This window comes from Ceratotherium simum, chromosome Y (assembly GCF_057802395.1).
Source record: "Ceratotherium simum simum isolate JZ-2026a chromosome Y, ASM5780239v1, whole genome shotgun sequence".
In the NCBI taxonomy this organism is placed as follows: Eukaryota; Metazoa; Chordata; class Mammalia; order Perissodactyla; family Rhinocerotidae; genus Ceratotherium; species Ceratotherium simum.
The window spans coordinates 5328811-5400899 of record NC_141941.1 but is presented as its reverse complement, the minus strand read 5'-3'; positions in this window follow the sequence as shown (position 1 = coordinate 5400899).

Here is a 72089-nt window from a genome sequence, read left to right as displayed (position 1 = left end):
GGTTCCATCCATCATTCTTTTTATTATTGTTATACCAAATAAAATAGATAAATGTGGATGTGGATAAAACGTTAGTAGGGATGTTAATTAAATTAAGTGCTTTCTGTAATATTTAGTCTGAGGGGGAAATGGTGTTTTTCTTTTCCTTGGCATGTACTGGCACATGAAAAGCACTAATGAAGCTGATTCTATATAACAAGCCTTGGCAAACTGCACCCCGTGGGCCCGATCTAGCTTGCTGCCTGCTTTTGTGCAGACTGCAAACTAAGAATGGTTCTGACATTTTTCAAAGAGTTTTCCCCCAAAATCAAAGGACTATTTTATGACATGTAAAAAGCATATGAAGTTCAAATTTTAGAGTCCATAAATATAGTTTTATTGGAGCACAGCCATGTTCATTGTGTATGAATCATCCATGGTGACTTTTGCACTAAAATGGCAGAGTTGAGTATCTGTGACAGACCCTCTGGCTCACAGAACCTAAAATATTTACTATTGGGCCCTTTGCAGGAAAAGTTCACCAGCCCCTGAGACAGAAGCTCTTGTGTCTCTCCTGGGGTCTGTGAAGCTGTGCCTTTCATGGCACTGAGGGGGCTCTGACTGCACAGAGAAAAATTAACATGAAGGCTTTGTGCTCTTCATGAAAGCGTAACTTCAGTTCTCAGCAGCTTCTCAGAAGACCATGTGTTTCTGACCTTGACTCTCTCTGTATATTTCTAGTTCAGACCCTCTCCCCAAGCCTTCTGAAGAGTAACTTCTCTTCATACAACCCAATGCAATTATATGAGAGCCTCATGTGATAATTACCTATCCGCATGGGTGTTGGGTATGAGCTTAGGTTGATGTAAATGAAAGTAAATGAGCACAAAATGAAGATAATCGATGAAATGACTACCATTTGATTTGAACTTTGTTCATAAGCAGAAAGTCTGAATTCTACCATTCCATTCCAAAAGAAGCCTGGAAGAACAACTTAAACTAATGGAATTCTGTAGCACTGACCTATGACATGGGGGTGTTTGGAAAAGACTTCAACCCATTTTTATGATGACGCATTAGTCAAGAGGGTAGCTCCAGAGAAACAGAACCAATCAGATATATATATATATATATGTATATAAAGATTTATTATAGGGAATTGGCTCACATGATCATGAAGGCTGGCAAATCCAGAATCTGCAAGGCTAATGTCTCAGTTCAAGTCCAAAAGCTGGAAATTGCTGTAGAACTAGGAAATACTGATGTCTCAGTTTAAAGATTGTCAGCCAAGAAAATTCTCTCTCCCTCCAGGGAACGTCAGCCTTTTGTTCTGTTCAGGCCTTCAACTGATTAGATGAGGCCCCCCCCCACAATATGGAGGGCAATCTGCTTTACTCAGTCTACTGATTTAAATGTTAATCTCATCCAAAACACACTCACAGATACACCCAGAATAAGGTTTGACCAAATATCTAGGCACATCGCAGCCTGCTCAAGCTGACACATAAAATTAACCATCACAGGATCACTGACCAAGTAATGATCCCTACTTTCAGGACCCAAGGGTAACTAAAGTTCCACAACAGATTATTTCTAAATGTAGAAATTCAGTAATTCTAATCAGCAACTACGAAAGGCTTAAATAGAGGCCATGGTGGTTCCCTAGCCTAATACATATGATGTCACTCATAATGTTGAGCTTGCTGGACTGTGTCGAAAATAAACGCCAAGGCCCAGAAATCATTATTTCTGTTATTGGCTAAACCCATGAAACAAATAAGCCTATCCTACTTTTTGAATGTATTTCATTCTCTGCCAAAGGTTAAGAAAATTTTCAATTTACATTTTATTTAGGTAACGAATCTGCTAATAAAAGTGTGAAAGTGAAATTCTATAAGAAAGCTATTGCAGGATGCTAAGACCATAAGCAAAAAGTCTACGGAATTATCACTTCTAATACTAATTTTGCATTTCTATGAATGTTTTCCTTGTTGACATGCCTATATTTACATTTTGGCATTAATTCATTATTATGATTTTTTCTACTGTCCTAACTCTCCTCATTATTTCTGCTTCCTGAGACTTTCCACCTTACCCAACTCAGCTAATCAAAGCAAAACTCTTCAGTCCAGTGTTTTTAGAATATCTGGCTTTAACTTGCTGTTTTGATACTTCTGAACACCCAATTATACTTGTTGGTCAAAAGGGGCATAAGTGTAGTGATTACACAGTCAAGATTTCAATTCTGATAGATTGCCCACAAAACAAAGTAAGGAAATTTTTGTTCCCAGAGCAACAAGAGAAGAGGATCTTATTTATAAAATAAAGAAAAAGAAGAAAAAAGGAAGGGAAGGAGGGGGTAGAATGTGTGGGGAGGCTGGAAGTCCATCTATATGCGTTCCATGGAGCCATCCCACACGTTATCCTGGACAATTCCTGCACCAATCCTGCAAACTGCATACTGTTCTCCCCACTGTTGCAGATGAAAAACATGAAGCTGAACGGAGTGACTAGCCCAGGGTCACAGAGCTGGTAAATGCCCAGATCTTCTGACCCTGAGTCTCATTTTCTCTCCATCAGACCAACTAGTGAGATAATTATTATAAACTATCTATTAGAGTAATTTCAATCATAATTACATTTCAGGCTGAGAATGTCAAACAAGTTGAAAATGCCATTCCTTTTCTCCAGTAGGTTACAATTTACATGACCAAGAAAAACTTTAGAGAACCACTCAGAACATCATATAATTATGTGCTAAGTCGTCATCTTTTTTAAGGCTGATAACAATTTTCACTTTGGTATCACACACCCAAAAATAATCAGTGCAAGTCAGAAGGTAGCAGAGCAGGAGGTAGGAAAATGTCTTAAAACTAGAAATTATTTTCCTCACTAAATTGCTGATAACTAAAGAGAGATGGTCCTTTAAACTGTAGCACAATGTAAATGTAAAAATATATATATGAGAAACTATGAGTATGTCAGTATCTTCTCAGAAATTTGCTTCAACCTTATCTTTGTAGAATCATCGGGAATGCTCATTAACAGTGCTGGGAGTTGGATGTGAATTTCCTGCTTTTTAAATTCACTGGTGATTATTAGCTAGGGGTTATATGCAGATAATATTACAAATCTGAAGTATGACAGTATGCAAATGGAAAACTTCAACCAGAGAGCATTTCACTGTATGTCTTTTCTCCACATAGTCAGGTAGTCCTTTAGAATTGCGCCTTCATTAACTGTTTTTTTTAAGCCATCACAAATACTTTAAAGACAGGTGGCTCTTAAAGACAACTATCTAGAAGCCTCTGACTTTAGAATTTCGCTTTTAGAACAGAAAAGAACGAAAAGCGCAAGATGTTATGTAAAATCGAATTCCAGTAACGACTCCCAGGTGCATATAGTAATTCTGGCCCCACTTCAGCACTCTCTACCCTCTTCCCGCCCATCTGCAATCATAACTGAGGGTCAGATAATATCCTTGATGCTTCACGGGATGATGAATCACCAAGAACATGGTAACTTTTGTTCTATGTGCTCTACTTAGTAAGGCAGGAAAGCGTGCTGATACAATCTTGGATTATTTGCAACAACAAGAGGAGAAAGAGTTTCCATAGCCTTAAGCAGAACATTCAAATAATCAGTCTACTCCATTCCCCGAGTATAGCAAGTGGCTAATTTTTAATGCATAAGTAAGGAAGAAAGTGGGCTAATTTTATGATATGTAGATAGGCAGATAAACCCTCATAGATATGGATGGATATGTAAATATAGGCACAGATGCAGATGGAAATATGTCAATTTCTGCACTAGACTCAGGCTTTCTTTCCACATTTGAGATCCAGACACGTAGCCTTGCAGCGGGTGGTAAAAGTTGTCACCAGCACTGTTTAAATACCTATAAACGGACGGTTTACAAAACTCTCTGCCTTCACCCTCATTCATTTATCCATCTGTCTTGTCCTCTAGAGCAGCAAGAGGAAAATTGCCAAATAACATGTTGACAACCAGACAAGTTCTACTAGTGGATTTTCATAAAACTAGTGGGGCAGGGACTGGCTCTTAGCAAACTCACTGAGCTTCTAGAAATCACTATTTCATTTACTATGGGCTTTCAAGACATCTGATCTCTTCTAGAACGTTAAGGATTATCGTCAAATTTACCATTCTGTAATTTCCAGAATGTTATCCTCCCTTTGAAAAAAAAAAAAAAGAAAGAAAGAAAAACTGGGTCAACATTTACCCATCCTTACCTTTCCGTCTCTCTCTTGTTCACTGTGATTACTCAATGACTATCAGCAAGAAGCATCTGTCCCTGAGAAGGCATTCACCTGAGTTTGAATTTATTTTAAAAAGCTGTGTCCTATCCTTACTTCTTCACCTATCAAAGGTTTAAATCCCTCCCAGCTCTATATGCTTTAACTTTTAAAATTTGAAGACCATTTTCTTATGTAGAAAAGGCAGAGAAAATCAGCATTTGAAGTAGTCTCGGGTTCTTTATATCCGTTAACATATCACCTGCTCTCAGTAATAGGCTTGGGTTTTCTTCGTCTTCTTACCCAAAACCAACCTATAAAATGCTTTGTAGATTTCCTTAGCATTTTCCATAAGCCCGGAATTCGATGTTCTTGACATACTTTTATTATGATCTTATCATTGCACATTTGTAAATGTTCTTTTAATTTTCAATGTCATCGGGGAACATCTTGTGTTACCACATGCTCTCCCCAACCCCAGAACTCGCACTCCTGTCAGCATAAAATACACCATCAAACTCCCATCTTAATACGAAAAAAATCTCAGCTATTGTTCCACACTGCTTCTTCCTTTTAAGGCAAAACTTGTATTTCTTTTTTACTTTTAAAATTATTTTTAACTCTTTACTGTGGAAAATATCAAATATATAAAAAGAGAATAGTGTAAAGAAATCCCAAGAATCTACCACTCCACTCAAACAATGATCAATATTATGCCATTCTGCGTCATCTATACCTCTACCCGTTCCCAGCTCCCATGCAGTTATTATTTTTACAGTTCTTTTTTTGAGATAAAATATGCATGCATTGAAGTACACAAAAATTAACTGCGCAATTGTGACAAATGGTTATGCCTCTATTATCCAGAATGCTAACACCGTACAGAACGTTTTCATCTCTTCAGAAAGTTCTCTTGTCTCTTCCCAGTCAGTCCTCCACAACAAGAGGAAACCACTGTTCAGATATTTTTTTTCCCTTCAATTAGTTTTGCCTGGTCTAGCAGTTCATATAAATGGAACCATGTAGTATGAATTCCTTAGTGTTGGGTTTCTTGCCTTCATCATTATGTCTGCGAGCTTCATCCATCCGTGTGGTTGTATGTATCAATAGTTCATTTCTTTGGATTGCTCAGTGGTATTGCACTATATATATATATATATATATATATATATATAAATGTATTGTGTATACATTGAATATACAATAAGCAATATGCATTCTATGAATATAATAAACAATTCATCCATTCTCCTATTGCACATTTGGGTTGTTTCCAGTTTAAGGCCATTGTAAATAAAGCTGTTATATCATTCTTGCACAATCACTTTCCATGGATAAACATTTAAGAGTGGAACTTCCAGGTCAAGAGATAGATGCATATTTAATTTTATAAGAACTCGCCAAATCTTATTCCAAGGCTGTTGGACCATTTTATACTCCCACCAGTAATACATGAGAGATCCAGTTTCTCCCGTAAAATTTTTGTTGTTAGGTTTTTTCTTTTTAATTTTAGCCATTCTATTTGCTATATAAGTGGTGTCTCATTGTGCTTTTAATTTGCATTTCTCAGATAACTAATGATGTCACACATTTTCATGTGCTTACCAGCTGTTTCTGTATCATCTTTTTAACAAAAACTTTTTATTTTGAACTTCTGTTAGACTTACAAAAAAGTTGAAAAAATAATAGTTTCCTTATTGCCCTCACCAGACCCTCCCTAACGTTAACATTTTACATAAACATAGTATAATTATCAACTAGAGGAAATTAACATTAATAGAATGTCAACCGAACAAGACCTTATTTGGTCAAATGTATTTTAATAGGTAAAAATGTATATGATTCAAAACAAAAATGATATAAAAAGGCATATATTGAGTAGTTTCCTGCCTACTCCTCCATTTCTGGCCATATCTTCCATTTCCTTCTAATGTTTCTGTATTCAAATATGAATGTATACTATTGCTACGCTTTCTTAAACAAAAAGTAGTATATTATATAAACTCTCCTGTTCCTCACTTTTTTTCTTAACAGCTTTCTGGAAATTTTACTTATCAGGGTGTAAAGCACTGTGTCATTCTTTTTGCAACCGCACAGTATTTCATTGTCGGGATGTACTCTAGTTTATGTAACTACACGTATTTTTAAAGATTCACCCACCCTCATATTTGTCAGAGTGATCTTTTACAATGGTGTTGTCAGAATTGCATTTCATCTTAGAATTTCTGAGCAGGGGATCATAACCAAGTGAGTTCTGAACTAGGAAGTGTGTCTAGTTGACCTTGCTGAGGGTTTGTTATCATGAACTCTGAAATAGGAACCCTCATGGAGAAAATATTGGCTCCTTCACAGCAGACTGCCGAAATCCGGAGAACAAGAATTCCAAACACAATGGAAGGGTGGCCCTGCTGAATTGTACAGGAAATAGAATGCCTCATGGATAACCTCATCTGGCAGATGTATTAACACAGACCAACTCCAACATTAAGAGATTCCAGACACAAGAGGATAGAACTTCCCACTTTCAGGAACTGGTAGTGATGTACTTGGCTTCAAGGATGGAGAAAGTCCCCTCCACCCACACCCTTCCCTCCCAAAAAATGGCAGATCACTCTAGTAACTCAGAAACATGTGGGATTCATTGCCTCTCATCCAGAATCTGAGCCAGCAGTGCACTTGAAGACGTCCAAGATGCTGAGACTTAGACACCTCTCCCCATCTGCTTCTCTTCTCAAGCCTGCCCTCCCAAGGCCCAGCAAACACTTAGGAGCTTGGTTCATTTCCTGTCCTCATTCCGCTAAAGCATGACTTCGAGGAAATTCCTCAACCTTTTCCGCTCTCCAATGTCTCATCTTTATATTAGGCTAAAATATTTCGCGGAGTTCTTAGGAGACTCAGCCTGATCAAGTCACTTTCCTGCTGAAACCTCTACAGTGACTCTCCATGGCACAAAGGATAAAATTTCAAGTCTTAGCTGCAGAAAGATACATGGCATAACTCTATGTTTATGGCCATTTTAAAAATGTAAAACAGTGGATCATTTCAGAATGCATGTCTCTGTTATAAAAGTATAAAGACATGAATAAGCATGTTAAACAACAATTCAGGATAGTGCCTATATATCTAGGGTAGGAGAGGAGGGGAACGTGATCAGGGAGGGGTATACGGGAGGATTCACTTAATATAAAGCATTAAATAAAAGACAGCGTCTTCCCCTGCTCTTGGTCTGTAGACATAAAACCTGCCGACCAGCCCTACTATTGATCACATGGCTCCCATGCATCAAGTAGACTGGCTGAACCTGCCTGGTACAAGAGCCAGCATTCACACGATCTTAAGATATTACAGATAGCATATTTTGGACTAAAAATGTTACAAAATAAAATTACTATAGCGGCATAAAAGTTTTTGTTAGTACAGGTAAGCATAAGTCAAGTTTTTAGTTCAAATTCCATCAAGAGCTGGAGAATTGAAACTATTTTTAATTTAAGCTTGATGTAGTGAGCTTAAGCATGGGAATAATACACAATTCACAAGTCAGTGGGAAATAAGACTTAAAATACATGATTTCACAGAGCAGTCAGGGGAGATGTTGCATTCCTACTGTTTTTCCATTTATTTAATCATTGGACTGCAGGGTTCCTTATTCCCCCACTAAGTATTTGAGTTGAAACAAAGGAAAACATTTTTCAGTCTAGATAGATTAAACCTACATCTTATTTTTTCCCAATGTGCAAATGACTGGAACAATTTGATTATCACACACTTTGGGAGGCTGAAATAAAAATGGTTTACTAAGAGAACACCATGCGTCTAATAAATCCTTTACATGTGGATGTGTCACGTGTATATTGATGGAACGGAACTACTATACATCCTCTACTGTCACCTTTTTGGCTACTTTATTCTAAAAACATAGAGCTAAAGAAGGAAGGAAGGAGGGTGAGAGGGTGCGCACCCAGGCCAGAGAAAGAGGGACAAAATGGAATCATCTACCTTTATCAAATACATAATGTGCAGTTGGGTGGTTGCTGTTTCAGAAAGACTCTTGTTTTATTTACTTACCTGGAATATAAATCAAGAATAAGGCAATCAGTTCCTTATTTAGCTGTCACGTTAAATGTCCTAGCAGTATGCAGATTCATTCTACAAGCGTTTACTAACTGGCAGGCTGTTTTTAGTCACTGAGAAGACAAAGCCTAATGAGGCACAGACCAAGAACTAAAGAGTAACCACAGTAAAACCTCATTTTAAAGAATATGCATGGATAGTTTGTTCCCTTGATTCTCTCTAGAAACATATTCTATGTTTTAAAAATCTGAATTCCTAGGTTCTGGGCTAGTTTTGGAGTTTTTTGGAGGGAGAGCAAGAGAGCGGATCATAGAATGAGCAATGGATGTCTTGTTAGAATTTTCTACCCTGTGCATGGTGTTGATAAAGTCAAGATGGCATCCAGCAGAAGATGGCATACTCAGATGCGGTCAATAAATTTAGGGAAGAATTACTCCCAAAGGTGTGCAAGAACACACAGGAGATATGGAAGCACCCTGAGTTTAGGTGAAGGGGGAGCCATTTCTATCCGGGCTTGAGAGAACAAGGGGAGGAGCGGGTACCAGAGCCCACAAAGAGGCAGCCCCCTTCGCCAGCTGGAGTACTCTCATAGGGAAAGAGCAGGGAGGATCAAGAGCCTGACTTCACTCCCAAATCCCCTTTGGATGCTCTGCCAATCATCCACTATATCTCCAATAGTCCAGTTGATGGGAAGCCTAGGACAAAGGGACCTGTTCATGCAGTCCACTATAGGTCAGCCATCCAGAGCCCAGAGAAGCGGGGAGAATGGTTGGGAGGAAGTCTGAAGTGGAGAATGTTCAGGGCAATATTCAAGCATCACTGGAGACTGGCCAGACTTAGTCACTGCCACTAGATGCTGTCATGCTGCACCCCCACTTTGCCATTTTTAACTGAGACTGTCCCCAAGGAGACCACGCCTTGAAGGGGCAGGAAGCCCACTAAGATGAGTTTGATTTATTTGTTTGCTTACTTATTTTTCTTTTATATTAGACTCAAAGCATGTTGTGCCTTCTCTTCGTAGATCCCTAGTAATTATTAGGACAGTAACCGCATATCATGGAAGTTCAAAAAATAGGTACTGAGTAATTTGGATTGGATTCAGAAATATCCATATGAGACAATGAGACACAGGAGAGACCCTGTTAAACAGTTAGTATTCTGTTCTAATTGCATCTCCACAGCATGTAGCTTTGCTCCCACAGAACCCAGTCTGTAAACTGAAGTTACAGAATGTGCAGCTACAATCAAAAACAATGTCCTTTCCCAGTTTCCAGGAGGAAGGGAAGCATAAGTCAATGGTTAAAATTTGTCAGTTCTAAGTTTTCCTTCCAAAACCTTTTCTCAAGTCACAAGAAGCTGCTATTGCACGTCTGGTCTGCTCGTAAAAGACAAACCACTCTAACAGAAGCAGATAAATAGCCTCAGGAAAAATTCAGAACCAGCCTATTACAGATAAGGGCGCCTGCGACTGAGGTTTGACACTGCATAGAGAGCATGGTCATATTTTCTGATGATGGAATTTCTCTTAACTACTTTTTCATGGGATTAAAATTTCAGCATCCCATGGTGTCCTGTAAAGGACATTGTGATTTTCAGTCTTTCAATCAGCTGAAGAAAGTTAAGAACCACCATCAGGATCCACATCAGGGTGTCCCAATGTTATTATTTTTTTCATCTTCCTTTGATCCTCATGGAAAGCTCTTACCTGGCGTATAAATCAAACATAAGATACCCACAAGCATCTTATTGAGAAGTGCTACACACACACACACACACACACACACACACACACACACACACACACACGCTCTTCCCCCAGGGGAAATGGATGTTCCTATTCACATTGACTAGTTGTTGACCAAGATCTAAGAGCAGAGAATGAGCCTCACCCTCAGAAATAAGAGAAGAATAATAGAGGTTAAAAAGGCAGCTGCCAAGCAAATCCGAATATATAAGCCAAAGAGCAACCAGGAAACACCAGCAGGATTTGAGTCCTTCATTCAATAGATATTCATTGAATCCCTATACGTGTCAGAGACTGTCGTAGTTATTGAATATGTAGGAGTGAGCAAAAAAGACTACCTTACCTACATGGAGCTGACTTCTGGTAAGGGAAGACCTTGGTCAATAAACAAAATAAATAAGTAGATTATCTAATATATCAGAACATGATAAATGCTATGGAGGAAAATATAGCAGGACAAATAGGCGGGTGTTGTATGTGAATTTATCTACTTAACATGTAGCAAACCTTTCTAATTTATTTGTGTTTGTTCCTTTTTGTTACCTCTTCCATTGTTTTCCTTTAGTCTCAAATAGAAAAACTTTTAAAACAAAGCACTTTGTGAAGAAAAAAAGGTGTGCCATGTTTTCACGGTAACATGTCTGAAGCAACTCCATTCTACACTCTGCTAGGGGCCAGGGTGTGGGGGGAACCAAAGAGATAGGGAGATTTTCCAGCTATAAAGGAATTTTCTGCATGTTTGAACTATTTTACATTTTTAAAAATATTAAATTAAAAATTAAAAGAGAGCGGGGAAGCATATTGAATTTCTGGATCTTTAGTTTGAAAGCCAATTGGAACAGAGAAACTTTTAGGATTTTAACTGTTGAAAGTCCATATCACCTCTGTCCCATGGAACATTCTGAAAAGATGAAAATATTCTAGATCTGGCTACTAACAGCATGTGGCTATTGAGTATTTGAAAGATGGCGTGTGCAACTGTGGAACTTATTTTTTAATTTTATTTATATTTAACTTAAATTTAAATAGCTACATGTGGCTAGTGGGTACCGTATATAGATCCATAGACCCCCTGCCATTTTCAGCATGTGAGATTTTGTCTCTGATGTCCAATACCCTTATGTCTGCTGTATATTTCATAAGGCATCTACAGATAAACCAACCTCATTTCAATCCAATGCATTTCAGTTCCATTCAGTTTGATTAAGGAATGTGTTTGATCAACTAGTATATGACAAATATAATGCTAAGCACTGGAGAGCCAAACACAGTGGAGTCTTGCCTTTGTGTTTCAATGAGTCCTTAGACCACATCCTCAGTTATCCCTACTTCCATGCCCTCACTCTCCACATACGTCAATTCAGATCAGTTTTAATCAGTAAGTACTTTAAACCTAGTTCACCAACTCTGTATTATCAAGTCCCTACAAAAAGGAGCTTTAAAATATATAACTACTATCCTTATTCAACCAACCAAACTGTGTCCTATCAGGGGGAGAACGAACTAAAGACATTTCTCAGACGTATCTGGTTAATAAAAATTTCCTACATATGCAAAACTGATTTTCAGAAAACAACTGTCAATATTTTTAGCCCCTCCCCTGAGATAATTGACAAGCTACCTCCCAATGGAAATCCTCCATTTCTTCCAGCTAATAGATAAAAGGCAAATTGGGATGCTATCATAGCCTGGCTTCCCCAGAAAAAGCCCTTGAGATGAAAAAAGTGATTTTGTGTTCTGACTCAGCCCCACAGAGAAACTCTGAAAACAGGGGAGGGGACATCAGCATGGCCAGGGGAGCTGAAATATTTCTACTTACACACTGTCTGTCATTGGGAAAGGGCTGCCCTGGGAAGGAACATAGATTCTCAGGGAATTCTTGCCCTCCATGCAGGGAGAGCAGCTGCCTGAGACTCAGTAAGTAAAATGCAATCTGAAAGAGAGTGCATTGCAGAGAAACTAATTTGAATAAAGCCTTAAGAAGCCCTCTGGGGGAGAAAACATGAAATGTAATGAGAAGGACTATCTAAAGAAAGTGGTGAAATAACTAGTCTGCTATTGCTCTGCCCTTCTCCTTAATCAGAAAGATGAGAACTTGACCAAAAAGGTGGTTGGGTCATATGACCATTTGCTTTTTATTTCCAGGCATCTAAAAGGCAAAGTTTCAACATCCAAGATAATTGTCACTTGATGTAGCTCTAGATCTGTGCCTTTCTCTGCTCAATGTTCCTGTTTCACCAGACTCAAGAAGCCAAATCTAAAGCTAGAATCCTCATATGCGAGACCACAATCTAAGAGATAGCTTAGCAGAGCTTAGCACGACAGCCAGACATTGCTGAACAAGAGATAAGTTGGGTCTTGGGAAATGCAAATTCATGCAAATACTCCAACAAGAGAGGGTTATCTGGAGTACTGAGGGAAAGGAACCCAGTTGGATGTGTTTATAAGATGATGCATAATTTAATTTAGCATGACCACATTTTAATTTAATGGAACATGAATGAACTTGGGATAGCCACTTAAACGCAGGCAATTCAAAACCATGCCAATACATTAGGCAAATGCTTAAGTCCTAATATGTCCCCTCTCTTTCTTTTTAGTTTCCTAGCTATGTAATAACAGTAAGTTTATACTTCAAAGTAAACAGAAAATAATAATCTATTCCCAAATTGCTTCCATGACAGAAGCCATATCTGAAAAAGACTACCATGTGTTTTCTCATGAGATCATAAACTGTTTATATTTACTAGTGTTTTCGTGTTTCTGAAGAATTTAAGAGTCTACAGCAGGGAGCTGGTGATGACTTTCTCAGAAAATAATCCAACAAACGAGAACAACATTTAATGTTCTTGCCTGCTGTGGGCAGAACCCAGAAATAGATGTTATATTAGGCACGACACGGAGACCTGGTTTTAGGGGGAAATGGGTGTGCAAGAATTCTTTTTAAAGACATGATGCCACTGTGAATTCGTCACAAGTAATTCTTTAAAGGGAATCAAGATAGTTTATCCTCCCAGAGAGCCTTCAAAGGAGATGGCTAAGACATAGATTTGGAATGGAGTAGTTGATTTGAGAACATTCCTCCCTCCCTCCCTCCTTCCTTCCTCCCTCCTTCCCTTCTTCCTCATCTCTCCCTCCCCCTCTCCTTCCTTCCTACCTTCCTCCCTCCCTCCTTTCCTCCCTCCCTCCTTCTTTCCATCACCTCTCCTTCCCTCACTCTCCCATTTCTTTTCCCATTCTAATCAAATTTCAATTAAAGAATTTCTATAAAATACACATGCATTACAGAACCTTTGAAAATATAAAAACGTGACAGTAACAACAATATAAAAAGTAAAAGAACATACACCCCAAACTTAAACTATGGGAGAGAAGTTAGAGTAGGTGCCACCTGGGGATTTTGACAAGAAAGAGTGTTGTGAGACCTCCAGGGTGCTAGAAATCCTCCATGTCTTCGTCTGAGTGGATGTTATAAAAGGTTTTCATATGCAAAAATTCATTGAACTGTACAACTGAAAGTTCTGCACTTTATTGTCTACTTCAGTAGGGAGGTATACATATTGTAAACCTCAGTAGGGAGGGAAACTTTGTGTGTGTGTGTGTGAGATCAGCCCTGTGCTAACATCTGTCAATCCTCCTCTTTTTTTGCTGAGGAAGACTGCCCCTGGGCTAACATCCATGCCCATCTTCCTGCACTTTGTATGGGATGCCGCCACAACATGGCTTGCCAAGCTGTGCGTCGTGCGCACCCGGGATCCGAACCGGCGAGCCCAGGGCGGCCGCAGCAGAGCACGCGCACTTAACCGCTGGCACCACTGGGCCAGCCCCTAGGGAGGGAAACTTTTAAAATAAATGTATAAGTGCCTTTCTCTCACCATCTTGAGAAAACTATTGTTTAGCTCTTCCCAACTGTGTATTATAAGTGCTAGTACATATATTTGTATGTGTGAGCGTGTGTGTATGTGTGGAATTGCATGTACATATTGTTTTCAACCATGTTTTCCCTTGATAAATGTGAACATTTTGCCATGTCATTTAACATTCTTCTGCATTATGCCTTTTAAAGATGATCATATTCCATCATATGATTTTTTTTTCCTTTGGTGAGGAAGATTAGCCCTGAGCTAACATCTGATGCCAGTCCTCCTCTTTTTGCTGAGGAAGATTGGCCCTGGGCTAACATCCATGCCCATCTTCCTCTACTTTATATGGGGGATGCCTGCCACAGCATGGCTTGATAAGTGGTGCATAGGTCCATGCCCAGGATCTGAATCAGCGAACCCCAGGCCACCAAAGCGGAGCGTGCAAACTTAACCACTGCACCACCAGGTCAGCCCCCATCATATGATTTTTAACCATTCCTCTATAGTAAGGCATTTAAGTTATTTTCTGGTTTTAACGTTAAAACTAACACTCTAATAAACATCCTTGTAGTTTATAATATATTCATTATGTTGCTATTTTGTCGTACAGTTGAAAATATTTTCTACCTTTGACATTTTATTTATTTATTTATTTATTGTGAGGAAGAACGGCCCTGAGATAACATCTGCCAATCCTCCTCTTTTTGCTGAGGAAGACCACCCTGGGCTAACATCCACGCCCATCTCCCTCCACTTTGTATGGGACACCGCCACAGCATGGCTTGACAAGAGGTGTGTCGGTGCACAACCGGGATCCGAACCGGTGAACCCTGGGCCGCCGCAGCGGAACGCGCCCACCCAACCGCTTGTGCCACCGGGCCGGCCCCATACCTTTGTCATTTTAAATTGCCTCCCTTAATGAATATTCTGATGCCTCAGCAGAATAGGAGGATCCTAAGTTTAATGCTGGACATAACTATTTTGTTTGAATGTCAAAAAGAAAATCACTTTTTTTTTAATAATTTTATTTATTTATTTTTTCCCCAAAGCCCCAGTAGATAGTTGTTATGTCATAGCTGCACATCCTTCTAGTTGCTGTATGGGGGACGCGGCCTCAGCATGGCCAGAGAAGCGGTGCGTCGGTGCACGCCAGTGATCCGAACCCGGGCCGCCAGCAGCGGAGAGGCGAACTTAACCGTTAAACCACGGGGCCGGCCCTGAAAATCACCTTTTTTATAGTAAAAGGAAAAGTTGCTTTGAGAAAATAACTAAAGAAAATAAAGAAGTCTATCGCCCCTTTCCTTTTTGGCTCTTACGTATACCAATAGATCTTTCTTGAACGGCGTATCCATTTTTGAAACCTGTTTAACCATCTGGGAGTGTTTCAAATGATTTGAGAAGTTAGAAAGGGAATGAGATTTTTTTTTATGAATGAACTAAAGCCTGTTCATTCCATAGGAATTAAGAGTCTCTCTTGTTTTGTTTTGTTTTTAATAAGAGCTATATTGTTAAACCAATTATTCCTTAATATAACCAATATTACTTTGAAATTTTTCTCATTATTAATGGATGAGGAAGAGAAAATCTGATAGTCAAATGACAAAAAGAATGCAGAAGTCTACTTTTTTTTTTTTTGCCAAGGAAGTTTCGCCCTGAGCTAACATCAGTTGCCAATCTTCCTCTTTCTTTTTTCGCTTGAGGAAGATTAGCCCTGAGCTAACATCTGTGCCCATCTTCCTCCATTTTGTATGTGGGTCGCCACCACAGCATGGCCGATGAGTGGTGTAGGTCTGTACCCAGGATCCAAACCTGTAAACTCAGGCCACCAAAGCGAAGCACATGAAATTTAACCACTACGCCATGGTGCCACCCCCAGGGGAAAGAAGACTTCTAAACTGACTAAGATACTGCTCATGCTCTAAAGCAGGGTTTCCAGACTATGGTACTATTGACATTTTGTGCATGGTGATTCTTTGTCTGGGGGCGCTGTCCTGTGCATTGTATGATGTTTAGCAGCACCCCTGGCCTCCACCCACTAGATATCAGCTCCTCCCAATAGTGACAACCAAGAACATCTCCCAATATTGTCACCTGTCCCCCAGGGAGCACAATCATCCCCAGCTGAGAACCACTATGCTAAATAAATAATTTAAATATAATGCAATAGATGTTGTAAGGGAGTCATTGCAAAGGGTTTAGGTGAGTAGAAGATAATTCTTCTGGGGTTAGCAGGAAATATATCAGCAAGCATGACATTTGAGCTGGATTATAAAACAGGATTTCCCCAGGTGAATTAGGAGGAAAGAGCTAATATCCAGGTAGAAGGCACATGGCAGACACAATGTGTCTTTTGAAGAGGTGGTTGCAGACCGTAGTGGGAAAGGGATTTTAATTGGTGAGGCTATCCAGGGGGACTGAGGCTAATTGTGAAGGCTCTTGTACCCACCCTAGGAAATCAGAATTTTTTCGTCTAAAAAAATGGGAAACACTGAAGGTTCTTAAATAGGAGAATAATCATCAGAGGTCAGATATGTGACTTACAAAGTTGTTTCCACTGGTTATGTAGAGATTTACTTGAGGTTAGGAGAACTACAGGCAGAAAAAACAATTTCGAGGCCGTTGTAAGATTCTGGAAAAGCAGTCAACGCCATATAACCAACATGAAAGTGCGTTAACAGGGACAATCTAAAAGGGCAGTGGTCCATTGACTTTTACTGAGTTGGCAGGAACATTTAGGCAAGAGAGAACTTGTAAGTGAAAATATTAAAGAAATCTTTCTGATATAAGAAAGTTTATATTTTCAAGTGTATGGGGAAGCCATTCTGGTTTGAACCTGATTTGGCCTGAATCTTATTTAAACCAAAGAAGCCTGGCTTACAGCTTGTCAGACATACATTGCACATCTGTTTTAATCGTTACCCTAAAGTAAAGGATGTACTCTTTGAATATAAAAAATTCATGCCTCCTTACCTTTGATGCCAGCACTCTTTAAAGATAAGACTGAATGCCTCCTTTCTCACAATGCCAGGGTCATGTTGACCTGCTATGTATGTGCTACTCTGTAACAAAATATCTCCTTGAATCCTTGAAAGAATGTACCCCCATCATGCTTGATATATGTCACTTTGTTTGGAAATGGTATATAACTGTGCTGAAAATCACTCTTCTTCAGAGAGCTTTCTTCCTTTGTGAAGGTTGCACTGCCGGGCTATAGTCCTCAGCTTGACTCAAATAAAACTCTCTACTACAGAATGATTACTGATTATTTGTGCTGACACTTCCTTTCTTCTCTCCCATGCTAATTTTCAATATTTATATTTGCATGCTAGCTGTTAATTCGAAAATCTAAAAAAAAGATTCTGCAACTTGGATTCTTACCATGTAAAAATCTTGGTTCTGTTGTGAATGCATTGGGAGGGAGGGGAAAAAAGCAATATAAGGAGCCATGTTCTTGGAACAAAGCAGTTTAAAAACATATTGGATCTAGGGGCCAGCCCTGTGGTGTAGTAGTTAAGTTGGCATGTTCTGCTTCGGCAGCCTGGGTTCAGAGGTGAGATCCCAGGCGCAGACATGTGCCACTCAGCCATGCTGTGGCAGTGACCTACATACAAAGTAGAGGAAGACTGGCACAGATGTCAGCTCAGGCTAATCTTCCTCAGCAAAAAAAAAAAAAAAAACACATATTGGATCTCATCTATCATATCATTCAATCTAAAACATGAACAGGAATTGCACTCTCCATTTACAACCTCTGCTATGTTTTGCTGACTTTAAAATGTCTGAAACAGATATTTCCTCTCTGTCCTTCATGAATTCAGTATACCAGGATGATGTCAGCTTCCCCTTCTGTATTTAGTGAGAAAGTTTAAAATCTCAGAAAACAATTTTAATGTATTCTCTCAGATGGACGATTCCATTTTTCATCCATTGGATCAGACCCAAATTGAAAACCCTTGGTGAAAGATACATGAAATTTGACATTAGATTCCAAAAAGCCAAGGAGATTGTCTGTTACACAGGTGTGAAGGAGGACAGTGAAGGACAAAGGAACTATCTCAATAGTAAGTGATCACACGCTCAAGTTTCTCAGCAAATCCTCTTATTCGTGATCCCATATTGTTAACTAGCTTAAGCGCTCTTGAATAACCTACTACGAAACTGTCTATGAAGAAATATATAAAGATACTAGGCAAAAAAAAAAAAACGTGAACCTCATTGACAGAATAAGCAGCAGTCTACGACGACTTAAACAGACGCTCTATTTTAGCTCAGGAGTGAATTTTTAACTTGCAAATCAGTTTTGAATTTTAATGCTCTCCATCCTTCACAGTGGGTTCCTGGGCAAACGACTTTGTTCTGACTGACTTGAATTCACGTTCTCTTTGAATCCCGGTAACAGGCTGTGACTTATTACAATAGAGCCTTAATTCAGACATTTCCAAGGACACAGGGAACCTACTTTTGAAGAGAGTGATACTCGAACTGTGCTCCAGGGGTGGGCAAAAGAGGAAGAATGTGGGGGAGCCAGGAAGTGGAGAGGAGAGATGAGCAGGTGGGCTCAGAGTCCACCACCTCCTCACCTACCAGGGAAGCATGGTTTAACTTCTTTTATTTATTGACTTTATTCTCAAGATATTTCAGTGCAGTGTACATACTGGAAGAATAGTTCAGAAGTAGATATGTCGTTTTAATTATCCCCTGAGCAAAGGGTCTAATTATGAGATTCCAAAACAGACAAGGAAAATGAATTTGCTTTCCATTTTTATTTTGCTCTCAGATTTCCACTCAACACTGTAGGATCATCTTATGCATGTAGCAATGTGAGATAGTAGGGTCACCAAAATAGGAAAAGCGTAGACGGTTTCCTGCTATCTCCATTTGCTTGCTTGTAAAATGTGATGGCAATATCTGCCCCACATTTCTTTACAAAAGGTCGGAAAGAACAAATGAAATACTAATTTTAAAAAGGCTTTATAAACTGTGAAGTGCTGTGTAACGAATGGTGTGACTTAAATTAAATCCCAAAGAGTACGCAAAAAAATATTCTCCCTTGAAAGCTGATGATATTGTGTCTCCAGTATCTTTAATATTTTCATATTTTGCATAAGGAATACAAATCTTTATTCAAAGTATACAGTGGTAGAGTATAGTAATTTTCTCACACTCACATATAACATGAGATGGCAACATTCTCAGGAGGGGCCTGTGTGTATTTCTGTGAAATTTGAAATTGGTGGCACTTTGAAATGGTAACTTCTTGCCTTGGACCTGATTTCCAGAGACTTTAACTCCACAATAAAGGTGAGCTCTGTAGATGTTCCTAGAAAGGAAGATATGTGCCAATTTGAATGGGGAATTTTCCATGTACTAATTTGTCTTTCTCCATTAATGTTCTCAGTTCTCCAGTGGTCAGGTCTTCTGGCAATCTCAGTTACCTGCTATATGCTGCAGATTGTGAAGCTACTGAGAGAAAGGCAAAGAAATGTTGGTGTTGGTGGACTTTCTCTATGTCGCTGACCCAAACCACAGTCTACTAACAGGGGAATGTGTATAAAGTCACTGATTTAATAATGCCAATGATGTCATTTCTCCATTAGTATTTTGCTAGATCACAGAGGTTTGGCTGAGTGCCATGGGAAAGAGAAGACAAAATCATTTAAATTTAAAGCTGACAAAATAAGAAACAATACTTAAAATTGAGAACACCCTGGAATTCCCACGGCTCTTTGAAGGCATCTAGTTGAGTGGTAAAAAGCCTTATACACCTCAGGATGTAATCCAGAACGTATATATTTTGAAAAACTTTAAGTTTGCAGCCAGTTTGCTGGAAAGATAACTCAGAAAAATCAACATGCATTATCTAGAAAATTTACTTCTAATGAGTGCCTCCCTTTTTGGTTGTGATGGAAGAAAATCTTGTGTTCATTCATTTATTCCACAAGTATTTTTTAAAATTATTACCTACAAGAGTAGCAATAATTTATGGCCCAGAAATATAGCAAGGTAAAAAGTAGACAAAAACCTCTACCTTCATGCGAATTTCAACCTTGTGGGTAATGCCACATTATTCTGCCAGAGGACATTTTTATTGAAAGAGAAAAGCTAACTATTACCGGCCCCATTGTCATACAGACATACCCACTGTGAAAATTATGATTTCTCTTACCAACCCTTTTTTCCTACCATACGTTCTTTTCCGATGGCACCTTCAAATTTCAGGATTATAATTACCATGATAATCCTCCTTCTAATTCATGGTGTCTTCTCCACCATACCCCATAGGAACCTCAAGTTCACTCTGTCCAACACAAAACTCATTTGCTTTCCCCTAGTCCAGACCCAGCTCCTTTACCTTCTTTCTCACTCAAGAATGGCACCTTTCACACTTGTTGGAAACATCCACCCTCAATGTTCCTTCTCTCATGATGATCATCCACACCATCTCCATTCTATCAAGGGTAAGTAGTTTGCATGCCCCACTATCTTTTTAAAACACAAACATCAGCATGTATTGCTCTGCATAAAGCCCTTCAATGATCTGAATTTCTTACTGCATAAAAGTCAAGCTCCTTAGCGTGGCCCACAAGTGCCTTCAGCATCTTTCTTCATCTTTCCTCTCAACTCTCCTATTCTTGAGTTCCCATCTTCTTTGCCCGGTACTTTGTCAACCACTCTCTTCCAGCTGTTATCTGTCTAAACAGAGTATTGACTTACTCCTCTGTGCCTGTGCATCGACATTCCGTGTTTCTGGAATGCCTTCCCCCTGCTCAGCTCGAAGGAGATCCGTCCTCAACCTCCAAGTCCTGGCACCACTGGTCTAGAAGGGACCCAACTCATCTTGGTGTCTTCTAAGTATGGTTCAGCCCTTACATTGAGGAGATGCCCCATTCAATAAAGATTGGCAGAAATAAAGAGTTGAATACAAATCACATTTTTAAAAATTATGTCATGGTGTACATATAAAGAAGAGAATTGATTATTCAAAGTAATACTCCAACAGAACTCATCTTGAAGCAGATCCCTCGTGAAGAGTGAATGTCTCCCTCGAGAATTATTCCAAATATTTTAATCTTTCCTAAATCAGGCTTACATCTGCATTCATAGAAACATTGACAATAAAACTGCTTTATTTGGAGGTTTACTCCACTAGAATGTGTGACAAGCTAGGAAAATGTTTCCTCTACGCTATAATATACCTGCTAGGGAAAAGAAGCCCCATTGAAAGATAAAGAATATGTAGGCTTGTCCTGTGAGAAGAGGAGAAAAGAAATTCTTGAAGCTGTAAGGAATTTACCAAATGGCAACACTGCTCATGGAAGCCAAATTCACAGCTTCATTAAAAAAAAAAAAAAAAAAAAAAAAAAAAACAACTTTCCAAATTGAGAGAAGATGTGGGTGCTGAGAAGCAGTAAAAAGCTAAATAGGCTTCAAACTCACGTGATCTTGATGTAAATCTGACTCGAAATCCTCAGTAGCTTGTTCCTCATTCGCCTCTTGGCGTCTTTGGTGTGGTTCTTATTTACTTCAAGGAAATATTTCCTGTACATCTTAGGAAAGCAAAGCTGGGCAGTTGGTGCTTCCATATAAGGTTGAAGAGGGGTGTGGACCAGGGAAAAACATATGGAATAAATTCTTAGTTTGTTGGTGAGAGAGCCAAATAATGGAAGTAGGGAAATATAAAACACGTAGACAAAGATAAGTGTTCCTTCAAATATGCAGGTTTTAGAAAATATCTTCTTAGAAATCAAGATATTCATTTGTCAATGTTAAAAAAAAAAAAAACATAAGATACCCATCTGCTTAAGTGAATTGCTCCATTATGAATACATCTGGGGTAAAAAAAACTCTCTGTCTCTCGTACACATACACACACATACACATACCTGTCTTCAGACTACTCATTCTGCACATAGATATGCAAAGACAGAATGGTGGAGTAGAAAAGTGTATCTGTCTGTGCTGCTAGCCAACTTGGAGACTTTAAGCAACATGTTTGCCTTCTCTGGGCTTGTATTCCTCATCTGAAAATAAGAAGAGGTCTTGTACCAGGATATTTAAGAGCCACAGATTCTTAAGGCTCCCTGCAGAGTTCAGGCAGGTGATATGAATGAGCGTGCAGAGGGCTGGGCATAAGACATCAAGGGTGGTGGACCTTGCAGTGCATGGGGCAGTTCATGCTGCCAGGGTCACACCTGTAAGGTGTTTCCTATCCAGAAATGTTTTGCTTCCTATAATGGACATTTCCTGTGCTGAAAGAGCAAGTTCTACCTACAAGAGGGAAGATTGGGGTATTAAAGTCTTCATAAAGCATTCAACGGACCTTAGTTTTGTGATCACTGCTACGGTTCATGTCGTTATAGCTTTGATTGGGCAAGACAAATGGTTGCAGATAACACAATCTGCTTTAGAGGATTTGAGCAGAGAAGGATCTATGGGGGCATATAGATAGCTCACAGTCTTTGGAAGGGATGCAAAAGTAGACCCCAAAGACATATTTCCAAGAGAAACTTCTAGAACCACAGTGAAGAATTGGCCTGATAAAGGAGCTGCTCCATTGTTCCATCAGTAAACAGCTTCCAAAAGCCATCAGCCGTGAAAATCATGCTTCCTCTGTGGTCAACAGAAAATCAAGTTTGCACCTTAACCAGGGGAGAGGCTAGAAATGGGTTTTCTTTGCATTGTTTGCTTGTTATAGTCTATGGTGCAAAGTCAGAATTTACAACGAGAGGATGTATAAAATGAAGAGAAGATGCTTCAAATATTTTAAGCAACCACGAACGGTATATATGTGTTAATATTGCAAAGTAACAGCCCATCACTCATGGCCATTAACTTAAAGGTTGTAGATTTAAAGATGAACAATGGATATATTTTTCCTTTGGGAATTTTTGAAGAAAAATGATTGTCTGGGATGATGGTGACTCATGATTCTTATTTGTATCTTTCTTGGATAAATTACGTATCCCAGGGAAGTTTGTGGATTTAGCTTTTGGTATTTGCCCTTGAGAGAAAGCTGTTAGATTTACAGCTAAAATCTTAATTGCTACTCAGGCAATTAAGTTATCCTCTGAAACAGACTTTACAAGACAGAGAGGAATTAAAGATGTTTGTATTACAAACATAAATGAACTTAATGGAGGTGACAAAAGCTTTCCTATTACAAAGAGACGGACAAACAGATGAGAAGAAAAAGAAGAAGGAAGACAAGGAGGAGGAAAAGAAGAAGAAGACGCTTCTTTCTTTAGGAAAAATATACAGGTGAATTTTTAGAAGAAAATTATTTTGGTTATATACGGTACTTTTTCTTTTTTTTCAAAATTATGAAAGCAAATTCCTTGTTTTCACATACATATAAAGCATGCATGTACTAGAAGTCAAAGAAGGATTTGCTGTGGACAAATCTTCAGAAACGCTGAAATCCTCCCCATTTGCTCTAGAGTTCTGTGGTTACATGGTGAGTGAAACTTTTGTTCTACGTCAGGGTTTTTTTTTTTTTTTTTTAATTGATGTTTTAATGGTTTCTAACATTGTGAAATTTTGGGTTGTACATTTTTGTTTGTCCATCACCACATATATGACTCCCTTCACCCCTTGTGCCCACCCCCCACCCCCCACCCCCACTGCCCTGGTAACCACAGTCCAGTTTTCTCTGTCCATGTGTTGGTTTATATTCCACATATGAGTGAGATCATGCAGTGTTTGTCTTTCTCTTTCTGGCTTATTTCACTTAACATAATACGCTCCAGGCCCATCCATGTTGTTGCAAATGGGACGATTTTGTCTTTTTTTATGGCTGAGTAGTATTCCATTGTATATATATACCACAATTTCTTAATCCAATCGTCAGTCGAGGGACACTTACGTTGCTTCCACTTCTTGGCTATGGTGAATAATGCTGCAATGAACATAGGGGTGCATAAGCCTCTTTGGATTGTTGATTTCAGGTGCGTTGGATAGATTCCCAGTAGTGGGATGGCTGGATCATAGGGCATCTCTATTTTCAATTCTTTGAGGAATCTCCATACCGTTTTCCATAGAGGCTGCACCAATTTGCATTCTCACCAGCTGTGTATGAGGGTTCCTGTTTCTCCACATCCTCTCCAACATTTGTTGTTTTTTGTCTTGGTGATTATAGCCATTCTAACGGGCTTGAGGTGGTATCTTAGTGTTGTTTTGATTTGCATTTCCCTGATGATTAGTGATGTTGAGCATCTTTTCATGTGCCTATTGGCCATCTGTATATCTTCCTTGGAGAAGTGTCTGTTCATTTCCTCTGCCCATTTTCTGATCTGGTTGTTTGTTTTTTTGTTGTTCAGTTGTGTGAGTTCTTTATATATTATGGAGATCAACCCCTTGTCAGATTATGTTTTGCAAATATTCTCTCCCAGCTGGTTGGTTGTTTGTTCATCTTGATTCTGGTTTCATTTGTCTTCTAAAAGCTCTTTAGTCTGATAAAGTCCCACTTGTTTATTTTTTCTTTAGTTTCCCTAGTCTGGGTAGGCATGTCATCCAAAAAGATTCCTTTAAAACCAATGTCAAATAGTGTGTTGCCTATATTTTCTTCTATGAGTTTTATAGTTTCAGGTCTCACCTTCAGGTCTTTGATCCATTTTGAGTTAATTTTTGTGAATGGCGATAGCACATGGTCCACTTTCATTCTTTTGCATGTGGCTGTCCAGTTTTCCCAACACTATTTATTAAAGAGACTGTCCTTTCTCCATTGCATGTTCTTAGCACCTTTGTCGAAAATTAGCTGTCCGTATATGTGTGGTTTTATTTCTGGGCTTTCAATTCTGTTCCATTGATCTGTGTGTCTGTTTTTGTACCAGTACCATGCTGTTTTGATTACTATTGCTTTGCAGTATGTTTTGAAGTCAGGAATTGTGATGCCTCCTGCTTTGTTCTTTTTCTTTAGGATTTCTTTAGCTATTCGGGGTCTTTTGTTGCCCCATATAAATTTTAGTATTCTTTTTTCTATTTCTGTGAAGAATGTCATTGGGATTCTGATTGGGATTGCATTGAATCTGTAGATTGCTTTAGGTAATATAGACATTTTAACTATGTTTATTCTTCCAATCCACGTGAATGGGATATCTTTCCATTTCTTTATGTCATCGTGGATTTCCCTCAATAATGTCTTGTAGTTTTCATTGTATAGGTCTTTCACCTCCTTGGTAAGATTTACTCCCAGGTATTTTATTCTTTTTGATGCAATTGTAAATGGTATTATCTTTTTGAGCTCTCTTTCTGTTAGTTCATTATTAGCATACAGAAATGCAACTGATTTTTGTAGATTGATTTTGTACCCTGCGACTTTGCTGTAGTTGTTGATTGTTTCTAATAGTTTTCCAACAGATTCTTTAGGGTTTTCTATATATACAATCATGTCATCTGCAAATAGTGAGAGTTTCACTTCTTCGTTACCTATTTGGATTCCTTTTATTCCTTTTTCTTGCCTAATTGCTCTGGCCAAAACCTCCAGTACTATGTTGAACAGGAGTGGTGAGAGTGGGCAGCCCTGCCTCATTCCTGTTCTCAGAGGAATGGCTTTCAGTCTTTCCCCGTTGAGTATGATGTTAGCTATGGGTTTGTCATATATGGCCTTTACTATGTTGAGGTACTTTCCTTCTATTCCCATTTTATTGAGAGTTTTTATCATAAATGGATGTTGTATCTTGTCAAATGCCTTCTCTGCGTCTATTGAGATGATCATGTGGTTTTTATTCTTTGTTTTGTTGAGGTGATGTATCACGTTGATTGATTTGCGGATGTTGAACCATCCCTGCGTCTCTGGTATAAATCCCACTTGATCATGGTGTATGATCTTTTTAATATATTGTTGTATTCGGTTTGCCAATATTTTGTTGAGGATTTTTGCATCAATGTTCATCAGCGATATTGGCCTGTAATTTTCTTTCTTTGTATTGTCTTTATCTGGTTTTGGTATCAGGGTGATGTTGGCCTCATAGAATGATTCAGGAAGTGTTCCATCTTCCTCTATTTTTTGGAATAGTTTGAGGAGGATGGGTATTAAATCTTCTTTGAATGTTTGGTAAAATTCACTGGAGAAGCCATCTAGTCCTGGACTTTTATTTTTTGGGAGGTTTTTGATTACTATTTCAATCTCTTTACTTGTGATTGGTCTATTCAGATTCTCCATTTCTTCTTGGTTCAATTTTGGGAGGTTGTATAAGTCTAAGAATTTATCCATTTCTTCTAGATTGTCCAATTTGTTGGCATATAATTTCTCATAGTATTCTCTTATAATCCTCTGTATTTCCATGGTATCCGTTGTAATTTCTCCTCTTTCATTTCTAATTTTATTTACTTGAGCCTTTTCTCTTTTTTCCTTAGTAAGCCTGGCTAAGGGTTTGTCTATTTTGTTTATCTTCTCGAAGAACCAACTCTTTGTTTCATTAATCCTTTCTACTGTTTTTTTGGTCTCAATATCATTTATTTCTGCTCTGATTTTTATTATTTCTCTCCTTCTGCTGGCTTTGGGCTTTGTTTGTTCTTCTTTTTCTAGTTCTGTTAGGTGTAGTTTAAGGTTGCCTATTTGGGCTTTTCCTTGTTTGTTAAGGTGGGCTTGTATCGCTATGAGTTTCCCTCTCAGGACCGCTTTTGCTGCATCCCATATGGTTTGATATGCCATGTTATCATTTTCGTTTGTTTCCAGATAGTTTTTGATTTCTCCTTTAATTTCATCAATGATCCATTGGTTGTTCAGTAGCATGTTGTTTAATCTCCACATTTTTGTCACTTTCCCAGTTTTTTTTCATGGTTCATTTCCAGTTTCATAGCCTTATGGTCTGAAAAGATGCTTGTTATGATTTCAACCTTCTTAAATTTATTGAGGCTTGCTTTGTTTCCCAACATATGGTCTATCCTAGAGAATGTTCCATGCGCGCTTGAGAAGAACGTGTAGTCAGCTGTTTTTGGGTGGAGTGCTCTGTATATGTCTACTAGGTCCATCTCGTCCAGTTTTTCATTTAAGTCTAATATTTCTTTATTAACTTTTTGTCTGGATGATCTATCCATTGCTGTAAGTGGGGTGTTAAGATCCCCTACTATTATTGTGTTGTTGTTGATTTCTCTTTTTAGGTTTGTTAATAGTTGTTTTATGTACATTGGTGCTCCTATGTTGGGTGCATATATATTTATAAGTGATATGTCTTCTTGATGGAGTGTCCCTTTTATCATTATATATTTCCCTTCTTTGTCTTTCTTAACCTGTTTTATCTTGAAGTCTCCTTTGTCTGATATGAGTATGGCAACACCTGCTTTCTTTTGTTTGCCATTAGCTTGGAGTATTGTCTTCCATCCTTTCACTCTGAGCCTGTGCTTGTCTTTAGTGCTAAGATGTCTTTCCTGAAGGCAGCATATTGTTGGGTCTTGCTTTTTAATCCATCCTGCCACTCTGTATCTTTTGATTGGAGAGTTCAATCCATTTACATTTAGGGTAATTATTGAAATATGAGGGCTGAATGTTGCTGTTTTGTCACTTATTTTCTGGTTCTTTTGCATTTCCTTTGTTTCTTGTCCCATTTGTTTTGGACTGCCAATTCAGTTTGGTTGTTCTGTCTTATGATTCTTCTAGTTTTCTCTTTGTTTATCATATGTGGTTTTGCTTTGATTATTTGTTTAGTGGTTACCTTGAAGTTTGGGCAAAAAATCTTGTGTATGAGATAGTCCATTATCTGATAGCCTCCTATTTCCTTATACTAAGTCAATTCAGTCACTTTCCTCTTCCCCTTCTAAGTTGCTCTTGTTATACCTTATTCTATCCTGTGTTGTGGGTGTGTGTTTACAGTGATGAGGTTAAATTTATTTTTGGTGAATTTCTTCCTTTGATCTTTGAGTTTAGTATTTAAGTGGATGTTAACCTATTCCGGTAAAGATCTACTATTTCTCTGATTTTGTCTACCTACTTTTCTCCTTCCTCCAAGCTTTGTGTTCCCTTTCTCTTCTTTTTTTCAGGCCTGAGGGCCTTCTTGAGTATTTCTTGTAGTGGGGGTCTCGTGGCCATGAACTCCCTTAGCTTTTGTTTATCTGGGAGAGTTACTATTTCTCCATCATATTTGAAGGATATTTTTGCTGGATAGAGTATTCTTGGCTGAAAGTTTTTGTCTTTTAGTATTTTGAATATATCATTCCAGTCTCTTCTAGCCTGAAAAGTTTCTGTTGAGAAATCCACTGAGAGCCTGATGGGAGTTCCTTTGTACGTTATTTTTTGTTTTTGTCTAGCTGCCCTTAATATTGTTTCTTTGTCGTTGACCCTGGCTAGCCTTACCACTAGGTGTCGTGGTGAAGCCCTTTGTCTGTTAATATATATAGGTGTCCTGCTGGCTTCGCTTACTGGTAGTTCCTGGTCCTTCTCCAGATTTGGGAAATTTTCAGCTATTATTTCCTTGAATAGGCTCTCTGTTCCTCTTTCCCTCTCCTCTCCCTCAGGAATACCTATAATTCTTATGTTACATTTTCTAATAGAGTCAGATATTTCTCGGAGTCTTTCTTCATTTCTTTTTAGTCTTAGTTCTCTCTCTTCTTCCATCTGGAGTATATCTGTATTCCTATCCTCTAAAGTACTAATTCTTTCCTCCATATTGTCAGCTCTGTTCTTTAAAGATTCCAGATTCTCCTTTATCTCCCCCATTGTGTTCTTCATCTCCATCAGCACTGATTGGTTTTTCTTTATGATTTCAATCTCTTTTGTGAAGAAACTCCTAATCTCATTGAATTGTTTGTCTGTGTTGTCTCGTATTTCGTTGAGTGTTTTTATGATAGCTATTTTGAAATCTCTGTCATTTAGTTTATGGATTTCTGTGTCTTCGGGGTTGATTTCTGGGTGCTTGTCATTTTGTTTCTGGTCTGGTGATTTCATATATTTTTGCATTGTGGTTCCTGTGTTGGTTTTGATTTTCCTCATCCTGGAAGTCTCTGGTTGCAATTTCCACCTGCCGCCACTGTCTGGTGGTAAAGGGCTGTGTAGTCTAAGCCCCCTGCGCTCTGCCCCGGTTTTTCTGCTGCGATCCGCAGTTTTGTTTTGTTTTTTTTTTTTCCCGCTGCGATCCACGGGTCCAGTCCAGTTTCTTCAGGTCTGCCTCGGATCGCTAGGTCTGGTCGAGCTGCAGACTGCGGGTTGCGGGGAGGGGGGAGCTCTCTCTTTTGCCCTCTGGGTCTCTGACGTGGGAGGCTTCTCGTTTGCCCCTCTTTATCTGCTCTCTGGGGTGCTCAGATGTTGATGGTAGCCCTGTGGCTCCTCTGAGTCCTCTGTGCGGGAGTTTCCCACTGGCTGAGAGAGCCCGAAGAGCTACAGTTTTCCCGCCGAGGGCCGCCCCTCCCCCCTCTCTGGGATCCCGCCGAGGGCCGCCCCTCCCCCCTCTCTGGGAGCCGCGCGGACCGGGATCGCTGATCTGATGGGGAGGGAGCGGAGTTCTACTTACCTCTCCCCACTTCCTCCGGGGGCCCAGCACGTTCCGCTCTCAGATGTGCAGCAGTGTGGATCCATCCGCTCTAGGTTTTCACTGTCTGGGATTCCGTTGTTGGTCTGTGGCTGTTGCTTTTGTTGTATCTTGTCGGGGAAGAATTCACGGGAAAGCTCACTACGCCATGATGCTGACGTCACTCCTACGTCAGGGTTTTTTGGGCTTGGCAATATTGACTCCAGGCTCCAGCTCTCCCTAGTCCTTCACATTCCTTTATATCTCATGCCTGAAACCTGTAGGCATCTGAGTTTGTGATCCTGGAATGTTTTGGTGCAAGACCTCTTTCTCGCTCTCTTTTTTTTTCAGGTGAGAGTATCTTTGGGCCACATAATTCTTTGCTGTGCTTGGGGCAGAGGGGAGGGCTGTCCTGGGCATTACAGGATATTGGGCAACATCCCTGGCCTCCGTCCACTAGATGCCAGTAGCACCCCGCCCCTGCCCGTGCGAATTGTAACAACCAAAGAACATCTCCAGATATGCCCAAATGTCCCCTGGGGAGCAAAACTGCCCTCCTGCATTTGAGAATCTGTTTTCTGGGTGTAAAGTCAAAGAGAAAAGAATTCATCTTGGTATTACTCTGCTATATCCGAAAATAGAGAAGAATGAATAGGTTTTTTTCTTTCTTGTTTTAAAATCATTACAAAAAACAGTTATCCCTCCAGGACCTTTCCTTCAAACGGGTGAAGACAGACTCAGATTAATCAGTTGGCATCTCTGGCTGAAGGAGGAAGAGGACATTCATGTTTTTCACTGCCCTATTGACCTTGCCACGACTTCTTTCCCGTTGACAGAGCAGGCAAGCAGCCATAGAATCTTACCATCTGCTTGCATTTAATTCACACAATTTCCTTCTGTGAAAATTTTCTCCCACATTCAACAAATGTCTAATTTAATTTTTATGATGGTTTATTTTTAAGAAAGATTGGACTCACTAAAGAATCAGAAGACACTTCCACAGTGGAAGATTAGATACATTTTTTTTTTTTCAAATGACAGTGCCAGATTTCCTCATTAGGGAACCAAATTACGTATATCTTCAACACGTACGTGGTCATTCGTAAGAACATCGTGCCATGTTATGTGTTATGACGCATAAATCACTAATGCATTTACATTTTAAATAAACCAATGTTTATTTGTTGTGCCAATGCCAGACACCTTTCATCTTGTATGGGTAAGTTTTCCTTCTAGGTCCCGGCTGGAATTGAAGATCTTACGAAAGAAACAGATTCAGGCTGGCATGAGTAAAAGAGCCACTGAAAACAATATATTGTTTTGTGTTGATGTGGCATTTGGAGGGCAAAGGGGACTGGGCAGAATTTATTGAGGAACCTTCTTTTTCCTTTTTTGAAGACTTTACTCATAGCTCTACTAAAATTTCTCCACACAATACAAGGCCACCTGGAGATTCCATCGGCACATAATTAATTTTCTTGCCCGTGTTATGAGACCATTTGCAAGCTGTTTGGAAGCCAAGTCTCTGTCCTTTAAAATCATTTTTTAAAGACTAGCTTCCAGTTGTCGCTCAACAAGATGTATACCATGGGAGATATCTATTTTATCTGAAGCATTGGCAGTTGGCTACAGAGCAGATCAATTTCATGCATTGCTAATAAGAAACAAACAAGGCATATTTGCGAGGCGGCAGTAGTTTCCTTGACTATTTCTAAGCTTTGCTGGGGTGTGTTCAAAGTCAGCATTCCTAGGGGTGCTGGGGATTGCTGGCTCTGAGCCACGTGATGTGTCTGATCAGCTGTTTCATGAATATACGGACAGTTTGCTTCCTCCTACTGGTTAAAGTTCAGTGTGGTTTTCCCATAAACTCCGTACTTTGCCTTTTCCTAAGGAATGGGCTATCATATCAGTGGAAGGAGGTGATCAGTAGAGCCAGCCATACCCCATTTTGTCGTTCTTGTCAAGTTCCAGAGCTTTCATACATTGAAGGATTTCCTTCTATTTTTTTCCTTTGTTAAATATTCTAGCACCTAACAAAATAAGAAATATGATTGGGGAAGGTACAAGAAGATCTCTAGATTACAAACTCATTATGACGTTTCATGCCAGGGATTATGGATTACATACCAAATCGAGTATGATTATGTTAAACTCGATTTTCTAAAGTTTGGACTGGAAGACCTTCCGGAATTTTCTCTCCACACTTGAGATACTTTCTCCCAAGGCCCACCTCCTCTATCCCATGGGAAAGTTGCTATTCACATCAGAATCTAGGGCTTAGACTACAAATTGAAGAACAGCATAACAAAACACCCATAGCCTCTTCATCTTGTTCCAAAATATGTTAATAGGACTCATGGTTTGTTTATATTTCCTTATATATATTCACTCTAAAACTAAGATTTAATCCAAGCTGGCCCAGTGGTGTGGTGGTTAAGTTCTTGCACTCTGCTTCAGTGGCCCAGGGTTCACAGGTTTGGATCCCATGCGCGGACAGATGCACCGCTCATCAAGCCATGCTGTGGCGGTGTCCCATATAAAGTAGAGGAAGATGGGCACACATGTTAGCCCAGGGCCAGTCTTCCTCAGCAAAAAATAGGAGGATTGGCAAGAGATGTTAGCTCAGGGCTAATCTTCCACACAAAAAAATAAAAATACAAAATAAAACTAAGATTTAAGAAAAAAAACACATATCTATTGTCTTCCAAGAGAGAACGTGAGATTTCCCTTGGACCTACTATCTTTGGGAGGGTAGTGATAGCATAAATTGTCTTCTCAGAGATGGGATAGCCACTGACATGTGGTGCTCCTAGCTCGGTGCTTCATATCTACCAGGTTTTCATCTACATCAGTGCTGTTGGTCTCGTCCACCTCACCGTCATGCTTTCTGACTTTCTATACAGATGGGCACATGGAAATGGCTACCAGGTCCCTTCCTGTGTTTGGTGTTCAATTCAGTACCTTGCCCCAGAGACGCTGTCCTTCCTGTATTATCTAAAATTCGGAAGCGCTTTCCACAGGTAACTCAGGCAATGCTTACAACATCCCTATGAGGAAGGAACTTGAATTCTTCCAAATAAAGAGATTAAGAAACTAAAGCACAAGGAGATGCACTTGCTGCAAGTAACAATGTTAGTAAGAGGTCGAACCAGCATTAAAAACAAGGGTATTTTATCTACAAGGCTCATGCACTTACTTTGTACCCCGTGGATACCACCTCTGATTTCCCTCCACTCCACACTCGTCGTTCACTCAACTTGATGTCTATGGCCGGATTTGCTTGTTGATTCAAAAGTATTTATTGAATACAGATAGGATGTCAGGATCCAGGTAAAATTCAGGGTGAATCAGACTGATATGGACCTGGCTTCGTAGAGCTAAAAGGCTATTGTGTCGATGCTATTTTTCTTAGCCTTACATATTTTTGTGTGTGTGTGAGGAAGATCAACCCTGAGCTAACATCCGATGCCAATCCTCCTCTTTTTTGCTGAGGAAGATTGGCCCTGGGCTAACATCCATGCCCATCTTCCTTTACTTTATATGGGATGCCACCACAGCGTGGCTTGACAAGCGGTGCATTGGTGTGCGCCCAGGCTCTGAACCTGGAACCCTTGGGCCGCCGAAGCAGAGCACGCACACTTAACTGCTGCACCACTGGGCCGGCCCCTACATATTTTATTGGGAAGCTGAAAGAAGTTATAGCTAAATCCACAGGTCAGATTTCATTTGAAATGGTTAGCCTGGCTTTTAAGGCTGTTAAAGCTCTCCATGATCTTCCCTTCTCTGACTAGTCTACTCTTGAACCTATTCTAAGCCACCATTTCTGTTTTTTAGCTCTCAGTTTTCTCTTCTCCCAGAAACACTCTTCCATCTTTATTAGAGAGGCATAGCCCAGGGCATGATCCTCCAGCTGCTGAGTAGTGAGGAGGTGGCTACAGAAATTGTCGGCAAAGAATGTCTGAAAAGGAATGGGATAATGAAGGATAAATATGTGCTCCCTACTACCAAGAGAACAAGTGTATTCTAGACTAATGGGTCCTTTGCCTACACTGATTGGCTCAAGCCTCAAGTACAACCTAGACCCTCTTGTCAGAACATTCTTTTGTAACGTGAATCATTCCTTCACTTCTGTTGGTCACGTACACCGAGGAAGGCGCTACGATATTCACCAGGAATTCTAAGGCTGATGTCGTCATGACATGCAGTAAACACCTGTTATTATAGAACGTAAAGCACAGACCTTATTTCTGTCGACTTACATCAGTCTCAAAAAGGGGTTCTGCCATTTTTGTTCTTTCTGTATCTTTAGAGATGGCTTGTGTTTATCTATTAGTGTGTTTCTTTTCAGAACTTGGGTGGTAATAAGGCTTATCAACATCTGGCTTTTTAAGAGGATGGATAAAAATTGTTATTGCAATATGGAAATGCCCAAGCTAAGTCAGGGTCTTTGTAGACGCTCTCTGCCTATCCTATGGAGTGGACATTGTAATGGAGGAAAATGGAAGAAGGGGAGGGGAGGATATAGGAAAGGGTCGCATTTATTATTCTGCTCTACATACCAGGCATTGAGCTAGGAGTTTGGGGGAACCACAGCAATTAGACAGAGTTCCTGTCTTCAAAAGCAAGGTCAATTCTTCTCTTGAATCCAATACCTTAAATTGATCCCTTTTGCTGCAAAATAGATATCCAAGCGTATCTGTCTCATTATTTAAGAAACAGGTGAAAAATATCTTAAGGACAGATCACTCGGAATATTATCTCCAATCAATCTGAGCTTGTAACTTTGGGTAAACATTTGAATGCTTCTGTTTAGGCATTATACTGGAAGATTCGTATGTTTGTTTGTTTGACCCCATTTGTATGCTTGCATAGAGGTCAATGATTAATTTCTAACAGGGCATATTTATAGTGGGCCAGGCTTTTTATATTTGTCAGTTATTTCATCCTTAGAACAATTTTCTAGTGTGGCTGTTATTATTTTTACCATTTTACAGATGACAAAGCTGAACTGACAGAGATGTTAAATAAATTGCTCAGCTTGTGAGCGACAGAATATGACCTGACCGAGGTCTGTGTGTCTACGTTCACTCCTTCCATGAATTGTTAAAGCAAAACACGCACGTCAATATATGGTTCTGCTGGTTAAGCACCGGCCTGCTGTTTAGGTCCTGGAGTTAACCAGGTTGTTCTGCCACAAATTAGCAACAATAATAAAAATTAAACAAGTCAAACTATGCACCCCACATTACTCATGTTTTTGGTTGTATCATCAGCCAACTGAGTTTAATAAAAAGTAAAATAAAGTCAACATTTCAAAACACCTTTAAATTCTTGAAAAAGCAAAACTCCAGATCCTGGTGCTAGAAACACAGGACACATTCCGTAAACACTTGTGAAGTAAATCAAATTCCACTTGCAAATCAGTTTCAAATTCCACTTGCAAATCGGTTATTATTTCTATCAACCCCGATATCTACCAATGATGCAACGTCAAGGAAAAGGTCTTTTAGAGACTGAATGTAATCTTTTCCTTCATTATTACAATTCTCTTAAAAAAAAAATTCTGTGCTTTTAGACAGCTATACATTGTGTGTAAATGTATACATTTCAGAGTTCTGAATATGTTTGCCAAATTATCGGTTTTATTTCTGTACATCAGTTCTGTTATTGCCAGCACCATGCAATTTAGCCTCTAATTGTTATTTACATTTAATGGGTGTGAGGGGCAATGTGTTCGGGCTCCAGACAGATTTACAGCTGCTGGTGGGCCTGGTCCATGCCTCCTGTTTCTTTTTGTATCTCTCCAGCACCAGGCAAGTTGGAGGAACTCTGTTAACGTGGGTGAGTGAGCACCTGGGCTAGTTTGGAGGTACAGAATGAACCAGTTATCTTCAAAAAGGGGCATAAGAACAGCAACAAGCAACCTGAACTATGATCCAGAAATATACTCGTAAGGGCCCCAGTTCAATACACAACAGTTTCTATTGCTTTTGGTGGCTCAACCCAAACCAAGTTTCCTTGACCAGGAAAGACCTTATAAGTGCATTAAAGGATGCTGGCTGGAGTCCCAGAGGGCCTGAGTTCACACCCATGCTCTACAGTCTCATAGCTTTATAGACCTATGCAAATCACCAAGTCCTCTGTTCTTTGACCCATCTCCCTAAATGCACCCCTGTCTTGTCCTCAATTAGAAACACTGATATGATTGTGTCCCTTTCTCATTTAAGAGCCTTTAGTAACTAGTCATTTCTTCTAGGATAAAGATAGAAACCCATAACACTGCTGCCCCCTCTAGAGTTTGCTGCCCCAGTGTCTTTGCACACGAAGTTCTCTCTGCCTGGAAGAATTAACCAACCATACCCTCCCAATTAGACTATAAGCTTCCAGAGGGCAGGGAGTAGGTCTGTTTTTTCCCTCACCTCTGTATATCCATGGGCCCTGGCACAAGGTAAGAGCACATACATGTACACAGCTGTGTGCATGTGTGCCTGCTTAAGCATACACACACACATACTGTAGGTAACTAAGAGTATGTATTTTTTTCCTATTATGCTTATGACTGAGAATAGTGCCTGGCACATAAGAGTGTTTGATATTTGTATGTGGAATAAATAAAGTAGCTGCAATTAAAATTGTTATCTTTATTATCAGAGTACAGTCATGCATCACTTAACGACGAGAGTATGTTCTGAGAAATGCATCATTGGGCAGTTTCGTCCTTGTGTGAACATCATAGCGTGCACTTACACAAACCTGGATGGTATAACCTACTACACACCTAGGCTGTATGGTACTGATCTTATGGGACCACTGCCGTATATGCAGCCTGTTGTTGACCGAAATGCCATTACGCAGCACGTGGCTGTAACTGCTCGGTAAATTCCTGTGGAATGAGTTTGTTTAGGGGTCCACTAAAACCCTGAGTGGACTGTATCATCTATAATTCCATAGCCAAGTGGGCCCTGTTATCTTTCGGTCCTCCTTGGTCCTGTCAATCATAACAAATCTTGCAAGGGCAAACTGGATATTATAGAAGTGCAATTCCAAATCTGCTAGTGAACATGCAAACAACAGGAAAAAATTCCCTTGCCAAAATGGGTCACCAGGTGTGGCATGAATAACACTCATCACCATAGGGGACATATTCAATGCAGAAGTAGCATCTAAAAGGAACAAGAAGAGGGAAATGCCAGCCCTCCCCTGAGCTGGAGGCCGAGAAGTGGGTGAGGAAAGTGAGGCATTTGCCTTGGGCATAGAATTTAAGGAGATACAAAAAACTCAGTCATTGAGATAAATATTTTAATACAAGATTTTTTTAAAAAAATAAGAATTAATGCAAAATATCCATGATGAACGGAACAAAATTTGAAATAAAGACAACTATCAGCATTATTGATTTTCCTTTTGCCTTCAGCTCCAATTTGGCTAGGCACTGCCTGTTACTGATCCTGTCTTTATTTAAAATTTTGATGTTTTGTTCTTTACGGATGTTTTACATAAATTTTCATTTTTTTAAAAAATTGCATTAAAATATTATTTGTCTTGATTACTGAGTTAAATTTTCCCTGTAAGGCAAATGCTCGATAAATAGTAGCTTACTTCCTTCATCTGACCCTAATCGGCCCTATCCCCAAAGACCATGAAAAATATCCTGTGACAAACTCTAGCAAGACCTCCAAAATTTTCTGGCACATTTAGAAAGAAATTCAACACTCCAAGAAAATAGACTCCTTTTTTAAAAAATAAAGGCTCGTAAATGTGAAACTTATACTCATATTGTACCTCAATGACGTATTCTTTTTTCCCCCTCAAAAGAGTCTTGGGGTTTAAATAAAATTAACTACATTAATATCTGAATAATTATTTTTACAAAGACCTGCCTCTAGGAACCAATTAAAAAATACAAGTCCTGGCTCGCGCTCCGCTTCGGTGGCCCAGGGTTCGCAGGTTCGGATCCCGGGCACGGACAGGCGCACCACTTGTCAAGACATGCTGTGGTGGCGTCCCATATAAAGTAGAGGAAGATGGGCATGGATGTTAGCCCAGGGCCAGTCTTCTTCAGCAAAAAAGAGGAGGATTGGCATTGGATGTTAGCTCAGGGCTGGTCTTCCTCACAAAAAAAAAAAAAACAAGTCCTGAAAGTAGGCTTCACGACAGAAGTTGTGCTGAGGTCTGATTTACACGCCCAGATAGGAGAAATTCTCATCTGAGAATAATACAGTTTAAGAAGCAGAATCCACAGTCTTTTCATAACCTATTTTAATGTTTAATAATCAACAAAATTAGGGCAACCCAAGTTTAACAGAACTCGCAGGTTGCACTGGCTTTTGTCAACATCGTAAATGTTGAAATTTTGCAAATTGTCTACCCCAAAGCTGACCAAGACTCACATCCAGAGCCGCTTCTAATATGGCCTTGATTTCATGTTTTCTTTGCTTTTATATATGTCTAAGCCGGTCTCCCCAGTTATTACGAGTGTTACTAAAAGCTCCCCTCTCTTATTCACATTATCGTGTCTACAGCTCCCATTAACTCCTTCTCTAAATCTTACAGTGTTTACCATCTTTAGGGCATAATTACCATGTGTTTTCATACATGTGGGCCTCGACTCTTCAATTAGTTTTTAAGCACTTTATGGATGAGAAGGTTTAAGTGCTTTTATAGCCAACATATCCCAGTTTTAAAATGAAGTGTTAACAAAGTGTTTACTATAATATTAGTATATGATCTTTAAACACTTCCATTTATTTTTAAATTGAGAAACCCAGAACGCAAAATTAAAAACCATGAATTACAATATTTCTGTTCTCTCTCATCCTGGTTAATGCATAAATCATTCTCTTAGGAATTGTACTGAACTGGAGGGATTTAAAAAAATCCACTCTGTGTGAGAATTTCACGGATTTTTAACAGAAGGTTAAACTGAATTTTTTTTTTTTTTTAACAGATGAAAGGACTAGAAAACAACAGATTAACTTTCTGGGCATGATTCTCAGGATGAGAAAAATAGAGAGTCACATATTGTGGATGAGAGGGGGAGAAAACCCAAATCTCATGAATCGTGTGTAATATTCAAATGCTAAACTATTGAGACTTCATCATTGGAAAATATATAGTAAGCAAAAGTTGTACATTTGATTTTCGTCAACCTCCTTTCCTCTTCTAGGTTAGTAACACCATGCGGAATATCCCATGCCTTCTCTCTGCTTTAATACTCTATTTCCATATATTCTACTTGGTTAAATATGCTTTATGTTCTGAGCTGATGTGGAAGACAATCTAGAATGGTGTCGTTGGCTCCTAATTAATGTCCAAAACATAGAGCCCCCTCTTGATGCCTCCTACAATTCCTTGCAACGATAGCTATTCTCTGCACATAAAGAACTATATGCTTATGTTTATGTTGCTCTTGGATCCAAAGAAGTTAATGGATTTACTTCTCAGTTGGGGCTTCTCGGTCAGTCCTTCTTGCAAAGCCTCTCTCTTATAGTCTAGTGTATAATTTTCCCGGTTCCACTCCACTCTCCCATTGTCATGAATTTAACTTTTTTTTTTACCTACTCTGCTTATAAATATTTACCTATCTCCATATTCATCACAAACTACCCTACAGGTCGTGTCCACCAGTATTTCCCCTTTTGCACCCATTTGAAAGCTCCTCTGGGCCGGGAACATGGTTGTCAGTGACAATCAATTCCTTTCAACCTTGCCACACAGCTTTCTAAAGTGTGATGGTCACTGTGAGCAGCCCACACCATTGGGCAGGCTTATCAGCAAGCTGCATTTTGCATGGTTACTCCATTCTCTGCTCTGAGCAATATATATATACCTTTGCTAAACTCATACATCATTGAGAATGGCCCCTTGGTATGCTCAAGTCATTGGCTATTCAGGATGACCCTGCCTGGGCACACACAGTGGTGTGACAGCCCAGTCACCAACTTCCTCTTCATGTTTCATCTGTGCATGCACTGAGAATCATTCTTCTGATACTCGCCAAGCTACTGTTGCATGCAAGGTTGCATGACTTGCCTATTCTCCTGGCTTTGCCAAAAATGTGTTTCTAGGACCGCTCATCTGGGTGTCCTCAGCTATTTACAAGCTAAACATTGTCACACCCAGCAAGTGCCCTGGCTGCCTGGACTAAGCTTCTAGGAACCTGGTGTCATGGATGGGAAATAAGGAGAAACTAAGAATTTGAGGAAAAACAGAAGCTTCCTCCTCTTTCTATCTTCCAATCTGTTTTGGACTCAACCAATGAGGGGATGGATGATTCCTAGTGTGCGATTAAAGACACAAACTTTGTCTTAGGTTCTAGGGTCACTATCTTCTGTCCCCATAAGTTCCTATATGACAAACAACAGAAATGCATTCCTATACAGCACACATGAAAGATTCATATTCCTTTGTCATTTTGTTTGTTTTTATATTTCCTTAGTTTCTGCTCTTATCTTAGTCATCTTCTTTTTCATATTCTGTACGTATTCTTACGTTGGATGTTTATTTCATTATGTTTCAGCCTTTCTTTTCTCTTTTCCCCCTAGCATAAGCATTTTGGTCTTATAAATTTCCCTCTAATTTCATTTTAGTAGCATTTCACAGATTTTGATATATAACAAACTTGTTTAGTCCCAATTATTTTCTCATTTTCAATACTATCTCCTTTTTTACTCACTAATATTTAGAATTATATTCTAATTGTGAAAAATATGGGATTCCAGTTATATTTTTATTTGATTTCAAATTTAATTTCATTGTGTTCAGAGAATGTGACCTGCATGCTTCCCATTGTTTTAATGTGTTGAGACTTGCCACAGCATATAGATACTTTTTGTGCATGTTTCATATTTGAATACTATATATACTCTCCAATCGTTGGGTCAAAGGCTTGTTATATATCTCTTATATCAACATGTTAAGTGTGGTGTTTAAATCATCTATCTCTTTGCTTTTGTCCTTTTTTCATTCTACCTTAAAAACATTTTTTTACTTCTTGTTCTCTCAGTTACTAAAAGAGATTAATGTGGATCTGTCAATATCTCTTTATAGTTTTGATTTTCTTGTTTTGAGCAATATTGTTAGTTGCATACAAGTTTAGAAAATTTTTAATATTTTCCTGGTGAATAAAATGTCTTTTTTTGTGTGCTCTGCAGTGTCCTTCTTTGTCTCTATTAGTGATACTTGCCTTGAAATCTCTTTCCTCTTACAGTAATAATGACCATCTAGAGTATCTTTTTCCATCATTTCAGCTTTATAATCTAAACTATTAGATATATATCATATACATGCACAAATACACACACACACAAATAAAGTATGTATGCACATTTTAAATTCCATTCTAACGTCTATACTTTCATATTAGATAGTGTACTTTATTTACAGGTGTAGTTATTCATAAGAGTTGACAAAACCCCACTATAATGCCATTAGGATTAAAAAATGATATGAATGGAGCATCGGATGAGCACGTTACTCAAAGTTTAACTAATGTTTCAGGCAAGTGTGAGTGATCTGTAAGCCAGGCTTCAGCAAAAGGATCATTCACCAAACTACTTCTGACTGTGGTTTCCCCTCACCAGGTGGTGGTTATCCATTCCAGATTAAATAACAGTGGTGGAAGTTCGGGGTCTAGCAATTGGCTGGGCCAGTAGCATTGATTCCAGGAGTGACACGATTGAGTGGTGCCTAATTGATTAGTCCAATTTGAGATGACTGGGCCAGGAGAACGTTGAAACTTATGCATAATTTCCTGCTAGTTCACTGTCCCCAATGATCCCCCATAAAAGCATATGTTATAAAAATATGTTATATATTTGTTTTTATAAATTATAATTAATAAAAATGCAATAATAACTCAGAAGAAAAGTGAGTCTCTATTCGTTTAGGAATTAGTAATAAAAGTTAATTTTCATTTTATAAACGTGATTATGGAGAAGGAGACTGATATAATCAAGACTTTTAAAAAAAATCTATTACTTTGAGGTTAAAATTCTTCGGCAAGCATGAAATATAAATATTAATTCTAGGGGCCGGCCCCGTGGCTTAGCGGTTAAGTGTGCACGCTCTGCTACTGGCAGCCCGGGTTCAGATCCTGGGCGTGCACTGATGCACTGCTCGTCCGGCCACGCTGAGGCAGCGTCCCATGTACAGCAACTAGAAGGATGTGCAACTATGACATACACCTATCTACTGGGGCTTGGGGGAGAAAAAGGAGGAGGACTGGCAATAGATGTTGGCTCAGGGCCGGTCTTCCTCAGCAAAAAGAGGAGGATTAGCTTGGATGTTAGCTCAGGGCTGATCTTCCTCATAAAAAAAAAAAAAATTAATTCTGGGAGGAAAGAATAATAATGTGCAATTTCCAGCTGTTAAAGAGTTGGGTAATCTACTTTTAAATGGGTAATAGTTGTCAAATCACTACGATACAAAGATAAAATTGGATACATTTGTAAAAGAAATATCAGAGTTTTATTTTAATATGTCAAATTCATACACAATCGAAAACTATATTATTTTCAAGTGTTTAAATTCATAATGAAAGACTTAAATTCTAACTAAAAATGTGTGTTGGTGAATAATGAAAGACTATTTCAGACTAATATCAGTTATGAATATTGATGCTCAAATACTAAACAAAATATTATTGAACAGAATCCAACATCACATTGAAAAGATGCCATGACCAACAGGGATTCATTCCAAAAATGCAAACAAGGACCCAGAATATCTCCACTGCTATTCAACATTATGCTGGAGATGTTTGCTAGTGCAGAAAGACAAAATAAACCAACTAGAGGCATAAGGATTAGAGAAAAAAATCCAATTCTTGTGCAGATGATACCTGAGAATATCAATGATATAAATAATTCAAAAAATAAAATAATTCAGTAAACTACCTGTAAAAAATTAACATACAGAAGTCATTAATATGCCTTCAAAATAAAAATTTAGAGTATTTAATATTATGTACAATAACACCACAGAAGATAATATACTTAGGAATAAATTTAAAAAGAAACACGCAAAAAGAAATCCATAATAGAAAAACTTTCAAAACATCCTGCAAGAAAGTAGATTGAAGAAACGGAAAAACATCCTGAAATAGGACGACTTGAAATCATAAAGATGACAATTCTAGCTAATTTATAAAATTAATGTTATCACACTTAAAAAAAAAACTAAAACCATCTCAGAGAGTTAGATTAGTTGATACGGAAATTCATGTGAAATAACCAGTATGAAACGATAGCCAGAAAAATCCTGGCTAAGGTGAAGCCCTTTCAGATTTGAAACACATGATAAAGCATCTCTAATGCCATGCGTTACAAGGCACATGAACAGACAACAAGACTAGAGGAACAGAACTGCACATCTACAAATAGATACAGATACATAAGGAAGTTTAGTACATGATGAAAGTGGCATCTCAAACCACTGGGTCAACATGGATTTTTTTAATAATTGGCGCTGGGACAACTGGGTAGCCATTTGGAAAATGGTGCCTTTAGATCCATATCTCATTCCTACCCAAAGGTAAACTTCAAATGAATCAGATAGCCAAACAGACGTGCATCTACACATACCTAGGTGTGTTCACACTTACATACATCCAACCGTACAAGTTCTGGAAGAAAATCTTCGTGTGGGGAAAGGGTCTCTAAACATCACTCAAAATCCCAATGCAATCCAAGATTGATAAATTGGACTATATATCTTAAAAAAAAATATTTTCAGGACAAAAAAAAATACCATGAAGTCATGAGAAATCAGGCAAATTGAAAATAAATATTTGCAACATAATAGATAAAGGGTGAATATTTAAAAAAAATTTTTTAATTCCCAGAAAATCCACTTTTAAGAACTATAACCAAGATAGTGAAGCCTAATCAGCCTCAGTCCAGGAAAAGCAATGGATGACGGGTCAGTTCAGGGAATATAGTTGATGATGCAGATGCCTGAGAGTTCCTCAGCCAGGGAAAATGGCCAATGAGCAAGTAACTCCAAGGAAAACAGTTCATGGTGAGACGGCAGGCAGTGAGTGATCCCCTGAATCTGTGGAAAACAGGTGATCGAGTCACTCCAAGGAAAACAGTCAAGGACCTAGTCAGTCCAGGAAAAAGAGTTGATGACCAAGTCACTCTAGAGAAAATAGTCAATGACTGACAAGTCAGACCAGGGAACACAGCCCAGTCAATGATCAAGTCAGTCCAGGGAAATCAGTAGATGACCGATCCAATCCAGGGAACAGTGGACAAGTCGATGACTGAGTCACTACAAGGAAAACAGTTGATGACCTAGTCAGTCCAGGAAAGAGCTGATGACCCAGTCACTCTAGGGAACACAGTCAATGAATCAGTCCAGCGGAAACAACTTGGTGACTGAGTCAGCCCAGGGAAAACAAACAGTGGATGATCAAGTCAGTCTAGGAAAAAGGAGTCCATGACTGTATTGGTCTGGGAAAGTCAATCCAGGGGAAAAGAGTTGATGACCGAGTCAGCCCAGGGAAAAGAGCTGCTGACTGAGTCACTCTAGGCAAAACAGCTGATGACTGAGTCAGTCCAGAGGAAACAAGTCGATGACCAGTCACCCCAGGGAAGAGAGCCGATGACTGAGTCAGTCCAGGGGAATCAAGTCCATGACAAAGTCACTCCAGGGAAAACAGCCAATGACTGAGTCAGTCCAGGGGAAACAAGTTGATGACTGAGTCACTCCAGGAAAAACAGCGGATGACTGAATCAGTCCAGGGGAAATAAGTCGATGACTGAGTCACTCCAGGGAAAACAGTTGATGACCGAGTCAGTCCAAGGAACAGTCAATGACCTAGTCAGTCCAGGGAGGAGTTGATGACTCAGTCACTCTAGGGAACACAGTCAATGGGTCAGTCCAGGGGAAACAACTTGGTAACTGAGTCAGCCCAGGGAAAACAAACAGTGGATGATCAAGTCAGTCTAGGAGAAATGAGTCCATGACTGAATTGGTCTGGGAAAGTCAATCCAGGGGAAAAGAGTTGATGACCGAGTCAGCTCAGGGAAAAGAGCCGATAACTGAGTCAGTCCAGGGGAAACAAGTCGATGACCGAGTCACTCCAGGGAAAACAGTTGATGACCAAGTCAGTCCAAGGAACAGCCAATGACCTAGTCAGTCCAGGGAGGAGTTGATGACCCAGTCACTCTATGGAACATAGTCAGTCAGTCAGTCCAGGAGAAACAAGTTGATGACTGAATCACTGCAGAGAAAATTGATGACTGAGTCCAGGGAAAATAGTTGATGATCAAGTCAGTCTAGGAGAAACAAGTCAATGACTGAATTGGTCTGAGAAAGTCAATGACCAAGTAAATCCAGGGGAAAAGAGTCAGTGGCTGAGTCAGCCCAGGGAACATAGTTGATGACTGAGTCAGTCCAGGGAAAACAAGTTGATGGCTGAGTCAGTAAGGGGAAACAAGTCGATGACTAAGTCAGTCTAGGCAAAACAAGTCAAGGACCGAGTCAGTAAGGGAAAACAAGTCAATGACTGAGTTGATCCAGGGGAAATAAGTTGATGACTAAGTCAGTAAGGGGAAACAAGTTGATGACCGAGTCAATTCAGGATCAGTCAATGACCTAGTCAGTCCAGGGAAGAGTTCATGATCCAGTCATTCTAGGGAACACAGTCAATGAGTCAGTCCAGAGAATACAGTCAATGAGTGAATTGGTCCAAGGAACACAGTCAATAACTGAGTCAGTCCAAGGGACACAGTGGATGACCAAGTTGGTCTAGGGGAAACAAGCCGAAGACTGAGTCAGTCTAGGCACAGCAAGTCAATGACTGAGTTGATCCAGGGAAAATAAGTCGATGACCAAGTCAATACAGAAACAGTGGTGACCTAGTCAGTCCTGGGAAGAGTTGATGACCCAGTCACTCTAGGGAACATAGTCAATGAATCAGTCTAGAGAAAACGGTCAATGACTGAATCAGTCCAGGGAACACAGTCGATGACCAAGTCAGTCTGGGAGAAACAAGTCAATGATGGAATCAGTCTAGGCAAAACAAGTCATTGACCGAGTCAGTAAGGGGAAACAAGTTGATGACCAAGTCAGTCTAGGCAAAACAAGTCAATGACTGAGTTGATCCAGGGGAAATAAGTTGATGACCAAGTCAGTAAGGGGAAACAAGTTGATGACCGAGTCAATTCAGGATCAGTCAATGACCTAGTCAGTCCTGGGAAGAGTTGATAACCCAGTCACTCTAGAGAACATAGTCAATGAGTCAGTCCAGAGAAAACAGTCAATGACTGAATCAGTCCCAGGAACACAGTCGATGACTGAACTGGTCCAGGGAAGACAGTCAATGACTGAGTCAGTCCAGGGAAAACAGTCAATGACCTAACCAATCTAAGGAAGAGTTGGTGACCTAGCCACTCAGGAACATAGTCAATGAAAACAGGGAAAACAGTCAATGACTGAATCAGTTTAGGGAACATAGTTGATGACCAAATCAGTCCAGGGGACACAGTCGATGACCAAGTTGGTCCAGGGAAAACAATCAATGACCAGATGACACAGTGATCCCTCATTCCAGGGAAAACAGTCGATGGCTGAGTCACTTCAAAGAAAATAGTTGATAAAATGGCAGGAATAGATTCTCTAGGGAAGGCAGTTGATGACAGAGTTACTCCAGGGAGCCTAATTGACTACTGAGTCACTCCAGTAAGAAAAGTCAATAACCAAGTCAGTTGAAGGAACACAGTCCATGACAGAGTTGGTCCAGGGGAAACAATCAATGACCAGATGACAGAGCAATCCCTCATTTCAGGGAAAACAGTCAATGACTGAGTCACGACAAAGAAAACAGTTGCTGATGAGATGACACAGGAAGTGATTCCCTCAGTCCAGGGAAACAGTCTATGGCTGAGATACATCAATATTGAGATGCCATTGAATGAGGAGACAGAGCACACACTAGTGTAGACCAGACCCCTGTCAAGACATAGAGCAAAGGCCTCACCAGAGGGTCCCTGTGTCAATGTTCGGTCAACCTCTACACCCACCACAACCAAGGCAACACGGATCTAACACTTTCTCCAACAGACATTTGTTTTGCCTGTTGTAAGACTTTGTAAACATGGAATCCTACAGTGGGTGCCCATTCAGTGGAGGCTTCTGTCATTCAGTGTAATATTTTCCATGGAATTATCCACGTCATATATATCAGTAGCTCATGCCTTTTCATTGCTCAGTGTATGAAAATTGCACTGTTTGTTGTTCCTTTCTCCTGTTAACAAATACCTTAGCCATTTCCTTTTTTCTCTTTTTTTCTCTTTTTTCCCTATTATAAGTGAAGATTCACTTCATTTTCTTGTACAAGTCTTTTTAAACGTTAAGTTTTCACTTATCTTGGGTGAATAGGAGTGAGAATGGCTAGGTCATAGGGTCATGTTTAGTTTTTCATGTTTAGTGTTTTATGTAACTTCCAGTAATTTTTCCAAAATCATATTGCCATTTTATACTCTCACTAAATACATAGAAAAATTCCAGTTGCTCTGTGTCACTGTGAACAGCTGATGTTGGCAGTCTTTTTAATTTTAGTGTTGGATGTCTAGTGGAATCTCACCACATATCCTTAATGATACCAGTGAAGTTGAATTGTTGTTGGTGTGCTCATTGGCCACTGATTTATTTTTCTTTGAGAATTGTCTGTTCACATCTTTTCTTTTTTAAATAACTGTATTGTTTGTCATTGATGACTGAGTTGTAAGTCTTCTTCCTATATTGTGGATCTCAGTCCTTTATCAGAAATTTGGTTTGTGAATGTTTTCTCCCAGTCTTTGTCTTGCCTGTTTGCTTTCTCAGTGATGTTGTTGATGAGTCCTATATATTATGTCTCCACTCTGGCTAGTATGAACATGAACTGCTCCCTTCCTTGAGTGAGCTCAGGGAATTGCTCAGTAGACTTACAATGGGTGGTTCTCTACTCTCAGTGTAGAGGCAGATAGAGAGAGTGCAGAGCTCGGGAGCCCTCTGTAGCCCTCAGGAGCTCTCTCTCTGTAATAACCCTTCCTTTCCAGCATGGTGCCTTGAAAATCCTGGCTACCTCAGCCTCCTCATACTTTGAGCTCAGGTCTTTGTGACCCCAATTCAGCAAAAACACTACTGTTTAGCTGCCTCCTCTTTGAGCTGAGGTCTAGAAACAGGCTTAGACAATAAGCTGGGGCCAACTGAATGCTTACTTCTTTTGTTCCCTTATATCAAGATTCATCGCTGTGTTACCCATTGTCCAAAGTCTGAAAACCATTGTTTTTTTATATTTCCAGCTTTCTAATTGTGTACATGAGAGGGCAATTTCCTTAGCAGTTAATCCTTCATGACAGAAGCAGAAGTGTCCATAATTCCTTCATTATGTTTCTCTTTTTATTACCATAAATTAATATAACTATATAAATACAGTTACTATAAACTATAGTTACTCTATATAACTGATGGCTGTTCAGTTTTATTCTGTAACACCACAGAGCTTGGCTCATGGCCCTGCACACTGTGGATATTCAGGAAACATTGTTGAACTACTGAGGGCTGTTTTAAGGCCATTGTTTACTTGTCAGCAATCCAGCTTGGTTTTTTTTTTTTTTTTTTTTTTTTTAATTCTCTATCCTTTTATCCATGTCCCCTTCCTCTGCCAACAAATCTATTGTTTGCTGTATTTTATGTGGGTATTCAAACTCTCTTCTGCAACATGTAAAGTTGTAAATTGTGTTTTCTGCTGTTTTCTTTTTTTTCTTCTTTGCACTGACTCACAAATCCTTTTATTAGCGTCCTTCATCTATCATGTTTCTATTTTGCACTATTTCATGCTAATGGCATGAATCACATGGACTAGACCTTTTCAGACTGCAAGAAAAATTGAATGGTCTTTTTACTGAGATTTTTGTGTATCCACTAACTTTGAATTACCGTTTCTCCTGTTTATCCTCAAATGTGTATTATGTAATTATATGTGGATCACTTGTATTTTGTAACTTCTTAAAATATAATTTACAGCTTGTTGACTGCAAACCTTAGGCATTAAAACTCTTGCTGATGGAGGTTGGTAGATATTTCTTCTCATCCAATGTAACAATAAAGATGTTTTCAACTAACAATAGAAGACCCAAAACAAAATGACTTTAAAATAGGGAAAATGTATTAGCTTACATAACGAAAAGTCCAGTAATAAAGTGACTCCAGAATCGATAAATTTATCTGCTCAGTTTTCTTCGTATAGTATATATTTGTCATTAATTTAAAAGTCATCTAGAATTTGCTTGTAAATATGGTTGGAGGTAGGAATGTAGTTGTTTTCATTTTTATTCCATATAGACAGTCAATGATGACAGAACTATTCATCAAAGAAATTAATCTTATCAGTTTCTTCTTGCTGAATTAAGCTGTTGCTTTGATTACATATCATGCATATGTAATATGTGTTATTTGTTATGTATTTACTATGTGTGTATATTGTGTACATATATATACGTATACGTACATATACGTATATTTATATATCAGTAATCTCTTCTGTTTAATAAATTTATCCATTTCCTCACCAATATTATCTGTTTTAATTAATAGAGACTTTACAGTAAGCCTTAATCTCTGGTATATTATACTGCTACACACACACACACACACACACACGTCATTGCACAAACACTATACATTTTCACAATACCTTTGGCTATTATTGGAAGTTGAGAATATTTAATCCTTTTTCCCCCATCTTCCCCAGGCATTGGGATTTTATTGGTATGCATTCAATTTACATACTTGGATTTTTATCAACTTAAGTATTCAAATCCAGGACAATGGACTATCTCTACATGTTTAGGCTTTGTATTTTATACTTAACAAGACTTTACAGATTTCTGCATATAAATTCTAAATCTTTCTTATTAAATTTATTTCTATGAACTAATTATTTTCAGCATTATTATGAGCTGGTAATTTTTTCATTGCTTTCTAAGAGATTATTTATCACTGCAGAGAAAAAAAATCTATTGATTTGTGTATTTAACTTATATTAATGTTGTTAACTTACCCTGATAAGATTTAACTCTAGTTCATTTTTACTAGTCTGCATATAGAATAATTTTGTTCCCGAGTTCTAATACTAAAATAAATTTTATCATCTTCTTTTGTGCTTCATTATCTAAATGAAACGAAAATAATTTAATAATAGTGATGGTAACTGATGTCACAGTTCCGTATCTAATTGGAATAAAAATTTTCCAGAATCTCATTATTAGATTGGTAATTGTTATTTCAGAGAAATGACATTTATCATATGTAAGCAGTTTGTTTCTATATCTGTTTTACTTATATTTTTTATTTGTAAGGGTTATTTTATTTATCAAATATCTACGTGACATCCATTGATATAGTTAAATGGATTTTTCTCTTTCAACTTTTATTATCACTAATTATATTGATATAATTTCTAAAGTAAAAACTTTTTTCAGTTATGAAATAAATTTTACTTGATTATATTATTCTTTGGAGCTAGGCTTCTATAATGTCTCCTGACATTTTATTTAGAATGTTTCATCTTTGCTCATAGAGAAAATTATTCTATTTATTGTTTTAAATTTTACTATCCAATTTAATTAAGGTTATACTCACATATAAAATGAATTTGCATATTTTCTACTAAAGGGTAGCAAATTATGCTACCCTAAAATATGCCACTTTGGCGTAGGGATTATTTTGAGCTGAAGGCATTTGAGAAGAAGCAGATACAAGAAAAACCCTATGCTCTCCCCTTATTTGCCTAAAAGCAGGACATAAATTTGCAAAGGTATGCATCCTCCCCTCTCTACCAGGAGGGACACAGGTTAATCACTGAAGACAACTTTAGACCCCATCAACCTACAGAACGCACCTGAGAAATCTGTATAACAAATTCTACTAATTAGCCTGTAACCCCACCCTTGGAAGCCTATAACTGCTTTCCTTTATCCTGCCATTTCTCCACAAATTCGTTGTTCTTTGTTGGAAATGCTATGTAAGCTGGAATTCTAAGCCACTTTGGGAACTTACTCATTTTCCCTGGGTATCCTCAAGGTATATGTGAGGTAGACATGTTAATAAGCTTCTGTTTATATTCCTCTTGTTAATCTTTTATTACAGAGGGTCTCAGCCAAGAACTCAGAAGGGTAGAGGGAAAATTATTTTTCCTCCCCTACACTAGTACTGCCTAGAATATTTTAAACCAGAGCTTCTCAAACTTTAGGGTGCAGAAGGATCACCTGGAAAGCTTTTTAAATTACAGATTCCTCCTCCTGCATCCCTGCACCACTGCTCTAGGTTTCCACTTAGTTATCCTGATGTGGATCCTGGAGATTTTCATTTCTAGTAAGCTTCCAGGTGACACCGATGCTGCTGGGCCACTGCCACTTTTAGAAACCCTAACATAAGTTACATTGGAATTATTAATTAAACAAGGATGGATATAAATCAGCTGTTAAACCCTCTACTGCAATTTTATAACAAGATTTCTTTTTTAAGTTTATTAAAGTTTTCTATACTGTGTGGGTCAATTTTGGAAGGTTATGTTTTCCTAGGAAATTATCCATTTCTCCTATATTATCAAGTAAGTTGCACTTAATATTCTTTTATAATTCTTCCATTAAACTTTTTAAAATTTCTTGAATTAAGGCAATCTCTGCATTGGCATGATCTTCTAAATATTTTGGAGGTCTGTAATACTTTAGACAGTTCAGAATTTTTTCTTTTTTTTTTTTTGGTTTTATTTTGTTTTGTTCTGCCTTTTTCAATGACGAAGGGTATAGTTCCCAAATAAATCATGTGTTATTATAGAATTATTATTATTTGGATATATACTCAATCCAAGAGTTGGGGAGATGTTTCTCACAGCTAATCAGTGAAAGGTAACTCATTATTTTCACAAAGCGTGGTTTCTGTCCCAGGAAGGACAAGATATGTAAAAATAGATTCATAAAACCCAGCACACCATAAACTGGAAAATAATGCCATGTTTTCTGTGCTACTAGGGTCCAGTTTGGAATCTCATGTCTAGATACAATGATAGCACACTGTGAAATCCTTAACATCACGACCTGTCAAAATCGTCTTTGAGTCACCTCCATTGGCAGAGCCTAAGACCTAAAAACTTGAGGAGAGTTTAACTGTGATGGTCCTCTGCAATGACGGCCCCCAGAGAAACTCTTGCTCTGATTCTGAAATTCACCAGTTAACCTAGCAACAGTGGATGGATTTTCTGGACTTGGGAGGTAGCCTCATAATAATTAACAGTCTCTCAAATTCTTCCAGGATAAAACAGGATGCAAATCGGTTTTTGTGAATCTTATCAACATTCCACACTCTGTGGGTGTTCAATGATACTCTTCTGTAATAAAATGTCACAAGTGACTATGCAGATGACCTCCAAGAGAAGGTCACCATAAAAATAAGCTGCATTTGGGGCTGGCCCCATGGCTTAGCGTTTAAGTGCACACACTCCGCCACTGGTGTCCCGGGTTTGGATCTCAGGTGTGCACCGATGCACCGCTTGTCGGGACATGCTGAGGCGGCATCCCACATAGAGCAACTAGAAGGATGTGCAACTATAATATACAACTATCTACTGGGGCTTTGGGGGAAAAAATGAGGAGGATTGGCAATAGATGTTAGCTCAGGGCCTGGTCTTCAGCAAAAAAAGGAGGATTGGCATGGGTGTTAGCTCAGGGCTGATCTTCCTCACAAAAAAATAAAATAAAATAAAAAATTAAGCTGCATTTTAAGAAGGTGCATTTTAAGGAGACTTCTGTGTTATTCATGTACATCAACCTCTGCCAGGTTATCACCTAGGATTTCATTTACTGATTAGTTTGTGAAAAGCAGCCAGACAGGAATGGCTTTGTTTGCTCTGAAGTGGTGATTGGTCTGAACTGTATGAAAGATGGGGATTCAGGAAATGTTTGAATTCCTGCATTGTGGCTTTAGAGAATAGTATTCCTTCAGAATCTATTCCAAGACCCAAGGATCTCTCCTTTGCTTCTGTCTCTACAGAGATGTCTTTTTGGTTCAATACTAACCGTTGTCTCTCCTAAAAATTATATGCTAATTTCATCCACTTTCCTTCTCCCCTTCAGATCTAAAATCCCCCACATCACTGCTGAGATGATGTTCCTTCCCCTTTCCTTGTCTTCTTTTGTTATAAAATTTGCCCTACAGTGTTTATGACCCCGAATTTTTACCTCTTAATTTGTTGCTATTAACTGTTTCCTGTCTAGCATATTTTATCCCCATTTTCATGGTACAATGCTACTCTGTCATCAAGTCAATTTTTTCTAGGATATTTCACATTGTGTGTGACTCTACCCAGCTATCCAATTCTTGCTCTAGACTTAAAATTCTTGAAAAAGGAAAACAACCATATTCTATGCATCTGTCTGTCATAGTCGTGTGGTAGCTCAAAATTTTTTGAAGCATATTGAAGCTTGGTGGATTTTTTTTTTTTCTGAATGTATTTCTGTTTCTCCCAGATCCTCATTATTAATCTTTTCCTCTGGAAGTTCTACCTGAATTATGTTACCAACCTCTCTCCCTACCACTATTCACTATTATTTTAGCCTTTTTCTAGATTACGAAACAGATTTGTCAGTACACGTTCATTTCTCAGTTTCTAGAGTTTCACGTTAAAGATGAATAACATAGGAATTATAAAGAAATTATGTCTTTTAAACTGTACTCTGTGTTTTCTTTAATTTAAATGATGGCTTTTAACAAGCTGTTCTTGTTTGGCTATACCTAGTTTGGTAAATAAAAACATGTGTGTTTTGTGCCTGACTGAATAAACTGAGTAGAGACAAAAAAAAAAAAAAGAGCATTTGATATTCTGAGCATTGGATCCAAGCAACAGGATCCCAAGCCCACAGAAAACACATGCCATAGCATAAGAGACTGAGTCCCAATGACATTCTTCACAGAAATAGAAAAAAGAATACTAAAATTTATATGGGGCAACAAAAGACCCCGAATAGCTAAAGCAATCCTAAGAACAAAGAACAAAGCAGGAGACATCACAATTCCTGACTTCAAAACATACTACAAAGCAACAACAGTATTCAAAACAGCATGGTACTGGTACAAAAACAGACACACAGATCAATGGAACAGAATTGAAAGCCCAGAAATAAAACCACACATATACGGACAGCTAATTTTCAACAAAGGTGCTAAGAACATACAATGGAGAAAGGAAAGTCTCTTCAATAAATAGTGTTGGGAAAACTGGACAGCCACATGCAAAAGAATGAAAGTGGACCATGTGCTATCGCCATTCACAAAAATTAACTCAAAATGGATCAAAGACCTGAAGGTGAGACCTGAAACTATAAAACTCATAGAAGAAAATATAGGCAACACACTATTTGACATTGGTCATAAAGGAATCTTTTCAGATGACATGCCTACCCAGATTAGAGAAACTAAAGAATAAATAAACAAGTGGGACTTTATCAGATTAAAGAGCTTCTATAAGACAAACGAAACCGGAATCAAGATGAACAGACAACCCACCAGCTGGGAAAGAATATTTGCAAAACATACATCTGACAAGGGGTTGATCTCCATAATATATAAAGAACTCACACAACTGAACAACAAAAATCAAACAACCCGATCAAAAAATGGGCAGAGGAAATGAACAGACACTTCTCCAAAGAAGATATACAGATGGCCAATAGGCACATGAAAAGATGTTCAACATCACTAATCATCAGGGAAATGCAAATCAAAACAACACTAAGATACCACCTCAAGCCCGTTAGAATGGCTATAATCACCAAGACAAAAAACAACAAGTGTTGGAGAGGATGTGGACAAACAGGAACCCTCATACACAGCTGGTGGGAATGCAAACTTGTGCAGCCTCTATGGAAAATGGTATGGAGATTCCTCAAAGACTTAAAAATAGAGATGTCCTATGACCCAGCCATCCCATTACTGGGAATCTATCCAATGAACCTGAAATCAACAATCCAAAGAGGCTTATGCACCCCTATGTTCATTGCAGCATTATTCACTGTAGCCAAGAAGTGGAAGCAACCTAAGTGTCCCTCGACTGATGATTGGATTAAGAAAATGTGGTATATATATACAATGGAATACTACTCAGCCATAAAAAAAGACAAAATCGTCCCATTTGCAACAACATGGATGGGCCTAGAGCGTATTATGTTAAGTGAAATAAGCCAGAAAGAGAAAGACAAACACTGTATGATCTCACTCACATGTGGAATATAAACCAACACATGGACAGAGAAAACTGGACTGTGGTTACCAGGGGCAGTGGGGGTTGGGCACAAGGGGTGAAGGGAGTCATATATATGGTGATGGACAAACAAAAATGCACAACCCAAAATTTCACAATGTTAAAAACCATTAAAACATCAATTCAAACCAACAAACAAAAAACAAAAAAAATGTGTGTTTTATGCCTGACTGAATAAACTGAGTGGAGACAAAAAAAAAGAGAGCATTTTATATTCTGAGTATTGGATCCAAGCAACAGGATCCCAAGCCCACGGAAAACATGTGCCATAGCACAAGAGACTGAGTTCTCCAGCTGAAAAGATAATTTAGCAACCAAGATCCATAAAGAACAAGGAAAGGTCACAAACATTCCCCAAACAACAAGCATGCCCACTTGTCTGAGTAAATCTAAAACCCAGTAGGTGTAGAAAACTTAAATTGGTATTTACTTTGAGATTTAAAAAAAAACATGGTACAGTATATAATTTCAATTTTGTTTGCAAAGTTTATCACACTAATCATGCCCCTACACACCACAGTTACTCCATTGACTACAGCAGGAGTGTGGACACCTGGCCCAAACCTTGCCCCAGAATTAGAATTTTCAGGAGATGTGACCAAAGATTCCGTATGTATAAAACTCCCCGGCTCCTTTTCATGATCATCTCTGTTTCAGGAACGCTGCTTAAAGCCCCAGCTCTCGAACTTTACAGTGTCAGGATCCCTCTACATTCTTGAATACAACTGAGGACCCTAGAGAGCATTGGAGGGTTTATGTCTTATTTATCACAGTGGAAATTAAATCTGAGACATTTTTATAATATTTACTTGGTTATGCTGTGTCAAAACATAAATAATATATTTGTGGAAAATAAACATATTTTACAAAACAAAATTGAAAAGTGAGAAGAGTGTTATTCTTTTACACTCTTGCAAATCTCTTTAATACCTGCCTTCACAAGAGACAGCTGGTTTCTAGTATGTGCTTCTTCATTCACTCTGTTGTCATATGTTGCTTGGTTGGAGTCTATGAAGAAAGTCATGTACAGATATGTAGTTGGAAAAGAGAGGAGTATTTTAATAGCTTTTTCAGATAACTGTGGACATTCTTCTTTGATATTACATCCAAACTCTAAAAGCATTAGTTTCTTAAAGATTATTTGAAATTTGAAATCTGTAGTCAGGATTCATGATCTTTTCATATGCTGTTATATTAAAATCCATGGGACTATCTTGCATTTTAAACGGATCTTTTAGCCATGCGTGATTTTGCAACACGATGCATTATTCATTTACAAAATATTGCTTCAGTATGTTATGCGGATCTTCTAAATACTTACACATTGTACTATACAGTATTAAAAATCTCATTTGTTAAAATCACCACTAATCTCCTCAGAATGGTCTTTCAGTTTTGGGAAACTGTAGAATATTATCATTGGCAACAATTACTGTCAGTTGTTATTCTTGGAGCGACCAACTCACTTTGGTCACTTTCAAGAAAATGTCTTCTAAATCCTCAAGTCTGAAGTTTACCTAGTGGTCATTCTTTTAAGTGGAAATGACACTTCATGAGAAAAGTGTCCAGTTTAGCACACAACTCTTAAATACTGGCACAAGTGCTTCCCCTCACAAAAACCATGACATTCTGATATTTGGAGCACCAGTTTATGCACCCTTCCCATCTTGTCACACTGAATATCAAGAACACATATGCCCGAGGATTGAGGTTTCATAAAATTGATTGTTTCCTGCTTCATTGAGGGCATTCTTAAGTGAAATAGGCTTGGTATGAGCTACCCATGCATAGCAGGGAAGAATAAAATGACAACGAGCACCCTTTAGCATCACTGAATTGATTTGTGCTAAGGTACCATCAGTTTTGCCCTGCACTGCTTTTGCACTCTAGGTGCAAAACCAAACCAGTGCAAAAAAAGTGAATATTACCTTAGCATTACCTGTAAAATAGATTTGACTTAACCCCTAAAAGGCTTTGCAGACTCCCAGGGGTCCATGACCACACTTTAAGAACCTCCAATTTAATATATTGGGAGTGTTCAGTTCCCACGAATATTTTCAACTCTATAAGGTGCGGCTTTTTTTTCTTGTTAAATTATCACCACATAATTGCTCTTGCATTTGACAGATTTATAAAGGTCCTTGTCTGATGTTTGGAAAATTGTCTTGATTTATGCCTCGTATCCTACCATGTACGAAGCATTTATATTTGCAAAATGTGCTACAATCCCTTTGCGCCAGCAAGAATCTTGGAAACCTAGCACAGTGAATGCAAAATCGTTGCAATTGCATAATCATCTTCCAATCTGCTGAATGAGCAGTGTTAAGCTTTTATGAATTATACAGTCATGGTTTATGACAAAATGATTGATCTAGAGGAGGCGCTAGGTAGAAAAACGGCTTGCCTGGTGAAATTGAATTGTTTGGCTCAGGAAAGGGCAGAACGAATAGGCAGTATTCATGCCAATCCATGATTAGATGTCTTCAAGGAAGCTAGTAGTTCCAGACGAGCTCCTAGAACCGAGTTCTAAAGAATTCGAACAGAAAGGGAGAAGAGGTTCAGGAAAGAGAAAAGGTAAATCTCTAATAGCTTCTATAATCTCCCATTTGTGAACTGTCAGCACAGCCAATTGACAACTTGGATAATACAGGGATTTTTGCTAGTGGCAAAGAATGCTGTAAAGACCGTTTCCTACTTTCCCATCTCAGCATGAATGTGTAGCCAGCCTACACCCCTTTCACTTTCCAACTTTCTTGACTTCAGAGGGTATAGACCCCAAAGAACCATTCTGGCCTTGAGTGTGTGTTAAAGCTTAGCCAAAACACTGAAGAGATAAGCTGGATTTTAAACAACCTTGGAGGTCAAACCTGCTCTAGGTGGCCCTTCATCATGACCAAATTATGGTGGCATCCTCTTTACCTCTAGAATCAGCCCAGAGAATAAACAAATCTCTCTCTCTCTTCTTTTTTGTTTTTGTGAGGAAGATTAGCCCTGAGCTAACATCTGTTGCCAATCCTCCTCTTGTTGCTGAGGGAGATTGGCCCTGGGCTAACATACGTGCCCAGCTTCCTCTGCTTTATATGGGACACCGCCACAGCATGGCTTGATAAGCAGTGCACCAGTCTGTGCCTGGGATCCGAACCCATGAACCCCTGGCCGCTGAAGCCGAGTGCAAGAGCTTAACTGCTATGCCACCAGGCCAGTCCCTAAACAAGTCTCTTTGAAACAGCGATATTGTCCTTTCTTCCGCATATTCTTGAAACACACACCTTTGAGAAGGAGATGATGTATACAGCTCCTTTACGTGCACACATGCACATACCTAATTTTATACACTCTCGGGGGATTCTTAAACCCTCTAAAGTTTATCCACGGTGCCAAGTTCAGAACCCCTATAAGGGGCATCAGGCTGGTGTTTATTTCAAAGTTGCATGTCCCCAGAACCGTTTTCCTGGTATCTTTCATTGAATGTGTTGGAAGATTGCAGCTCTTTATTAACTCCTTACAGAACAATACTTATTGGTTATTTTCTGAAAATTTCAACTTTGGGATACTTAAATGTCAATGTGGACTATACTTTAAGCTACAAGAAGCAGCAGCCAAAGCAATTCTGAAGTAGTTCAGCACTTCATTTCCCCTGTCAGTCTTCAGCTTATAATTATGCAAACGAAACCTTGCCTTTCGCTAGAACTCATAATTCACACCCTAAGGGCTATCAGTTGACAACTGTTTATTGAAAAGCTGCCATGCATCCAGGGCTCTGCCAGGCCCTCCCAACCCATGGAATAGCACAGTATCAGGGGACACACAATATGAATGTAAAAGAAAAGACTAGATATAATCAAGTACTGAGTTGTGGAAAGCAGTCAGAGGTGCTACAGAGTTCAGGGACATGAAATGTTTGAGCAAGGTGCATCTCTCCCCTGCAGACATTGGGTCTAGGGTAAATAGTTTGGGACACAGTGGGGTAGCTGGCTAATTTCTAGATCTGGTTCTTTCAGATGAAGTGGTGTCCCATTCCTTGAAGTCTATATGGACACACCATCTGGGATCTATAGAGTGTTAGCTTGGTGGATTAAGGATGTTTGGCATTTTTTCCAATGCAAGAAGCATTCTGATGAGGGCAACAGGAAACTCAAGATGAAAAATGCAATAAGATATATCCTATAAAGGAATGGCAATGAACTTATCTTCCAGCTAAGGAATTATCTTACAGATAGCTCTTTTTCTCCAACATCTTTTCCACAGCCTGTCCAGACTAAGCAAGAGGTAAGGCATATTTACATACCCAACTGGACATGTCATTGTCTACTACTCTTATATCAGATTACAAACAATCTGAGGAAAGGGCATATTCTGGATTTGCTGCCATTATTCAGTTCATTTCACAAGTGGTTATTGAATGTCTCCTATTAGTCCAGAAATACAGTGGGTATGTGTGTGGCTTTGTGTATGGGGACTCTGGGGGAAATAGATGGGAGGAGAAAGATACAAGACTAAATGCCATATGGTTTATCTCCACAGAGTTCACCAGTTAGCCAAGAGAGAGCTGCAGAGATGAAGAATCATAAAACAGTATTATACTGCAATAAAGGAATGTTGGAAATGCTGAAGAGCACAGATAAGCTGTGTGGAAGTGCCAAACACCCTATTGACACTCTGTAAATGAGAACTGAATAAAAGAGGAGTGCAAATTAAGAGCCAAGATGTGTTCCTGCGCTGCAGAAAGTACCACACAAAATGTGGAAATCGATACGGAAGACAGTGTTGACAGCGGATTGGGATAGAACACTTAGCTGACCCTCAGAGAAGTCCAGCTGCTAACTAATGTGTGACATGTTCCAAGAAAATAGAAAGATGTACTTTCTCATTTAATGTCTTATGTCATTTTCGGGGTAGGATATGTCAGTGAACAACTAAAAAGCAGGCAAAATATTGTATTTGTTAACAAAACAAGTAAAAAATATATAAAGCTTTAATCTGAGACCCACAAAGATAGAACCTAACATATTTATAAAATAAGGAACACAGTGATTTCATAATAAACTGACAGACAAATCTTTTAACTCATACAGTAATATATAGGATACAAGCAGTATAATCCATAGCAATGACTCTCATCCCAACAGTTGGTTTTTCTTCTGAGCTACTCCATTGATGTGGCTTCCATCATGTTGCTTCCATTTCTATGGTTTTGGTGGAAGTGCATTCAGAATTATATACCTTGGTTAGTATATAATCCCACTGGGAAGACAATGACAAATGATTTTGTAACTCTAGTGTAATTCTCACCGCATACACTTGTTGGCAATTTTAATTGGATGGTCACTCAAATTGACAGAATATCAAAATGTTCATGGTACAAAAAGAAGTAGACAAGTGTACTGTCTAGTGGTTCTCTATATTGTCACTCTGCAAAAGACTAAAAGGCTGACTTACTGGAAAATGCCTTTTATCCAGGAAATGAGCAGGGTTCATACATGTTTTTTATGAATGAATAACTAAAAGCCAGCACTTTTATTGCAAAGTCAGTTATAAAATAATCTAACTCCATCAAAATAAATTCACTTCATACTTGAGCTTTAAAATTTGTTAATTTGAAGTTTCTCTTTAAGGCCTTTCGTACTCTCTATAATCTGACTTTGCCATAACATGAACTTTCACCAAACTAGAGGCCTTCTTTGTACAGTCATTGTCTTTTCTATGCCATTATTCCCACTCTTTCTCCTGCTTGGAATGTCAAAGATAACAGAGCACAAGAATGGCACAAATGAAGCTAATTCCCAATTTTGATGATTAGTATAATACTCAATCTCTTACAACACAGAATTCGCTTATGTTAAGCCTCCCTACCTACAAAGTCTAGATTTTCTGACTTTGAAACCCAGGTCCACCACAGGCTCATTATTCTAACTCTATGTCTTGATTTTTACTTTCATGCATCCTCATTAACAAACCAGATAACTAATTCCCTTATGAATGTACTATGCCTTAATGCCCCTCTGTATGACTTTCTCAAACACAGCATATGTTAATTTCATAGACAGAATGTAACCAAACGAGACTTGTCACTCACTGGGATCAACACTGAGTCTCTTGTACCCTCTGATTTCAGCACTGTCATTGGGGACAGCTCTGTGCCCCACCTTTGATAATATCTAGCCAGCTCCATGGTTTTGCCCCACTTGAGACCACCGTGGTTCATGCGCTGAAGTTAAGACCCTGGGGACCACCCTCAAACTAATAGGAGATGAGAATCAGTAGATAAGTGCCCTCAAATTCATATAGTTGTTTACCAAAAATGTCTGAATGGGCTTTTGTAAGAGATTAAGCCATGCCTTTTCTTTCTGATCCAGTTTTAATGTTAAATGGCAGGATGGTTAGCTAGATGGGTACCACCCTAATGTCTTTTTATAAAGAAATACAAGATAAGTATGTTTGAAAGGTACCTTTTCTGTAAGCAGTGTTTCAAAGTCAATAGCTGATGATTTTGGGTGACTTTGTTATCCAGAGACTGGTTCAACAGGAAAGCAAGCTGCACCGTAATTTCATCTGAAGAAGTGGTTGAAACAGAAATGGAAATTGCCATCAAACACAGGAGATTGCTTTCGTGCAATTTCTCTGTTTTATGTACAAAAGCATTTATTTTCAGAAACACTGCCTGTCTTTTTCTTTCCGAGGGATCAAATTCATGACTTGTTCTTGAGTCTCTTTGCTTAAATGGCCTTAGAATTAAACTGCACAATGCCTTGCTTCTTCAAAGCGCCCACATCCTGCTCCAGTGAAATTCCTGGAGAGACCAAGGGGTGTCTCTTAGAAAAGACAACACCAAAGGGCCTTCAGAGGTTCTCAGTGAAACCTGGATGGCAGAGCAACATCACACAGTCTAACCAGAGTACTTCATCTTCTATTTCTCTTCTTACAAATGCCCATGGGTAAGAAACCATATTACAGTAGAGAAAGCCTTCAGAGGTCTGTGCCTAGGATCACACGATGCAGCAGGATAAAAACCCAGACAAAATCACTCCACACAAAGAACTCCTGGAGTTAACAACTCTGACCTTGTGTCGGCACCAGAGATGTAGCAAATTGCAGAGAAAAGCTCCTATTCCACTGTACATACTTCCCCTGAATCTCGTCCTTTCTCCAAAACCATCTGTTTAATTGCCTTCCTATTGCTAACACATCCTCTGGGATAGTATGACAGGTCAACCTCAGGGTTTGTTTCTATGCAAAATCAACTCTTAAAATGGCTACACATTCACTTCCTGGTTTCCTTCAACTCCCAGACTCTACACCCTGTTTCTCTTTGCCTTGCTGACTGAAGTTTCTGCCCAGCTTTTCAGATACACCAGAAAAAAACCAACAATAACAAAAACCAAACAACACTGGGTTTACTGGGAAAGTGACCCTCCATTATTAACAAAAAACAAACAAACAAAAAACATTATTGTTTCATTCTTTCAGAAAAGTTAACATCGATTATTCCCTGTTTCCTCAAAATAGAAACATCTACAGTGCAAAACGGAAATTAACTTGTGTCACCTACAATCACGGTGACGTGTTCAGCCTGTACCTACCACATCCATTTGTGTTAGAAACCATCTCAAGTTTGCGGGAATAAATTAAGACACTCTCTCCATCTAAGGAAGGCAAACAGGCTGTTTATTCAGAGCTTGCTATAGCAAGGGGGTCAGCCACCATCACTTATGTCTGGAACAGACTCTAAGGCAGGCAGAGAGGAGAAAACTTGATAGTGAGAAAAGCGAGGGCTTCAGATGTGCTGTGGGTGGAGGCCGTTCACTTGGGGAGCTGGAGGCAGACTAACTAGAAGTGGGGCACCTCGTGTGACCAGTTTGGGGAGCATATTTCACTTTCTCTGGTTGGTCCTGAACGGGAAGAGCCGCAAAATAAGAGAGAACCATTCTGGGATGACTGTTGAAGGGGTTGTGGTTCTGACGGCTGAACCGGTGATAGGTCTGTATTCTGTCACCGTATGTGGTCTGTCCACCGACCATTTGTACATTCAGCCTCTCAAGTTCCTTTGCAAAGCTCCACCATTTAAAAATAATGGCCAGTTAATATTAGTAATGAAATATTTATTATAAGGACAAAATAGATTTTAAAGAAACTATGAATCGCAAATCATTTGTCAGCCAAACCAACGGAATTTTAGAATGATCATAAATATAAGTTACTACCTTGATTCCTAAAGGTTGTAGACACTGGAGGAGATCTTAGTGGTATTTGGAGCCAATTCTTTCATTTTCTTAATAAGGAAACTGAGGCAGAGAGTGGCAGATTGACTTGTCCAAGGCCATACAACAAATAAAAGGCATGGTCCAGACGAGATGTTCCATGCTTAGAGCGTACAAATCACAATACTATCTCTAAAATACTTTCACCTGGCGGGTTCTCGGTGGGGGAGGGGGTCCCTCTTCAATTAAGCTTTCCTTTAAATTTGAAATTCACATGCTAACTTAGGTAAAACTAGCCATACATAAAACTTTCACTTGGCACTGCATTCTCTTAATGTGAAATATTTGACTCCTGATGTAAAATGGTAAGTCCAATTCTGCATAAATGTTAGAACCGATCATTCAACAAGTGGACAGAGACTATGACTTATATGATAATAAGTCCTAAGTTATTATATGATAATAACTTGACAGACATATGGAATGTGTTTGCAAAGTTCCCAACTTTAATATTTATCAAAGATGCCAAAAAGCAACTATTAATGTAATAACTAAAAAAAATAAGGTGAGGCTGTTTTATAATTAAAGACAAAAGCATCTTCAGATAATCATCTCTGTGAGGGGGATTCTGTGTTTTTTGTTTTAAGCGTTATCGATGCACTGCTTTGATTTAGGGTGCATCTTGAAAGAAGTGGAGTCTATTTCTAGAGAGAGAATCTTGCAAACAATGATCAACGTGTAAATGTATGCAAATTCAGTGCTTCACCTTAATTACCTCGCCAGCGCCTGTCAGCAGCCACTTCCAAGATTTTGCTGATTGGCAAACGATCTCAAATAATTATTGTTTCATTCACAAGTACAAAGATTCGGAGCCATGGCTTCCAACCCAGCAACTGTACTGCCTTCCACCCCTCAGTCTGCTCCTCTGGAATTATGTCATGTAGCGACCCCACCTCACTTGTAAATAAATCTCCAGAAATTCTTCCCTTTCTGATATTGCCAGCCGGGGGCTCTTGGACTGCTACAAGTCAAGAAGTTATATAAAACTGGCAAATAAGTTCTGTGATATGGCAAGAAAAACCTTCTGTGCCTTCATTTGATTTCTACCACTCATCAAATACACCTTTTCAATCCACTGTTAGCTTTCAAGTTTCACGTTTGCTGACTGAAACCAGAATTCTCAAAACACTCAAGACAGTGTTTCAAGAAAATAATTTCAAAATAATTACAAGATAAGATGGAAGTAGCAGGGTGTGTATCACGAGTGAATTGCTTTGTTAGATATAGAGAGGACCAGCTATATTTCACACTCAAGAGGAGCGAATTCGCATAATAGCCTCAACAGTGGGGCATGTGATTTAAGAACTCAGACACAAATATTAACCAAACATAGCGAAAGCGCACTGCGGTAGCAGGGAATGGGTTGTTCACCACTAAGGAAAAATCTCCATTTTTAAAACAAATCCTTGTTTCAGCTGCAAAGCAGGAAGAGGACAAGTCCGATCTGTCCCGGCAAGTACTTAATACCCATTTGTTGAATGAATAAAAGAATGCAGGTGTGAATGAATGGCTGCAATGAAACCTAAAAAGAGATGAATAAATGCAATTGAATGAGTTGCTTATCAGAATCCTCCAGGGTGAGGAAGAAGGAATATCTGCTTCGGTTACCTTTGTTGGCAAGTTTTACCAAAATTTAAAAATGCTTCCATAAATTTTCAAGGCTGTGTGTGGTACATATTCACAACCTACATTGACCAAATCAGATTTTCCTGATAAGTGGCACTTAATAATATCAATGGCCACAGACAGCACCAACAGGTGATGTATGGAGAGTCTTGGGTGAGAATCTGTCACTTATCAGACCTCCAGCAATCAACTTTTGCATCAAGAACATCCAGTTTCTCATTTGTAAAATGTGTACAGTAAGATTCACCTTGCAGGGTGGCCATAAGGATTAACAACAGTCCCTTCAGACACAGGAGGTTTGCCATCTGAATAAATCCTCCTTCTCTTGGCACAAGTGACTTTATGAAACTTGATATCTAGTCTAGTAATACGTTACACCTGCTATGCTTTGAATAAGTAAATGGTTTATTTAAATATAGTGCATTTACTTCGAAGTCTTTGTGTTTTTTCCTTATCCAAACATAACATAAAAATATTTTGAATTACTCTTGAGAATGCTCATGACCCACTTTCTAAAAAACAAAACATATATTTTCCTCATTTAACACAATGTACTATTTGTTATGGTTATATTGACAACTTGCATGTTTATTAATAGAAAAACATACGGGCTGTGTTTCATGTTTTCCATGCAACGTAGTTTCCAAAGTTTAATGCTCTTTAGTATTCTTACATTTGTTTCCTGGAAGGATTTATTAAGAAGTGAAATATCAATTGAACACTGAGTAAGATATTCCAGGTCACCAAGCAACTTAATTTATAAGGGTAGCAACTTAATTTATAAAGAAATCTCCTTTAAACATCAAAGTTTAAAAATACTTAACGTAAAATTCCAAATGTTAAATAAAACCATTGATCAAGAACTGGCTTATATACTGGAATAATATGAAATTATAGATTTCAAAAATTATACAACATGATTTTTAACTAATTATTTATGAGACTGCTTAAAACGGTGGAATCAATTCCGTATCTCCACCATCCGATTCACTCTCAAGCAGGCCTTAAATGCAGAAATGAGTCTAGTGGCGCTAGCACCTAGCCATGGAAACATGTTTATAGTAGTCAAATTTTCCTCAATATGGAGTTTAAGGGAAAAAAAAAAATCCCGTGGAATTTTGAATGCCCTAATTTCAGAGAAGGGGAAATTGTGTCTTTCCTGAGGTCCAAATGACGAACGGAAGAATCGAAATGAGAATCCAAGTTATACGAGAATCTAGGTTATGACTTGTGTATCTTTTAATGAGCTCTTAGGAGGTAGGAGAAGGGCCATCATTAACACACCAGACATGAGGATTGGAACCTTTTTCCACCCTGAGCTCTGGTGTGTAGCTCTGCTCCCTACCACACAGCATAAAACATTCCATTACCGTCCAATGGGCTCTGAGCACCAACTTTGCTGTGCTCGGAGCTGAATTTAGATTCAGGCAAGCTCCTAACCCATGAGTTTCTGATCCAAATTATGCTCTCATTTCAGTTCAAAGGAGATTAGTTCTATTCTTTGCTAAATGAGGTATATTGAACTAATTCAAGAAAGTCATAATTTTGGTGAATTGCCTTTTCTGCCAACACTGTAAGTTGACAAAAGCTACCTTTAAATGTTGAAAAATCAGTGGTGAGCAAATTTTCAAGTGTTGGTATCCTAGGTCAAATTACTTTAGAATATTCATCAATGATAGAATAGTTAATAGAGTGTTTCTCTTATGGAAATAGTGCCACTTCTAAGAAACTACCATCATTTCGATGTAGTCTATATTTTGCTATTTTGAGTGAAACATTCTTACTAAGTGGTGATATTATATAAAATGAGATGTGGTTTTAAAGCATTTTTATAAAGATTAATTTGCTTCAGGCCTTATACTACCTCATAAATGTAATAGGAAAACCACCTTGTATTGTAAATTTTTGCTCTTTTGTCCATTTCAAAATTTCCTAACAAAACTAGGAAATCCAACTGTGAGAAATAGCTCAATATGACAAAGCCATGTTATTCAGTAAGTGTGAGGAGAGGTAAGAACTTGCAAATGAAGTGATGTTTACTGTATCCTCATTAGTGGAAATAGAATGTACCTGAACATAACACGTAGGTTCCTGATAAAGACATGATCAATTTTCTGCTGCTACATAATGATTACTCATACCCTGCATGCACAGTTGAATGGCTAAAATAGAAAAGCAAAAAACATAATGAGGTCGAGGGAAAAAAAGGAGAAAAAGAAACAAGTGAGAGAAGCATTAGTGAAATATTTGGCAGTACAATCTCAAGGTCAATAGGTCAAAGAATAGATCCTAAAATAGAAGGCAAAATGAAACAGGATGAAGGCCAAACTTCTGAAGACATAGGAAGCATTGAGAAAGTAGGCCATTTTCCAATGTGGTCAAATGCGTTTTGGGGTCAACACACACAAATATTTTTTAGTAAATAGAAAATGTAAAAATCACAAAACAATCTCGGTAAATCTAGAATGTAAAATAAGTTCTGAACATCTAGGTAATGATAAATATTTTGTAAGGGAAATTTTAAGAAGCTATATACCATCTCTTGAGCCAGTCCAGTAGTCAGATAATAACCTGTGGATGGAATTTCTGGTTCAACGTGCTGATTGCAGCCACACATTTGCCTACCTCTCTCCTGGGATGCTGCGTTTCTTTTTTACTCAAAATATATTTTGAGGTATTTACTAATCCCAAAGAAATACGGACATTCGAAATTAGGGAAACAGTAGAGGAAAAAGAGAGCCGAGGGGATAATGAAGATTCAAGATAGATTCCAAAGCATGAGCAATCTCCCAAGAACAGAAATTAAAACATGAAAGAAAGCAAAGCTGTTGTACAAGTGTCCTTACAAACCTCAGGTCACGGCAGAACTGCAAGTCGCTAAACAAAAAATTAGCAATTTATGATTAAAATCTATGCAACTGCGAATAAGCTCATCTCCCCATATGCACACAGCACTATCAACACTGCGAGGGTGGGATCTTTATCTCTATGTGCATTGCTGTTCAGTCCCTCCCCCCTAGAAAGGTGTATTCACACAGTAGGTGCCCAATAAATACATGTTGAAGGAATGAATCATCTATGTTTCTCTTAGATTCTGCATTTCCCATCTGGTAATTTATAGTTTCTACAGCAAGCCCCTATAGTTTGAGTGGAAGGCTTCTAGGATATGCATGCCCAAATATGCCCCTTGGGTATATGGATTATTCTGAGCTAAAGGCAACTGAGAATCAGTAGAGTCAGGAAAGCTCTTTAGCTCCCTCTAACTGCCTCAAAATAGAGTATATAAAATTTCCCCTTTTGTCAAGGAAATTTATATTTAGAAAGGAAATTTCCATTTGTAAAGATGTCTCCATACCAGGAAGATAGCTACTCCTGGAGACAATTCTTATCACCTGAGAGACTCTTACCTGCATAACAAGATAACCCTTATTTACCAGACATCTCCTCCCCTCACCTTCCCAAACTTGCCTCCCCCACCAGAAGCCCCAAACCCCTTCTGCTTTCTTTAGTCTAAGAGGGTACATAAGCTTCAATCATCTGGCTGCCTCCTTGAGCCACATTTTTCTTTGTAAACTCCCCTGTGTACATACATGATTAAAACTGGTTTTTCTCTTGTTAATCTGCTCCATAGACAGAAACCGTGTGTCTTTCAGGAGATGGAGATGGAGGAGGGGGGGGAGGGGGAGGGGAGCGGAGGGGGAAGATGAGGAGGGGTTTTCATGTCATGACAGAGTTTTCATGTCAGCTCAGAATGATATAAGGAAAGAAAAAGAAATAATTTTGCTTATTAGAGTCTGAATTGAAGATGAATCTAACATTTATAATCAGATGCATAAATGTTTATACTTCTTGCATCAAGATCATTGTCTTCAGGATCACTTATGTACTGAATTTCAACATAAATGAAATGAATAGGACTCTTTTAGATTAGTGCATTTTACTACGAATTAGAACATTTGCATGCATGGGAGAGCCATTAGTTCTTTTGCAGGTAACTTGAGAACTAACTACTGTTGCTAATGAGGAATATTTTTAAAGGAAATAATAACAGCTATTCACTTTATCTCCTTTTATTATGAAAGGTAAAGTGAAGAGACAAATGGATTGTCTACAGGGTGGCAGCGAGCAGCTTCCTCTTTTCTTGGCAATGACCTATCTGGGACCAGTGCCTCCCTCCTTCTCCCCAAGAGGGGTGGCATAGGTGTAACTTCCCACCTGGAGTCTACACGTGACCAGCACTGACACACCACCTTCTCCGGAAGCTAGCACCCAGAACAAGGGGGTGTTGTCCGCAAACAGAGCCACCACAAATACCTGCATCTTCACACCCACGCTCAGGTACCCTATGCCCCTCCGCCAGATTCCCTATGAAGAGAAACACCGATCAGGCTGGGTGCCACCCCAGAGCATGAGTCACAAAGTGCCCTAAGCTCACCTCTCCACGGATGCCGAGAGCTGGGGACTACAGGCCACCAGCTCGCATCTCTACCCGAGAGTCCCAGCCTGCCGGTGTGACCCTGCGATGTTTGCCTGGGCACTGCACCCAACAGAGAATAATCAGAGAATCAGAATTAAGATTGACAGAATGCAGTTTGGAGAGAGAATGAAGTTGACAATTTTAGGATTCTTTTCTACATACATAATGCGTTCTGTGTGGAAAATGTAAAAAGACATTGCATGTTGACATACAAAGTCTAATATTTAGTTTATCTTCAGGGAAGAGTCCAGTAATTCTTCCCTTTGCTGTCAACTCAGAATTTAAAGACATAGCCCCAAAACAAAGAAAAATTAATTTCCTTAACTTGGAAAGTTATTTATGCTTTTACACAAATATTATACAAATGGCTTTAAAGATGATCCATTTAAACCCTCGATTATCTCAAATAGTTGACACAAATTGGAAAAGGCTTTGCTTGTCATCATGTTATACACACCCAAATCATATATGTGTGTGAATATATATATATGCACACACATGGATGCATAGAAAGAATTATATAACATATATATAACATCCCATTACATTAAAAAGCATTATGTTATATATATGCATGTTATATAACAATTATACAATGTATAGCATTATATATATAGCATTATAATAATTTATAACATTATAAATCTGTATATTAAATATAACAAAATATATTATATATCAATGTATTATAACAATGTATTATAACAATATATTAATAGTATACATTATTATATTCTATATATTTCAATGTGAAGTTCATCTTTTCCCAATACCTTCCTCAAGAAGTTCTTAAGTTTGGCAGTTTTTGTAGTTAGCTGAAACAGCAGAGGTTTATCCTCCATTATTCTCTGTACACAGAACCAGTATCTTTTTCTCAGCACTTTAGCCAATGGGAGTCACAGAAATGAAGAGAAAAATCTAATAAATAAGTCCTCTTAATTTGTTTTTAGTAGTTCTATAGCGTAGAAAACTTTAAATCCTCTCTGAAGCCTAAGAAATGCCTCGCGGTGGCCTTCACTGACGTCATTACCCCACAACGTCTTCTTTTTGGGTTCTGAACAAGCATAGTTGACACTGCACCAAAAAAAAAACAAAAAGGCAATTTATTCGCCCTCCTTGTTCTAAGGACATTCGATGAATCTCTGGACAAGTTTAAAAAATTCATATATCCTTGAGGCAGACCTTCCCATGACTAAATGAAGCAGATATTTTTTAACCGAGGAGAGAAGAAACGCAAGCCGCCAAAATCATAAAATTATGTCAATATCTGTTAAAAGTCAGGCTGAGTGAATTAACAGTCTGGATTAACGCACAACACACTTCTAAGGTCTCTTTGGCATGCTCAGGAGGAAAAATCTATTTCCTTCTACCCTTCTAGGTTCATAGCAGATCTCTGAAACCCTTCATCAGTGGGATTTATGGATGGTCCTTTGTAAACTGAGAAATATTTGGAGAATAAGTTTCCATGGAAAGTCAGAGCCAGCATGCAGCTGTCAGATGGTTTTCTCACACTCATAATTCACCATAGGTAAAGTCTGCGTCCTAAATGTGGCTCGTCAATACTCGTCAATACTCCATCACCTCCCTGATTAGAGTTCGGTTAGCTTCTTCCATGGAGGGAATCAGATAAGGAGCAGACATTTTAAGTAGGGAATTGTCCCTGGATCATCCCTGTTTAATTTTTTCATTAAAAACTCAACTTATTGAAATAGTCATATTTGCCTGTTTGTTTGCTTATCAACTAAACTCAACTCCCCCATAGGAGGAATTTGTGTTTGTTTCCATTACTTAGTCTGACTCTCAGTTCAACTAGCGACCCCAACTTTTGATTCCCATTCTTTTCTGATTAGCAATTCATCTCTAGATTCTGAGCCTGGCTGAATTTATATTTTATGTTTAAAATAACAAATAACACTTAGTGGGCACAGCCACACGTCAAGCATCATTCTATCCGCTGTACAACTATTAACTTGTTTCATCCTTCAAACATCCCCAGGACATAGCTGCCACTATTTTCCTCATTTCACTGAAGTTTACTGAAGAGCCAGAATGTAAAGACTTACCCCAAATCATGCTTCTAGACAAAGGCAACACCAGGATTGAAAACTGTTGACAGGAGAATTGAGACTCCCATATGGCATCAGAATTTGCCCTCCAAAATGTGTCTCTTTGGCTAGATCATTTTTAAGAACAAAAGACTCAAGAAGAAACTTGGACCTTCCTCCTAACTGCCTAAAAGAATTTAAGATACAAGGCCTGTTCCAGGAAGGAGCTATCACCATAGATAACTCTAGAATAATATAAACTAGGTGTGGTAGACAGGGAGGAACCTAGCAAGGCACATTTGAACAAAGTCCTCCCCGTGTCCCGTTGTCTCTGCAAGTCATGACAAACATTTGTTTACTAAACATTTGCTTTTCCATCTCCCTGTGAATTGCCTTCCTCCCCTCTGAAGTCCCAAACCACTACCCCCAACACCCACATTTGTCTTTAGCTGAAGATGGTATTTAAGGTGGCAGCTTCAGCCATTTTGGTGTTACTCAGTTTTCTTGGATTTCTCCCATGTATACCGGTTATTAAACTTTGTTTGATTTTCTTGTTATTCTGCCTCATGTCACTTTAATTCTTAGACCAGCCAGAAGAACCTAGAAAGGTAGAGGAAAATTTCTTCCTCCCCTACACTCCCAAGAAGTTTCCACGCCTTAATCCCTGAGACGGTGAATATGGCAAAAGGAGCTTTGCAGTCGTAATTAAGGTTACTACTCAGTTGACCCTAAAATAGGGAGATTAACAAGATAGGTATCCAGGTAGGTATCCTGGTAAGTTCCATGTAATCACATAGCCCTTAAAAGCAGAGACACAAGAAGAAACCAGAAAAATTCAAAGTACAACAGAGATTTGGTATGGCATTGCTGGCATTGAAGACGAAGGGGGCCAGAGGTAAGGAACGCAGGTAGCCTCCAGAAGCTGATAATGACCCTTGGCTGACAGCCAGCAGGAAACCAGGGACCTCGGTCCTGCTATCACATGGAAATGAATTTTGCCAATAACGTGAGTGAGATTAGAAGT